Source organism: Nyctereutes procyonoides, unplaced genomic scaffold, assembly GCF_905146905.1.
Source record: "Nyctereutes procyonoides isolate TBG_1078 unplaced genomic scaffold, NYPRO_anot_genome, whole genome shotgun sequence".
NCBI lineage: Eukaryota > Metazoa > Chordata > Mammalia > Carnivora > Canidae > Nyctereutes > Nyctereutes procyonoides.
In genome coordinates this window covers 16441254-16513342 of record NW_026575049.1, presented here as the reverse complement: position 1 = coordinate 16513342, position 72089 = coordinate 16441254, and the positions used below count along the sequence as shown (strand labels likewise).

Sequence of the window (72089 nt, the reverse complement as noted above, 5' to 3'; positions counted from 1 at the left end):
TCCCTTAATCTGTCTTCATGGTCTTTTAATTGTCTGTCTCTTTTTTCCTCAGTTTCCCTCTTTGCCATTAACTTGTCTTCTATGTCACTCACTCGTTCTTCCACCTCGTTAATCCTCGTCGTTAGGACTTCTAGTTTGGATTGCATCTCATTCTATTGATTTTTAATTTCTGCCTGATTGGATCTAAATTCTGCAGTCATGAAGTCTCGTGAGTCCTTAATGCTTTTTTCTAGAGCCACCAGTAGCTGTATAATAGTGCTTCTGAATTGGCTTTCTGACACTGAATTGTAATCCAGATTTTGTAACTCTGTGGGAGAGAGGACTGTTTCTGATTCTTTCTTTTGAGGTGAGGTTTTCCTTCTAGTCATTTTGCTCAGTGCAGAGTGGCCAAAAACAAGTTGTATTGGTAAAAGGAGAGAAAGAGAGAAAGGAAAGAAAAGAGAAAGAGAAAAAAGAAAAAGAAGGGGAAAAAAGAAAAAAAGAGAAAGAAAAAGAGAAATAAAAAGAAAGGTGAAAAAAAGGGGGGTTGGGAGATGCAATCAGAAATCAAAAAGAAAAGAAAAAAGAAAAACAAAACAAAACAAAAAAAACATGGGGGAGTATCTTCTGAATCTGTAGACTTTAAGTCCCTTGACTTCCCCTGGAACTGGTCCGTCCAGCTCGTCTTCTGGGGGAGGGGCCTGTTGTGTTGATTTTCATGTGTTAGCACTTGGGGGAGCTGTTCTGCCCCTGCCTGCTGCATGGCTCAGCCGGGGTTGTTTAGCCCGTGAGGCCCCAGGAGGAATATCTGCAGTTGCTATGGCAGCTCTGGAAGCCTGGAGTCAGCCCCCGCAGGAACTACGGGGCTCGGGGCTCGGGGCTCTCGGCTCTCCGTCTGCAGGGCCTGGAGGCTCCGGGGCGGGGCCGCTGATCTGCTCAGCTCGGGGCAGGAGCATCCTTGCTGTCCTGGGCCCTCCTGGCCTCTGCCTGTCCTGGGGGAGGCCGGATCCTGGGCTGTGTCCGGCGCCCTGTGCTTCCGGCCTGTGCTGTGGGATTCGCGCTCCCGCCCCGCAGCTCCCTCCATGGAGCCGCTCCCAAGTCCCTCCGAGCTGCTCCGGGTCCTGCCGTGCGCGCTGCAGCCCTTAGGGAGCTCGGCGCACTCTCCTGGGGCGCAGGTGTCTGTTAGTGTCCCAGGGAGCCTGAGGGCATCCCCGCCCTCCTGGGTCCTGTTCCAACTCCCTGCGAGCCCCTTTCCGCCCGGGAAGGTTGGTGCAGCTCCTGCTCCTCCGGGACGGGGCTCTCCTGTCCTGGGGACACTCGCCCCGGCCTCAGCCGGGCTCCTCACGGGGCCCCTCCCCCTCGGAGGCCTTTTGTTTCTTTATTTCTTTTTCCCCATCTTCCTACCTTGATAGAAGCGCGAACTCTTCTCCCTGTAGCTTTCCAGGTGGTCTCTCTTTAAATCTCAGGCCGAATTCATAGATTTTCAGGATGATTTGAAGGTTATCTAGGTAATTTTTTGGTGACAGGTGATTTGGGGACCCTGCTCTTCCGCCATCTTGCCCCTCCTCAGCAGTAATTACTGTTTTAACTGTATTTTGTTTTAATTATATTATCTTTTACATTTGAGTTCTATTTGTATAGCTTGGTCTCATTATAAGTTGCATTTTCCTGCTTATTTGCATGCCTGGTGAATTTTAATTATGTCAAGCTTTATGAATTTGCCTTCTTGAATGCTGGATGTATTTTTATCCCTATGAAGATTCTTTAGCTTTATTTTGGTATCACTTGAATTGCTTGAAAACAGTTTTGTCCTTTCAGATTCTGTGTTCATATGTGTTCGATTGGACTAGAGTAGCATTTAGCCTAGTCATTTCCTTCCCCAAACTGAGGCAAATCTTTCTGAATAATACCCAGTAAATTATGACATTTTCTTTTTCTTTTTTTATTTGAGAGAGAGAGAGCGAGAGAGCAAGAGAGCGAGAGAGAGAGAGAGAGAGAGAAGAAGGCTCCGTGCAGGGAGCCTGACATGGGACTTGATCCCGGGTCTCCTGACCAGTATTCAGCTGAATGCTCATGATGGAGCCATCTGTAGATCACCAGATATCTTTTTTTATGCCTATTCCACCTCTTGGTATTCTTTCTCATGAACTTTAGAGTGGTATCTCTTGGTACTTTCTGAAGTACCACCTACATCTTCTTAACTCTGCCAGACTGATGGACTTTGCATGGGTCTGCCCACCACTATCTTCAGAAAGCAAGCTGAAGTAATCACCTCTCAGGTATCACTTCCCTTTTGTGCCTGATGTCAGTTTCTGGAAAATGTTGGCTTAAATTTATAGTGGTTTGAATTGGAAGAGAATATATGCTCCCAGTTACCCCATTTTATCTTGAGCTTATTATACTTTTGTGCCCTTTTCCTCAATATAAAACATTTTGTAAAGTTCTAGTTTTTGAAAATCTAGAGAGATTAATAATCATAACTTGCTTATTTGCTTATTCTAAATATTCCTGTAAACATTTATTTTCTTTAGTTATGGTTAAATTTTATTTTCTCTTATAAATCTTTTTATTTGGGTACATTGTATGTTTTGTCCCTCACCTTACAAAATGAGTAGTACTTTTTGCTACCTAATAGACGTTTATTATTATTATTATTACTATTATTATTATTATTATTGGTAGATATTGATAGCAGGAATAGCAGGGAAGGTAGGAGATGAAATGCTATCCAAGATCTTGCAGTCTAGCTTAGACAAGTCAAACACCCATTAAATGCTTATTTGTAGAAATACCCATAATACTTTGCTGTCCTCATATTAGTAGATGGGTTTTGTCATCTCTTGAGTGTGTACTGCCATTATGGCTTGCTTTTATCAAGTAGCTACTATCACTGAATATTTTAGTGGGATATGAGAGCTATAACTTTGGTTATTTTGAAGTATCTGGAGAACTTAGAGAAAGAGAAGTGACTGTCTCACAATTTTAAATTTCCATCTCAAGGTATGGAAAAAGGAGTTAGAAAACTCTGACTTCCTTAAAATAAATCCTATATCTCCTATAACTACAGGATTGAAACTTTTTGAAACCAACCCAAGTCTAATCATGTGGTTGCAAATTGAATCCATAATCTCCAGGGGTTACTTAAGGACACATGTGAGTAGATTTTACTGAAAGCCTCAGAAAAGCAGACATTTATTATCCTTCTTAAGGGTTTGATCTCCTGTTGCTTGAAAAATATATAAGTTTTGAAGTAATTTTCTTGCAGGATAATGTTGAACTTGGTCAAGACTCACCCCACCTTCTCTCATTGCTTGATACCTAATAACAGACTCAAGCTCAAATAGACTCCAGGGTGTTGGATACACATTATGATATAGAAGGAAGTAAGATGCACACTAAAAGAATTTCATGACAGCTAATTTATATCAACTAAAACCTATGGAACATCTATGGGAATAGATCATAAGAGTTATGTAATCATGGTAAAATGAGAAGTAACAATGGATATTTTTAATTTAAAAATATTTTTAGTTTTCTAATCCTTTGAAAGAAATGCCATCTTTTTAATTGAGTCCTTAAAGACTTGTTTGACTTGCTTATTCCGTAGTGTATAAATGAAAGGGTTCATCAAAGGGATGATTGAGGTATTGAGCAATGACACTACCTTATTAAGAGCCACTCCTTCCTTTGCAGGTTTGATATAAATGAAGATGCAACTTCCATAGGTGACGGAAACTACAATCATATGGGAAGAACAAGTGGAGAAAGCCTTTTTCCTTTGCTGAGCTGAAGGGAGTCTTAAAATGGTCTTGACAATATATGTGTATGACACAAATACACAGGCTAATGTGACTATGAGGGTCAACACAGCCATGATTAAAACAAGTTGCTCTACAAATTGAGTGTCTGAGCATACAATCTTCAGGGGAGGAGATGCATCACAACCAAAATGGTCAATGAGATTGGAGTTACAGAAATCTAGCTGAACTCCCAGGCTAAGTGGTGGGAGTATGACAATTAACCCAATCAGCCAACAGCAAAGAACAAGAATGGTGCATACCCTTTCATTCATGATGATAGTGTAGTGCAAGGGCTTGCAGATGGCGACATAGCAGTCATAGCACATGGCAGTTAGAAGAAAAAATTCTGTTGCTCCAATAAGGATAACAAAAAATAATTGGATGACACAAGAATTATAGGTAACACTTTTGTCCCCAGTTGTCAGGCTGTATAAGAATCGAGGAACACAGACAGTTGTAAATATTATTTCTAAGATGGAAAAATTACGAAGGAAAAAGTACATGGGTGTTTTGAGGTGAGAGTCTACAAGAGTGAGGAGGATAATGATTAGATTTCCAGCAACAGTGAAAATTTAGGTGAAAAACAGAAATAATGAAAGAAAAACCTGTAGTCGTAGATCATCTGTTAATCCTAATAGGATGAATGTTATTGCAGAATGATTTTTCATTACTGACTTCAGATATATAATGAGTCTGTATTATTAAGTTACAAACCTTGAATCTGAGGAATAGAATATAAAAGTAATATATCAATAAGCTATTTAGAGAAAAGTAGTCCAGCAAGCTAGTAGAAGCTTATTTTAGAACTTTTATTTGATTGTCAGTAATCTGGTATAGAAGTGATTGCATCATGCTTCATTTCCCTGGACTCTGTTCTACCTTGGTCTTCAGAATATGGTTTATAGAAAACATCCCTCTGAAACTTAATTTCCACTCCAGTTATAAGACCAATTTTAAAGTATACAGAAAATACGACAAGGATTTCACAGTCTCCTGAGATTAGGGCCAGCCATCTTGGTATCTCTAGTCCTCAGTGTACAGTAGGAAATTCATAAATGTTAATAAATAGAAAAAATATGTATACAATTTTTATTTCCTACCTGTCAGGACAGCATATCAGCAAGTCATTCTCATAGGCTATAATAGTATAATACCACCAGTGGCTTAGTTGTATTATTTCCATGCTTTGCAACACTCGTTCCTTCAAATAATTACTTAATCTCCCCAAAATCCTGGAAAAGTCTCTATTGTGTGGGTGAATGGGAGCAGTATTACAGAGTTACCATGAAATTTCTTGAGTCTCATATTTCTCCAGAATTTCTTCTTTTCTCTCTTTTTATAATAGACTGAAATATTCGAGTCTTTGTCCTTCTCCTGTATCAGTTTGATCAGTCTTCTTTTGTTTCCTCTCCTGAATTCCACTTTCAACATCCATCTGTTCTCTAGCATCCCACCCATCCCAAGCCTTCCCAGAATAATGACAAGTGAGATGTTATGATGTCCTTCCCAGAGAACAGAGTCCTGTCCTTAGGCTTCCATGATCCATATTGCGGTTGTGTAGCTTACACATAGATGTTTCAGCTTCCAAATGCCTTCTAAGTCTACTTGCCATCTACATTAATAACATAAAATCTAGATCCTTCAGGGTGATCAGACATAAGGGAATACCACTTGGGTGAGGAGTTGACTTCTTTGCCTTTGTTCCATTCTCTGAAGACTTGGGAATGCCAAGGGAATTGCTATCCCTATTGGTGGTCCTCAGCACTCTGGCCCAAGGGTAGACTCAGCCTGTACTTATTTCCCCAAAGGACAGTTATTATCAGGTATTAATGCTTAAGAAGGCTTAAATATGACACGGAGAATAAAGAAATCTGGTTATTAGGTGTGGATATTCTTAAAAACTGAAAAATAACCATCTTTTTGAGTTTCCCTACAAAACTGTCTCCCTGTGATGCTTCTTTTGAAGATCCTGTCAAAGAAACGATTGTCAGCACCTTCCAGGAAGCCACTGAGTACTTTCTCATTTCTCACATTCCCTACCTATTCATGTACCCTTCCCAGCAATTGTGGCAATACTAAGAAGTGTCAGAGCTGGAATTACTGACCCAGGTCAAACCGGATTAAAATTAAAGTGTTTCCAGGAAATCGATAATTTTAGGATTTTGGGCAATTGCTTATCTTTAGACCATTCTAATAATCACAAGTTAATTAAAATGTTAGTTTTTTATGTTTCCTAGACAAAAAGTATGTCTGGGGCATCTGGGTTTCTTCAATAAATGACTAGAATGAAATCTCATGAGTCACCAATTATATTGTAATATAAATGTTCTTTTAGTGTGCTGCTCTAAGATATTCCTCACAAAATGTCTTAAGCGTTGTTTCCCTTTGTGCTTAGAGAAGGCATCATTTTTTTTTCCATTGAGAAGCGTTGCCACAGTGTGACAGGCATTATAGTTGCACCATAATAGAAGGCTGCTGACCTAGACTTATGTGATAAAGAGTGTCAGCAAATAAATAATGCATGCTGATTCAAGATTGCTTTCTTGGACTAAGACATGAAAATTTCCTAAGAGCCACACTTATTTTCATGTTGCCCAATACACTGACACCCCAATTAATATCACTGGATGGAGCACCATTACGTATCATAAAATATATAATCTTGTGCCCTAAATTCAGAAGAAATGGCTGAAATAAAATTTGTAAATACCTTCACATTCATTGGATGACTACTTTAAGAAGAAGGACTAGCACAAAGAAATTATATTAAATATTGAAGTTTTAGGCCATGTCTATTTTACTTTCTGCTATCAAGGATAATTTTGAATTATGGAGAGTTGTTATTTATTATTTTTCCCTTTACTTATTAAAAATTATTTATTTATTTTAGACAGAGAGTGAGCAAGCAGGGGGAGGAGCATCTCAAGCAGACTTCCCGCTGAGCAGGACCCCAAGACCATGACCTGAGCTGAAATCAAGTCAGATGCTTGACCAACTGGGCTACCCATTGCCCCATTATTTTTTCCTTAAATGTTTCCTCCAAACATTACTTGTTTGAATCCTTCATAATAAAATATGAGCCTAGTAAATGAACATTTACTTGTTTTATTATATTTTATAAAATAATATTGTATTGAAAATAGCATTTGATGCTTTTCTCATTTAACCTCACTTTATCCATTCAATTATTTTCAAGCACTTATGATGTATTTTCCTCATGTTATTAAATATTCTTCAAAATTCAATTTTACTTGCTTGTCATATCTCAACATATAAGGAGCAAAATCATAAAATTAATAGTTTTTTTGGCAGCTTCCACATGACCTTTATTAGAAAGACTCAACTTTACAGTAAGGAGCCTGATGTGGGACTCCAACCTGGGACTCCAGGATCACGCCCTGAGCCCAAGTCAGATGCTCAACCACTGAGCCACCCAGGTGTCCCACATTTTCTAAACATTATAATATTTTAAATTAATAACAGATGTACTTATTTTTACATTTTTGTGCTATTGGATTGAACGTATTGGTAAAAAAACAGTGAATATCAGAGTCTCCAAATCCTACAATGTAGTTTAATCTAATTAGCATGACATTAATTATTATGGATTCTTTTTAGGACTGAAGCAGCCCAAGATGGACTGGAAATGTTCAAGGATAAGTTAAATAATCATTTAACAGGATGTTTTAGATGCATCTTTGAAGTTATTTGTAGCCCTTATATTCTAACATCTTATGAAAAAGGGAGAAATAATTTTTGATATCCTTGTTTTGGCCCTTCTCATTATAGCACAACAGTGACTACACTCTCCAGTTGTGTTTGTAGCTAGTCTTATTCTTAATTCTGATATTTTCCAAGAACACTGCTTAAAAATCATGTTCAGATTCATTATTATGTTATATAGAACTAAATGGAAACTCAGCAATTACTTTTCGAATCGTCTCTGAAAATTTAAGCATGTCTTGTACTCAGATTTTTTAGTAGAAATATATTAACTCACTGCCTTTTTTCAGGGACAGCTTTTATACACCTTCCATGGGTCTAGCTCCCAAACATTTAGGCACAAAAATGACAAACACTTCATACTTACTTTCTGGTGGTTCCTCATCACTTTTTGGGAAATTTAATCTAAAGTTGTTTCTTGAATCTGAGAAACACTGGGTGCTAGTGGTTATAATTTTGAGTTAACTTTGGTATACTTTGAAACTCCACATGCTCTTCTGGGTAGGAGAGGCTGCAAATGCAAGGTAATATGCAAGGGCATAGAGAATAGCATCCTTTGCTCTTATCATCACCAAGTCTAACATGGGTCAATGAGAGTTCCTATCTTTCATTGAGCTATGAAATAATATTTTCCTGAATTCTTTAACTGAAAGGATGGACAAACATGGCAAGAAAATGCTAGCAACTCTCCCTGACTATGGAAATCAAAATGGTTTGACCTCTCTGTGCAAAGAAATGATTTGCTCTATAAATTTTCATTAATAGAAATGGCATGGCCTTATTGGTGCACAGGGAACAATTAAGTGAACAGTGAAAACGTCCTTAGTGACTATATTAGAAGCACTAGTGAATCTACAGTAAATTTAACTTTGGCAAACCAAACGAAATAGAGAAAAACAAAGAAAAAAATTTAACCAGCACCTGTGGGGCAATGTCCCCAGGTAAGAAATGCAATCATAATAGTATTAGTGGCAGGGGAAAAAAAGTCTAATGATAAAATGGCAATCAGATTCTCACTATGTTCTTTTTATATTGTTGAAATGCTGGGGGACATCTGATGATTTCTGTTGTAGGGCATACTCGTATGATCTACTTGTTAGTCTTCCCCATCTATCTGATTATTCTTAAATGCTTTCTTTTAATCATTAGGAGAACGAAAGTTTATTTTGTTCTACTAATCATGTAGTTCATCCATGGGTCCTATTAAGGTAGAACTAATTATCATTCATATATTCATTAATTACTGCTATTTCATAAGTCCACTACTGCTCTTTCATACTCAAAACATGAACAGAACTTGGTAGACTGAAAGATGTCATTCTGCTTATGAGGACTGTGGAATCTGAGTGTATTGTGCTTAGTATCCACCATTTTATAAGTCCAGAGATCACCCCTACCTTTCTACAATACTCAGCAGTGCCAGATTTTCATAAATCCCAGTAGCTGAGAACTGATAAATCTGAGCTGAAGTTGGAGGATCAACGCATGCATGTAACTGACTTGGTGGCTCTTACCCCTAACATGAGAACTATCCTGCAGAATATGCTGTATGCCTCTGAGAGAAATATGTATTCTGCTGCTGTTGGATGGAATGTTCTATGGATGTCTGTTAGGTTCATTTGGTGTAATATATGGCTCAAACTGTGTGGAGGTTCCTCAAGGAGTTAGAAATAGATCTGCCCTACCACCCAGCCATTACACTGCTGGGGATTTACCCTAAAGATACAGATGCAGTGAAACGCTGGGACACCTGCACCCCAATGTTTATAGCAACAATGTCCACAATAGCCAAACTGTGCGAGGCGCCTTGGTATCCATGGAAAGATGAATGGATAAAGAAGATGTGGCCTATGAATACAATGGAATATTACTTAGCCATTAGAAATGACAATTACCCACTATTTGCTTCGACATGGATGGAACTGGAGGGTATTATGCTGAGTGAAATAAGTCAATCGGAGAAGGACAAACATTATATGTTCTCATTCATTTTGGGAATATAAAAAATAGTGAAAGGGAATAAAGGGGAAAGGAGAAAAATGAGTGGGAAATATCACAAATGGAGACAGAAACATGAAAGACTCCTAACTCTAGGAAACGAACTAGGCGTGGTGGAAGGGGAGGTGGGTGAGGGGTGGGGGTGACTGGGTGACAGGCACTGAGGTGGACATTTGACGGGATGAGCACTGGGTGTTGTCTATATGTTGGCAAATTGAACACCAATAAAAAATAAATTTAAATTAAAAAAGAATCTAGGAATGCAGGCAGAAGTGAATGAGACTTCTAAGAAAGTAAGATTTTGGAGAAAAAAAGTACATTACAGTTTTAAGGTGAGAATCCACTACTATGAGAATGATGATGGTCAGGTTTCCAGTTACACCCAACATGTAGGTGATAAGTAGAAATGTAAAAAATAAGAATCTGTGTTTGAGGGTTATTGGTCAATCCCAGAAGGATGAAACTACTTAATGATGTATGGTTTCTCAGTCCTGGGTCCTGACTTCTATCCAATCTGCACATAAAACTGAGGGACTCAGGATCTGAGAAGAGGGTGGAAAAACATAGGTCACAATGGACTTGTTTAGAAAAGCCAAGGAATGTATTTTTATATGTATTTTGTTTTCCTTGATAGTAAATATTCTTTTTGAAAATTCACGCTCTCAGCTCTGCCGACATGTCATTGGATAGCTTTGAAACTCAGCTTTCAAATATTTTGACCACAACAAATGGCAAAATATACATTTTATATTGTAGTCCAATGTATATGCACACACATATACATACACACACAAATAGACACATGCATGTTAGTGAAACAAAACATTTCCAAAAAAGAATATTTATCTACCTTGCTCTCTGATGCTTTCTATTCTAATTTATCTCATGAAAAATAAATGCAAATATCATCAAATTGACTTTATACTCTACTAAGTGGTCATGACCTGTATTTTAGAAAAATAATGTTTTAGGGATTATTTAAAATAACATAGTTCAAGTGAAACATATTTTTTTATGATTTTTAAGTGCATACTATCCTTTTACTTTATATTTTGGACTAGATTTATTCATAGCACACTTCCTTACCCTGCGGGCAATGAAATCATAAACTTTAAGGTATCCTTTTTTTCTAAGAATATTTCCCTTATCGCTAACTGAAACTTTACTCAGTTTCATTATCTGCTTGAAGCTTTTTTTTTCCTGGATAAATTGGAACCACATGAGGAGTGGTTATGGCACAAGGTGTTTCTATATCCATCTACCAAAGCAACTGACATGACTTCAATTGCCATGACCAAACCTATAATTCTACTAGAGCTTTGCCACATAAAAATCCTTTCCAACTTCTTTCCCAGTATTTTCTCAAATTATTCTTGCCTTCAGCTGATTTTTACTGGTTGCCCTCTTTGGCACAGAGCAGTTAGCATTTTGATACACAACAAATAAACATATGAGTGAAAAAAATGTTCTGTACATAACTGAAGAATATTAGACTTATCATTTTGTAACTTAGGCTGATATTTGTCAGACTGAAAACTTAGAGACCTTCCTATTAAGTCACTGATGTTGTCGTCAGCTCTGTAAGCATTTAATATATTCACAAATCAGATTTCTACCTTTAGATTCTTTTTTTGTATATTTTTTATTAGAGCTCGATTTGCCAACATATAGCGTAACACCTACTGCTCGCCCCATCAAGTGCCCTGCTCAGTGCCCATCACACAGTCACCCCAACCCCTGCCCACCTCTCCTTCCACTACGCCTTATTCATTTCTAGGAGTTAGGAGTCTCTCATGTTCTGTCACCCTCCCTCCCTCCCTCCAGGGCTGGAGACCTGGCCCCACCAGTGTGGTTGTTCCTCCTGGTATCACCCTGTGTCTGGGAGGGGCAGGGCCCCAGGGAACAGAGGGCTCATGGAGTCAACAGCCTCAGTGAGCCCAGCACCTGGCGGGGGGCAAGGCAGCTCCCCCGGTTACACACATCTGAGAATCTGCAGAGCAGCCCCTCCCTGAGAAGACCAGCTGGAAGGACAGGGGAAGAGCAAGTTCTGGGGCCAGCAGTGCTGGAAAGCTCCAGGGGATGTCAAGGGGTTTACAGTATATAGAACCAGAGGATACCCCTCTTTTTTTTCTCTTCCTTTTTCCAGGACGATTCATTTTTATATCAGACTGTAAATTTCCATTTTTTCCTTATCCTATCTTAAGTACAATATTTTACCGCCTCTTCAGTTTTAAGATTCTTCTTTTTTGTCTTTCATATTTCTACAATTATAGGTCCTAGATATATTTTCAACTTCTAGATTCTCTTCAACATACTCAACTTACTTTTGGGAGATATACAAGAAATGATTTAGTGTTTTGTGTTTTTTGTTTTCTCTGCCTCATGTTCTTCTGCAATGGTGGAAATTAATACCTTCTAAAAAATGACCAACATGCACCCAGAACCAAGTGGTATACCATGCTGGTTCATCATGTGAGATTCCTCATTCCCATTCTGCCCCTCCTCTTTTATCTCATTTATGTTTTGGTGGTCAATGTTGGGGCCTTCTCCAAGTATTTTTGGCTTATATAAATTTTGGACTGAACATCTTCTAACATACAGAACTTAATATACTCAGAACCAAGATGATCACCCTCTAGAAAACCTCAGGTAGACTGTACTCTCCCTCCACTACAACTTCTTCACCACCACCATCTCCCAGTCCCCCTTTTTTTCTTCTTCTTTTTTCTTTTCTTTCCTCTTCTTCTTTAGGACTCTTGGCATTTTGTTTTTTACTACTTTGTTTTAAAATTTGTTTTTTAATTAAAGGCATTCAAATTGGCAAAGAAGAAGTCAAACTCTCCCTCTTCTCCGATGACATGATACTCTACATAGAAAACCCAAAAGCCTCCACCCCAAGATTCCCAGAACTCATACAGCAATTCCACAGCGTGGCAGGATACAAAATCAATGCCCAGAAGTCAGTGGCATTTCTATACACTAACAATGAGACTGAAGAAAGAGAAATTAAGCAGTCAATCCCATTGACAATTGCACCCAAAAGCATAAGATACCTAGGAATAAACCTAACCAAAGAGGTAAAGGATCTATACCCTAAAAACTATAGAACACTTCTGAAAGAAATTGAGGAAGACACAAAGAGATGGTAAATATTCCATGCTCATGGATTGTTTTTTTCACTTTAGTGGTCCTTTTGTTTTATTTCTTTCTGATCTTTGCAATTTCGGGTCTCTGACCTCAGTAGAATAATCTAGGGTGATATTTACTTAGGTCATAGTGGGTATTCTTCTTTTTTTAATATTTTACTTCTTTTCGTGGTTGATATTCATTCTTTATTTGTTTTGATTGGAGTTAAATTTGCCAACATATAGCATAACACCCAGTGCTGATACCGCCAAGTGCCCCCCTCAGTGCCCATCACCCAGTTGCCCCAAACCCCCATCCAACTCCCCTTCCACTAACTCTTGCTCATTTCCCAGAGTTAGGAGTCTTCTGTGTTCTGTCATCCACACTGATATTTCCCACTCATTTTCTCTTTTCCCCTTTATTCCTTTTCACTATTTTTTATACTTCCCAAATGAATAAGACCATAATATGTTTGGACAGGTGACTTCAGGACCCTAATATTCTGCAATCTTGCCCTGCCCCTTCATGGTTGATATTCTTGATGCCGGCGACTCATAGAGCCACACTCCACTGAGCAAAATGACTAGAAAGAAGAACTCACCATAAACGAAAGAATCACAAACAGTACTCTTTCCCACAGAGTTACAGAATTTGGATTAAATTCGATGTCAGAAAGCCAAGTCAGAAGTACAATTATAAATCTACTGGTGGCTCTGGAAAAAAACATAAAGGATTCAAAAGACTTCATGACTGCATAATTTAGATCTAATCAGGCTGAAATGAAAACTCAGTTAAGTGAGATGCAATGCAAACTGGAGGCCCTAACAACCAAGGTTAAAGAGGTTGAAGAAAGAGTGAGTGACATAGACGACAAGTTGATGGCAGGAAGGAAGGTGAGGAAAAAAGAAAAAAAAAACAATTAAAACACCATGAGGAAAGGTTAAGGGAAATTAATTACAGCCTTAGAAGGAAAAATCTACATATAATAGAGGTTGAGAGGGTGTCGAAAAGGACAGAGGACCAGCAAGCATATTTGAACAAATCATAGCTGAGAACTTCCCTAATTTTGGGAGGGAAACAGGCATTCATATCCAGGGGATTGAGAGGTTCTCCCCCCAAATCAATAAAATGTGTTCAACATCTCGACATTTAATGGTGAAACTTGCATATTCCAAAGATAAAAAGAAAATCCTTAAAGCAGCAAGAAACAAGAGATCCCTAACTTATATAGGAAGAACTATTAGATTAAGATCACACTTTTCCACAGAGACCTGGCGGGCCAGAACGGGCTGGCAGGATCTATTCAGGGTCCTAAATGAGAAGAGCATGGAGCCAAGATACTCTATCCAGCATGGCTCTCATTTAGAACAGAAGTGGAGATAAAGAGCTTCCAAGAAAGGCAGAAACTTAAAGGATATGTGACCACCAAACCATCTCTGCAAGAAATATTAAGGGGGACTGTGTAAAAGAAAGAGGAATCCCAAAGAAATAATCCACAAAAACAGGGATGAATAGGTATTATGATGACACTAAATTCACATCTTTCAATAGTAACTCTGAACGTGAATGGGCTTTATGATCCCATCAAAAGGCAAAGGCTTTCAGACTGGATAAAGAGCAAGACCCATCTATTTGCTGTCTACAAGAGACTAGTTTTAGACCAAAGGACACCTACAGGCTGAAAATGAAAGATTGGAGAAACTTTTGCCATTCAAATGGTCCTCAAAGTAAAGCAGTAGTAGTTATCCTCATATCAGATAAATTAAAGTTTATTCCAAAGACTGTAGTAAGAGATGAAGAGGGACACTATATCATACTTAAAGGATCTAACAATCATGAGTGTTTATGTCCTTAATGTGAGAGCTGCCAAGTACATCAATCAATTAATAAGGAAAGTTAAGACATACTTAGATAAAGAAACACTAATACTGGGAGATTTCAACATGGCCCTTTCTGCAAATGACAGATCCTTTAAGCACAACATCTCCAAAGAAACAAGAGTTGTACATACACTTGCTAGAACACTTGCTAGAACTCATACAGCAATTTGGCGGCGTGGTAGGATACAAAATCAATGCCCAGAAATCAGTGACATTTCTATACACTAACAATGGGACTGAAGAAAGAGAAATTAAGGAATCACTCTCTTTTATAATTTCACCCAAAGCATCAGATACCTAGGAATAAACCTAACCAAAGAGGTAAAGGATCTATACCCTACAAACAAAGAACACTTCTGAAAGAAATTGAGGAAGATACAAAAAGATGGAAAAAAATTCCATGCTTATGGATTGGAAGAGTTAATATTGTGAAAATATTAATACTATAGAATTAGTATTGTGAAAATGTCAGTGCTACCCAGGGCAATTCACTTTTAATGCAATACCTATCAAAATGCCATGTACTTTCTTCAGAGAGTTAGAATAAATCATCTTAAGATTTGTGTGGAATCAGAAAAGGCCCCGAATAGCCAGGGGAATATTGAAAATGAAAAACAGATCTGGGGACATCACAATGCCAGATTTCAGGTTGTACTACAAAGCTCTGGTCAAGATAGTGCGGTACTGGCACAAAAACAGTCACATAGATCAAGGGAACAGAATAGAAAATCCAGAAATGGCCCCTCAACTTTATGGTCCACTAGTATTCAACAAAGCAGGAAAGACTATCCACTGAAAAAAAAAGTCTGTTCAATACATGGTACTGGGAAAATTGGACAGCCACGTGCAGAAGAATGAAACTAGACCATTCTCTTGCACCATATACAAAGATAAAATCTAAATGGCTGAAAGATCTAAATATGAGTCAAGATTCCATCAAAATCTTAGAGGAGAACACAGGCAACACCCTTTTTGAACTTCTTGCAACTTCTTGCAAGATACATCTATGAAGGCAAGGCAATCTAAAGCAAAAATAAACTGTTGGAATTTAATTAGATAAAAAACTTCTGCACAGCAAGAGAAACAATCACCAAAAAAAGACAAACTACAGAGTGGGAGAAGATATTTGCAATGATATATCAGATAAAGGGCTAATATCCAAGATTTATAAAGAACTTATGTAACTGAACAGGAAAGACACAAACAGTCCAGTCATGAAATGGGCAAAAGACATGAAGAGAAATCTCACAGAGGATGACATAGACATGGCCAACAAGCACATGAGAAAATGCTCCACATTACTGGCCATCAGGGAAATACAAATCAAAACCACAATGAGATACCACCTCACACCAGTGAGAATGGTGAAAATTAACAAGACAGGAAACAACAAATGTTGGAGAGGATATGGAGAAAGGGGAACCCTCTTGCCCTGTCGGTGGGAATGTGAACTGGTGAAGCCCCTCTGGAAAACTGTGTGGAGGTTCCTTAACAAGTTAAAAATAGAGCTAGCCTATGATCCAGCAATTGCACTACTCGGTTTTACCCCAAAGATTCAGGTGCAGTGTAAGAGTGACACCCCTGCGCCACAGTGTTCACAGCAGCAATGTCCACAATTTATTTAGATACATAACGTTTATTTAATATTAAGTAGTTATTATGTCATATCTATTTGTAGGAGTAATGATAATCTTAACTCCATCATGCGTCTGCAGTCTTGTTTATGACAGAGCAATGAGCTCCCTTAGGCTATGTGATCCAGGTTAATGGATGCCTAACCAGAATGCAGGACGGCTTGCTCTGAGCTGCCTTAAATTAGCATGCAAGAAGGCACTACTTGAGATAAAGGCTAAGATGAAAAATAAGATGGACAAAAGGGAAACTGAAATTAAATATTGCTATTTGTAATGAGGACTAAATTAGTTAACCCATGTTATATTTTTTCAATGTGAGTGTGATATGTGCATTGTAACAGTTATTATTTAACTTAGAGTTATGAAATGGCCTTGCTTCTTGATGCTTCAACATTACCCTAAAGATAAACAACAACAAAAAGGGTATATTTCCAGAAGATTAAATATAAATTAGATTGAGAGTTTTATTTTTGTAGAAAGATTTCACAGTTGGTTTTTTTTTTAGGATTTTATTTATTTATTCATGAGAGACACAGAGAGAAAGACACAGGCAGAGGGAGAAGCAGGCTCCATACAGGGAACCCAACATGGGACTTGATCCCGGGCCTCCAGGTTCACACCCTGTGCTGAAGGTGGCACTAAACCACTGAGCCAGCCAACTGGGCTGCCCAGTTGTTTTTATTACTTATGAAATTTTAAGAGTTTCTGATTAATGAAATTAATTATTTTGTAGAAGTTAACATTATAGGTCTTTTGTGGGATACAAAGATGAACACAACCGTTCTCAAGGGAGAGTCACAATAGAGGAGAGCTAAAAGGCTACTGAGAAATGCAAGGATGGCTTTCGGAAATCCCTCATGGTCTATAAATATAGCACAGATCTGGCCTGGACTTGGCCTTGTTCCCAGGAGATCAATGAACAACTTTCTTTTGAGGTCAAAACAAGCAGACTTGAAAATTTGAGCTAAATGTGCAAGTGGAGGGAAGCCAATCTAGTTTAAGAATCTGCATTCTTAACACAATGATGCTATATCCCTCTCAGTCCTCTATTTACTGTTTTCATAAGTTTTTAGATTGACATTATTGAAGAGGACTATGATATTATTTCCACATTTTTTCAGGTTTCTTACATTCCATTTTTATTTCCTGAGCTGTTTTCTTTGAGCCATCATAACATAGAGATAAAGCAAATCAAATTTGATTATAGTGAACTTCACCGGGGTCTGGCAGAAAAATGATGATTTGCATTCTATTCTTCACAGCACAAATTTGACAATGTAAAATGTAAGGGAGGATTGTCATAAACTCAAAAATAAAAAACTACAGCATAGTATATCCAGCACTGCTGGGAATTAGCTGAATAGGTTAGTAGAAATGGCACACATTTTACTATATGTTTCTGGAATATCCTCATGGATTAGTGTTCTCATGTCAAAGATAAGTGTGAGGCAGAATTACAAGAGAATCAAACATCTTTTCACAAAGCTAATAACGAAGAAATAATATTCAAATGGAAAACCTAGGTGACAGAGCTGCTAAGATCTGAGGCAAGTAGTTACATTCTCAATTTGTACTTCAGTGAAGAATTTAAAATAGATAAATTTTGTATGTCTCTTTAAGCTCAAAAATAAAAATGTTTCTATATACACATTCTGAGCAAGTCATAGAAGATGTCAAACATTAATGATTTCAAAGGAATTACAAGCCAAGCCAAGAAGTAAGTTAATTCATATTCTCTGTTATTTGATCATATAGTAAGTACATATGTAATACTACATGATATGTAGGGAATGTTCTAATATAATCTGGATAAGTATACAAAATATTAATATACAGATAAAATTACTAATTAATTTAAAATTAATAATTAATAACTTGCTATTTGCTAAGAAAATTATTAATTGGTTTCTCATATCATAAAACCTCAGATGATTGTTACTTTAGTCTTCTAAATTTCACTTTTACCTCGTGATGGAATTAAGATCATTCATTTCTGTTTTTTTAGGTGGGGGTATCTTTTAATAAATACATGACAGAAAAGAAAGAAAGGTGCGTATTTTTCATAATTTTTCTACAAAAATACAATGAAGTACATAAATTGGATAAAGCAAGAAGTACTGATTTTACCATCTTTAATGATGTGAGTAATTGCATGAAAATTTCTAAACATCAACTGCTATATTTCAGATAAGACAACTAATAAATAAGACAGAACATGAAAATATGTATTACAATCAAATGCAAACAAGACAGACAAAAGAAATTAAGATGAGCATGGATTATAGAATATATTTGACAATTGTATCAATGGTGGTGATATTGATAATCATGAATTATACATTCCATCTCCTCCCTTTAATACTCTTGCCACCTAAATATCTTTAAAAGAAGAAAAGGAGAGAGAGAAAGAAATGAACCACACAGTGATCACTGAGTTTGTCCTGCTAGGCCTTTCTGATGATCCTGACCTTCAGATTGTGATTTTCCTCTTCTTATTCCTCACGTACTTACTCAGTGTCACTGGAAACCTGACTATCATCAGCCTAACCTTGGTGGACTCTCATCTACAGACGCCAATGTATTTCTTCCTCCGAAACTTCTCTTTCTTAGAAATCTTATTTACAACTGTATGTATTCCTAGATTTCTGGGGGCAATTATCACCAGGGATAAGACTATTTCCTATAACAACTGTGCAGCCCAGCTGTTTTTCTTTATTTTCATGGGGGTGACAGAATTTTACATTCTCACTGCCATGTCTTATGACCGCTATGTTGCCATCTGCAAGCCCCTTCATTACACCACCATCATGAACAGGAAGGTCTGCACCCTACTTGTGCTCTGTGCATGGCTCGGTGGGTTCCTGACCATTTTCCCACCCCTTATGCTTCTACTCCAGCTGGATTACTGTGCTTCCAATGTCATTGACCACTTTGCATGTGACTATTTTCCCCTTTTACAACTGTCTTGTTCAGATACGTGGCTCCTAGAGGTAATTGGTTTCTACTTTGCTTTAGTTGCCTTGCTATTCACTTTGGCCTTGGTGATTTTATCTTATTTGTATATAATCAGAACTATTTTGAGAATCCCATCTGCCAGTCAGAGAAAAAAGGCTTTCTCCACGTGTTCTTCTCATATGATTGTCATTTCCATCTCTTATGGGAGCTGTATATTTATGTATGCTAATCCTTCTGCAAAAGAAAGGGCATCATTGACCAAAGGAGTAGCTATTCTCAATACTTCTGTTGCCCCCATGCTGAACCCCTTCATTTACACTCTGAGAAACCAGCAAGTAAAACAAGCTTTCAAAGATGTGGTCCATAAAGTAGTATTTTCTTCAAGTAAATGAAACATTTCTTCTGGCAAAAAAAAAAAAAAAAGACACTCTAAAGAGTAACTAGGTAAAATCTTGACATTCCTAAATATCTAAGTTGGTATGCTTCTTCTTCTAGTCTCTTATATGCCGCTTTATAATTATTTAATAGGTGCCCACCCATTTATTCTACTTCCATATCCGTGTTTCTCCAATACATGTTTATTGACATATTGTAAAGTATGGAAAGCTTTATTTCTCCTACAAAGTTTTATGGAAATGAAATGTATTTCTATAAGGCATACTGTATAGCACAATGTAAAAAATAGTGTTAATTTTGTTAATAAAAGTCTCTAATGTCCCTTATAGTTTCAAAATTCATGTGTGATTCCTTGTGAATTTTCCAGATGTTTTTGGTGATCTCTTAACATTTAAAAAATCTATACTCCCTATACTATTGTATATTAAATTCAGTCCTTAGAAATCCTAAGTCATTGTGAATTACACTTTAAGTACAGAGGATAATATATTTTGTGAAATTGAGTGCATATTACGAGGTAAATATCGATCATGATATTGAGTACTATTTATAGAATTTCTATTTCTCTCATTTTTGAAAAAATATTGATATCTGTTAAAGATTTGAAACAAATGCAATAAAACTAAAACACCTGTCATTTTTCTAATTTTTGAGCCTGTGTATGACAGTTATTTTGAGTAATTTGTCAGATGTAGCTATATTTCTCTAGAGTCTGCTAATGAAGATTTTGTTTCTTTGGACCATTTTCCTCTGCTTCTTCACATTCCTTGTATTTTTATGTTGATATGTATGCATTTGAGAAAACAGCCTTGTCTCACAGTCTTGTAAAACTGGATTTGTGCAGAGGAAGACCATCACCTCTGAGTCCGGCTTCAGTCCACAAAATTCTGGGGACCTCTTGAACCTTTTGCAGGGATATATCTTCTCAGATTTCCATGTGGATATTCCCAATTACAAGATTTTGCCTTCTTTTGGTTTCTCTGATGGAGTTTTTAATCTCTTGCTTGTTCTTTGTCTGTCTGTGTTAACTCATGTCCTTGAAGTAACAGCTCACCATCCACATTTTTTTTCTCATCAGCCCACAGTCACCTAGAGTTTGTCAGTTGCCCTAAGTGAACAAACAAATGTGTTTATTTTCTCTTCCCTATTCCTTCTGCAATGCTTTTTCTTACTCTATGCAGATATGACTTTGTGAACTGTACTATTTTGCTTCTCTTTAAAGCATTTCTTTTCACATTTCCTTCAAACCTGGGATACTGACAACACATACACTTAATTTCTGTTTTGTCTAAAGAATTCTTTACTTCTTCTGTGGGTTTTTTTTTTTTTTTTTGGATTTTCAACCCTCTGTTTATCTTTCCCTTCTGTTTTTGCATTCTGTCTACTTTCTCCACTAGAGCCTTTATCATATTAATCATAATTGTTTCAAATGTCCAGTCTCATCATTTTCACACCTCTGTCATGTCTGGCTCTCTGCCTCTTTAAAAGGAGTGTTTTTTTCCCTTTGTTATGCCCATACAGTTTTCTTGACACCCACATGTGATGCCCTGGGTAAAAAGAACCAGAGCAAGTAGACCTTTGGAAATGTGGTAGTCAGGCATGGGGGGAGGTGAAGCATTCTCTAGTCCTAAGGTCAGCGCTCAGTGTCTTAGTGAGCTTAGGCCTCTGGGAGGTGAACTTCATAAGTGTCTCTCAGTTTTTTCTCCCCACTTAAGCAGAACAGGAAGGTTAGTGTGGGCTGGAGTCAGGTATTTTCCTTCTCCCACATGGAAGGCTAGAAGATTCTGGAGTTGGGTATTTCCTTGTCCAGGGTCAGCTCAGCTCTGATAGTGTCCCAACAGGTTAGGCTCTGGTCAGCTAGGTTTCTGTGAGGGCTGGATCTCTTAAGAATACAGCACTCTCATGTATTTCAAAATGGTCCCTTTTCCCCCCCTGACAGAAGCATGAGGTGATTTTTCTCTGACACTCCACCTCTGAATCCCGTTGAGCTCTTAGAAGCAAATCTCATGATGTGGACTCCCTGAGTTTCCCCACTTAGCCTCACAAACCATAAATTTTACTTCAGGTTTTCTTCCTCTGGCACCAGACCTTAGGGCATTTTCTGCTTATGAGCCTCTGCTTCCTTAAACCTTCACTTTTTGTACTTAGCTGTCTGATTTTCAATCATGAGGGCAGTGATTTGTCTGCTCAAAGGATCCAAAAAGAGTTGATTTTTAGGCTGTTTATCTTTTTTTATGCCCATCACATTTCTATATGTCCTTTGCATGGGTATTCATCTGTCTCAAGAAACTCCTTCTTATGGAGACAGAGGGCTTCACTATTATGTTTTCTTTAATTCTTTTTAAAAAATGGCAAATTCACTGATAATCCTTATTAGAAAAGAAGAAAGGCCTTTAACAATTTTCCAATCTTGCAACATGTCTAAATAGCTACATTTGAATTTGAACCTATCTGTTTTGGATCTAAGACTCTATTTTAAAAAATTCCTTATTGGGAATGTGAAATGGTGCAGCCACTCTGGAAAACTGTGTGGAGGTTCCTCAAAGAGTTAAAAATAGACCTGCCCTACGACCCAGCAATTGCACTGCTGGCGATTTACCCCAAAGATACAGATGCAATGAAACGCCAGGACACCTGCACCCCGATGTTTCTAGCAGCCATGTCCACAATAGCCAAACTGTGGAAGGAGCCTCGGTGTCCATCGAAAGATGAATGGATAAAGAAGATGTGGTTTATGTATGCAATGGAATATTACTCAGCCATTAGAAATGACAAATACCCACCATTTGCTTCAACCTGGAGGGAACTGGAGGGTATTATGCTGAGTGAAGTAAGTCAATCGGAGAAGGACAAACGTTATGTGTTCTCATTCATTTGGGGAATATAAATAATAGTGAAAGGGAATAGAAGGGAAGGGAGAAGAAGTGTGTGGGAAATATCAGAAAGGGAGACAGAACATAAAGACTCCTAACTCTGGGAAATGAACTAGGGGTGGTGGAAGGGGAGGAGGGCGGGGGGTGGGGGTGAATGGGTGATGGGCGCTGAGGGGGGCACTTGACTGGATGAGCACTGGGTGTTATTCTGTATGTTGGCAAATTGAACACCAATAAAAATAAATTTATTATTAAAATAAAATAAAATAAAATTGTAATAAGAAGAGAAAAAAATTCCTTATGATATACTACATCCCACTGATATTCTTATATATTATAGGTACTTACATATTAAACTAAAAATATCTTTTAAGCCCCAAAGTAACAAAATTTTGCATACTTGAAACTTTAATAGAAACTAAAGATACCTGTTAAAGAAGCTCTTTTCATAGATACACTGACTATACTGATTAGCTGTGATATGTACAATTAGATCAATATCAAACAATTTTATTAAATACTATGGTTGAATCAGAATAACTTAGAATATTTAACAAGCAAAGAGTCACTATTTTTGGACAACTTTTGATGAACATGTAATCCAAGAGAAAAATTAGAAACTGTTGAATGTATGAGACTGAGGATGAGTATGAGACTGGGTGTTGTTCTGTATGTTGGTAAATTGAACATCAAGAAAAAATAAATTTATTTAAAAAAAAAAGAAATCAACCTCTGGAGCACCTGGGTGGTTCGGTCCATTAAGTGTCTGCCTTTAGCTCAGGTCATGATCTCTGGGTCCTGGGATCAAGTCCCACACAGGAATCCCTGCTCTGTGGGGAACCTGCTTCTCCCTCTCCCACTCCTCCTGCTTGTGCTTGAGCTCTGTCTCTCTGTCAAATAAATAAAATCTTTTAAAAAAAGAAAAAAAAAGAAAATGTTGAATGTAAACTTTTGTATAAACTCATTAAAAATGGCTAAAGAATAATGAGATCAGTAGTATATATTACTTGATATAATGGTGTAATATTCCTCATTATAAAATGGTGTAGTAAAAAAAGTTCTGAGCTGAGAGTCAGGTATTTTATTTATATCTTTCAGAACATTGCCTGCTCTTTTTTTTAAAAAAAGATTTTATTTATTTATTTAAAGAGAAAGAGAGAGTGGCAGAGAGACAGAGAGAGCATGAGTAGGGCGGGCAGCAGAGGAAGAGGCTTTAAGAATCCCAAGCAGAATCCACGCTGAGCACAGAGGCTGAGGCAGGCTTCTATCCCAGGACCATGAGATCATGACCTGAGCCAAAATTAAGAGTTGGACACTAATTGACTGAGCTGCTCAGGCACCCCAGGACTTTGCCCATTATTATGAGACATTTTTCATGTCCTTTTCTCTCCTTGGCTTGCCCTTGAGTTTTGATACTTGCATGACAGTGGGAATCATATCTATCTTATTCCATTTTATTCTCAGTGCTTTGTATACTATTTAAAGATAGTAGGTCCTTGAAAGATATTTTTTGAAGGAAACAAATAGTGATTGAGTCAACAGACTTCTTTTCTTGTCATTTCTTAAATGAGATAGAAAGAAATTGGATTTGTAAAATCCTGCCAAGTTCCTAGATATACTTCCATTAATTATGAGGTTAAACCCAGCACATCTTTTTATATGGAAAGGGACCTTCTGATTAGTAGATGATTTTCAAGAATTAGCACCATTACCATTATGGGAGAATGACTTCAAGTGATTCTTGGAAAAGATTGAAAATTTCAATAAGTATCTAATCTGTATTTTTTTGGTGACTTTCAATGGGAAATCCCTGAGCACTGAACTCTATCTCATTCTTTTTATTATTCTGTATTCAGTGTTTTTGGATTATTTATTTGACAATTAATGGTTTATAAAGTCATTTCTATGGAAAAATTTTAGTATATGATAAAATTGTAATGTTTTCATATAAGATTAAGTTGTTCCAGTATTTTACTCAGCAAGAAAAGAAATGGGGCATCTATTTTTCAGAGAAATCTTGATTTAGGATAGTCAAGAAACCTCTCCCAAAAGCTTTGCACATTTAGTTATTTTTTCATTTAGACAGTCTGCAAAATATTCCATGTGCTTCTGGTTTATTTTTTATGCCCTTTCTTTTTTTAAAATAAATTTATTTTTTATTGGTGTTCAATTTACCAACATACAGAATAACACCCAGTGCTCATCCCGTCAAGTGCCCCCCTCAGTGCCCGTCACCCATTCACCCCCAACCCCACCCTTCTCCCCTTCCACCACCTCTAGTTCGTTTCCCAGAGTTAGGAGTCTTTATGTTCTGTCTCCCTTTCTGATATTTCCCACACATTTCTTCTCCCTTCCCTTCTATTCCCTTTCACTATTATTTATATTCCCCAAATGAATGAGAACATACACTGTCCTTCTCCAAATGACTTATGCCCTTTCTCTCTCTTTGGGTGATATCCTAAAAGTTTCCTGTTCCAATATTGATGCAAATTCATATAGTCCTTATGTACTTTCCTGCAGGTCCTCGTTGGCATGTTTTATTCACTGGAGTATTTGTCGTGAGACATGGGCTTATACAGTAGATAAAACATGTGCCTTATGCAGGGGGAAATTCATATAGACTCCTTGTCCAGAAAGGCTTAAAGTAACTCCTATTCAAACTTCTCTTCACTATCGTTGCTCTCCCATAGCTACCATGGAAAATGTGTAATAGGATATCAGCTATAGAAATAAAGTAATTCCAAATGTACTGAGAATGATTCTTAGGAATACTGAATCTCTTAACCTAAAACTGAAATAGTTGTCAATGTGCTTTTTGTATCATTTCAACCAGCTGATGCAGTGCATTTGTATGACAGAGGTAAGATTATAAAACCAAAACCAATGAAAAATTTCCTTTTCTTAGCACTGATTCTTATTCATTAATTCTTAACTTTTCGTTAGATATTGTAGAATTTAGGGTTGCTATTTCTTTCCACGTATATCTAGTGTTATGAAAAATGTTACATTTCCCGTTTTTCATAATAATTTATTCCTTTATTAATTTTCAGAAATTATTTTCTCTGAGTTTGGTCTCCCCCATTGTATATAGGTTTCCTAAGTAGCCCATGCTTCATTTCCTGACAGAAAATTAGACTTTCAGTTCTACCATTTAGTAGCTGTATGATCTTGTTTATGTCATGTAACCTCTCTCATTGTCAGTTTCTTCAAATTAACATAGGGTCATCAAAAAAAGGTAGAGATGGGATCCCTGGGTGGTGCAGCGGTTTAGCGCCTGCCTTTGGCCCGGGATTGAATCCCACATCGAGCTCCCGGTGCATGGAGCCTGCTTCTCTATCTGCCTATGTCTCTGCCTCTCTCTCTCTCTCTCTCTCTCTCTCTCTCTCTCTCTGTGTGTGTGTGTGTGACTATCATAAATAAATAAAAATTTAAAAAAAGGTAGAGATAAGGGCATGATTTTTGTTATTTTGCAGTGGGGCTATATTCCTCAAATGTGATCATTTTTTTTTATTTTTGGGAATAATCAAGATAGTAGTTAGTAACTGCTGTCTAAAAATATATGCTATAATATTGTTGTATAGTTTAATTTTACTTATAATTATATTAGCCCTAAATAATTCTATGATATACTATTCTCATCTTAAAATTTAAAAAAATAACCAAATTAAAAGAGAGATTAAGAAACTTGTATAGGGACGCCTGAAAGGCTCAGTGGTTGAGCATCTATCTGCCTTTGGCTCAGGGCGTGATCTCAGGGTCGTGGGATCGAGTCCCACATCAACCTCCCTGCAGGGAGCCTGTTTCTCCCTCCCTGTGTCTCTGTCTCTCTGTGTATCTCTCATGAATAAATGGATAAAATCTTTTAAAAAACCCCAAAACTTGTATAAAGTCATAATACTATAATGTGGCTAAGTTATATTTTTTAAAAATATGTTTTTATTTTAGAGAGAGATGGAAGAGCACAATGGGGAAGGGCAGAGGAGAGGGAGAGACAATTTCAGGCAGACTCTGTACTGAGTGCAGAGTCTAAGGCAGGGCTTGATCTCACAAGCCTGAGATCACAACCTGAGTGGAAACCAAGAGCCCACATGCACTGTGCCACACAGACACCCCTACGTTGCATTTTAATCCATTTCTCTTTGAATTCAAAGCCCACCAGTTGCCCCAATAATACTACACATTATAAAATAAGTTCTGATGCCATGCATTTTATAAAAATTCCTTTCCTTTTTTTCAAGTTGAAAGTTACCTGCAAATATAGATATATAGTTAACAAACTGAGATAATCAGAATATAAGGAGAACATCTTTATGAAAACCTATAGATTATGATGTGATTTAAGTGATTACTGTTTTTCCTTCATTATTCCTATTCATACCAGTTGGTGCTCTGATCTGACTTGGAATTCAAATTCATTTTCTAATAGGAAGAAAAGCAAAGGTCATTTTTTTTTTCAGAGGCCTCAGGTAAACTGCATTCTGAACTAATTTTAGGAATACTCTAAGGCATTGCTAAGGTAATAATCTGAAAAAATCTACATTGGTTCTTAGGATATTTTTTTATATTCAATCACTATGAAGTTCTTACATGAGATTAAATGTCACCAAACATTTTTTTTCATCGTAAACAGAATGTGTCATTCCAGGGGGAAAATAGTACTTGGTACAAACCAAATAATTAATGAAGATATCAAATTAAATCAGAATTTTGCTGTCTTTTCTGACAAATTAGCCTAACATATAGACCTAACATCAAGAAAAAGATTATCAAGTGAGAGAGAAAGATAGAGAATTGGAAAAATGTGTGCTAATGTTGTGGGTGCAAATTATCTTGAAGACATATGTGTTCACAACTTTTTTTAGGACTTTTAACTTGAGATCTCAGCACACATAGTGAATGCAGAATGATAAAGTTAGTTTCCAATTATATTGCAGAATTTAGGGAGATTCTTACCATTACTCCAATTATTTTAAAAAACTAAGGAAAAGCAATTTCTTAATCCTTTATTTTTTTATTTATGATAGTCACACACACAGAGAGAGAGAGGCAGAGACACAGGCAGAGGGAGAAGCAAGCTCCATGCACTGGGAGCCCGACATGGGATTCGATTTCGGGTCTCCAGGATCGCGCCCTGGGCCAAAAGCATTCGCCAAACCGCTGCGACACCCAGGTTTCCCAATTTCTTAATCCTTAATAGGTCTTCTTAAACTGTTGCACTTTAAATTGGATGATTCAGAGGATGAAATTGTTCTTTTCTCTACAAGGCCATCCACTCTTAAAATTTATATGAAATGGCAGAAGTGTCCTAAAAGGCACTTATTTAAATAAGTGTAATAACTAGTTGGTGCTTATTATTTCATTCACATATCAGCTATTTCATTTAACACAATAGCAAGTATTCATTCGTGAAATAGATAAACTCACTGTCACTGAACCACACAGGTAATTCAACAATAAGATATCCAGGATGGGTTAGCCTTCACTGAAACAAAAAGGGGTAGAGGCCACATTAAACTTGCAACCATAGCTTACATGTTACTGAAAAAAAGAAATGTGGGTGAGTAGTTAGGAGGGAAAGCCTAAAATTATATTTTAGAGTCTCATATGTTTCATTTTTCTACTGAAAACATCACAGAAATTGTTGAGAGATCAGAGCCTACACACAGCTGTTAATTATAGAGGGTTGTTTATTGAGAACAATGACTTTTATGATCGAAATATCCATCATACACTTGAATTGCCATAAGTTTCTTTACAAAATATGTCATTGTAATGTCTGATTTCTCTTGTAAGAGCTCTTCAGCCTGTTTCCTCCAGTCCCTTAGAAATAGCAAGAGGAATGTTTGTTTTTTGTGAATCTCACATGCTTCCCCAGTAGTGTTAGAACTATCCATCTTAGCTGGAATTTGCCTAAATTTAATCAACAACAATATTTTTTGCTAAACAGTAAAGTGAGTGAAAAGAGGGCTCAGGCACGTAAGAGAAAAAAAACTTAAATTTCACAGTGTTATAATGCATTATGTGCTACAAATCAGCAATCCTACATCTTAAAACTAAATATTCTATTGCAAAACTTCTCTCATGACTCTGAATTCAAAACTTTACTATTTAATGAAAATGAACAGAATAAAGGATCAGATAACAGACTGTTTAATTTGTTGAGGGAGCTTTTAGCTTCACTTTAAAATATATTGTTGTTGTTATTATTATTATTCATGAAGAGAAAATAAATGGATTTCATGTGCTGTTTCATTGATTTCTCCAGGGTGTTGACAAAATAGAGCTTCTATAAGTGAATGCTGATATAAATAAAAGGAAAAATTTAAAAATGTAATATAGGATAGAAAATAGAATACAAACAACATTTAGATGGAAAAAAAACTTTGAAGGAAAAAACGTTCTGTAGAAAACAATGTTTATTTTTGATATTCATACACTTTTACTTCCTTAGCCCATGAAATATATAGATCCATTCTACTAAATCTCTGCTCTGGCTTTTCATATTCTGTACCCTCTAGTACCTGACGACATTATGTCAATGAATTCATTGTCTGTGGCTTGGGACGAGGAGTAGGTGGTTGAAAGGAGAATATGAGTCAGAGTGAAAACAGAAATCTGTCACATTGTTAATGATTTAACTTCAATGACTTTCAAAATTTGGAGACCTCACCATTTGAGTGATCTTTTTCCTGACATATCTGTCTTTTTTATATTACACTAATGTAGTAAATGATAACACAAGAAATTAGGCAACAGAAATAAGGAAATGGGACACTTTTATTGTCATTGGAAAAAGGACAAGTAGTTTCCCATTAAGAAGTGAACTCCTGGAAGAAGTGTATTTAGGGTACATGATTTGGATAAGGTTTTTAAAAAACTTTTTAGATTCAATTTCTGTTCTGTGAAATAAGGATTTAATGGAGAAACATTCTCTGTAAAACAGAGTACCACATATGATAAGAACTTACTTTAAAACATTTTACCTGCTTTTATTGAGTTGTCTTAAAGACATCCTAAATTAAATCAGTAGGGCATAATATGTTTATTTCTAGAGATAAATTCCAGAACAATCCATGGATTATCCTCTTTTCTACAATCTACTTGTTTTTTCCCCCTCTAGATTACAAAAGAATAGGAAAACAAATGAGAAACCACACAGAAATAACAGATTTTATCCTCCTGGGATTGTCAGATGACCCACAGCTTCAGGAGGTGATCTTTGTCTTTCTACTTATCACCTACATGCTCAGCATCACTGGGAACCTGACCATTATCACCCTCACCCTGCTGGATCCCACCTCCAGACCGCCATGTATTTCTTCCTCAGAAACTTCTCCTTACTTGAGATTTCATTCACAACTGTGAGCATACCCAAGTTCCTGAGCACCCTGATTACAGGAGATAAAAACATTTCCTTTAATGATTGCATGGCTCAGTTCTCTTTTTTTCATCTTCTTGGGAGTCACTGGATTTTGCCTTCTGGCTGCCATGTCCTATGACCGATACATTGCCATCTGCAAACCTCTGCATTACATGACCATCATGAATCCCAGAGTCTGCATACTCCTTGTCTTTGCTTCTTGGTCGGCTTCATTCTTAATCATATTCCCATTACTCATGCTGTTCATACAGCTTGATTATTGTAAGTCCAATGTTATAGACCATTTTACCTGTGACTATTTCCCCTTACTACATCTTTCTTGTTCAGACACTAAATTCCTAGAGATAGTGGGTTTTTCCTGTGCTGTGTTTACATTAATGTTCACATTGGCATTAATAATTCTGTCCTACATATATATCCTCAGAACAATTTTGAGGATTCCTTCTACTAGTCAGAGGACAAAGGCCTTTTCCACCTGTTCTTCCCACATGATTGTCATCTCCATCTCCTATGGCAGCTGCATTTTCATGTATATTAACCCAGCAGCAAAAGACAGAGTGTCTCTGAGCAAGGGAGTTGCTGTGCTAAACACCTCGGTAGCCCCCATGCTGAACCCCTTTATTTACAGCCTAAGGATCCAGCAAGTCAAGTGAGCCTTCCTGGACAGGGCAAGGAAGATTGTATTTTTCTCAAGCAAATGAAAAAAAAAGTGCAGTCATAAATTAGAGGCATAATGAAGAGCAAGTAAACAAAAACCAGAGTTCTCAAAAGTCTAATACCCACATAGCCTCACTAGAGTTCTATTTCATTGCTTATATTTCTATTGCCAGCAGTTTGTTGAGGATATTTGAATATATATATTTTTTTCCATTTAAATTCCACTCCCTTTTCATTGCATTTCCCTTCCTTTAAACCAGTCTTTCCACTCTATAACTATGAGACTGGCCTCATTTCCTTCTTTTAACTACTTTTAAATTTCAATTTTTCCACAATAATCTTAGAAAACAGAAATCTTAGAAATCTTAGGAAAAAAACAGGAATACAAGAGAAAATGTTTTATGATTTCATCAGGAAAACACTTTCTAGAAATTCAGAAATTATTGTCATGTTTAACATTATTTTTAATTTACTCTACAAGGACCATAAATATAGCTTGACAGTCTTATTGGGATATTACAGGCACTATCTTCTCCATATTGTAGCACACTTAGTAACTATATAAAAACAGTACAACTGAAGGAATGATGTAATTATACATATTTTTTGAGAAAGCAAGAAGCATCTCTCATTAACCAGTTTAAAATTTTCTGTGCCATATAATTTCTCAACTTAAAACACAAGTATGAAGACACAGTTACTTAGGGAAAGCTTGAAGTAGTCCTTATTTCTTCAACTCCATAATTACCACATATACCATACCAGTTCTTTAAAAAAGCCTGAGGAATAAAAACACATACAATAATGTACATAACACTGAGCTAGCTTTTAAAAGTGTTCAAATAAAATGTGCATTTTATCACAACTAGACATTTTGTATGACAAAGAAATAATTGAATGTTTTCTAAAGCATTTGGCATTCATTTTCTTTTATTTTACATTAGGCCTTTTGACAACTATGTAAGAATCAATTTACTTGATGTGTACTGACTTTTCATGAAGTTAATGATAACACTTTTTGTTAAGGTTTACATGTTGAGCTTTCTTTTTTTAAAAGATTTTTAATTTATTTATTCATTCATAAGACACACAGAGAGAGAGGGAGAGAGAGAGAGAGAGAGAGGCAGAGACACAGGCAGAGGGAGAAGCAGGCTCCGTGCAGGGAGCCCAAAGTGGGACTCTATCCTGGGTCTCCAGGATCAGGCCCTGGACTGAAGGTGGCGCTAAACCACTGAGCTACCTGGGCTGCCCCATGTTGATCTTTCTAATGATAGGAATTCCTATGATGCAAAACCTTTTTCTTTCCTTTTTTTTTTTTTAACCTTTTTCTTTCCACCCAAAAAGATTCCTATAATTATTTGGGTTACACCTAGTAATATATGAGGTGCCAACATCATCTGTCAACTGATACACTTCTGATATTATAAATTCAAATAGAATAATAGCTCAGTTAGATGATGGTAATCAGTAAATGGGAGGCCAGCCAGACATTTTGTAGGAGGGCTTACCTAGAGAGGATAATATACCACTGAAAATAATTAGCAATACACATTGGAATTATTAAAAAATATGATGTGAGTTCAGGATTTAGAGAAAATCTTTATTTTATTTTATTTATTTTTGCAAATTTTTTAATTTTTATTTATTTTATAATAGTCACACACACACAGAGAGAGAGAGAGGCAGAGACATAGGCAGAGGGAGAAGCAGGCCCCATGCACCGGGAGCCCGACGTGGGATTCGATCCGAAGTCTCCAGATCGCACCCTGGGCCAAGGCAGGTGCCAAACTGCTGCGCCACCCAGGGATCCCACTTTTTGCAAATTTTTTATTGGAGTCTTATTTGCCAACATATAGTATAACACAAAAGTTCCTGTCAAGTTCCACCCTCAGCGCCCGTCACCCCGTCATCCCATCCCCCACTCACCTCCCCTTCTACTACCCCTTGTTCTTTTCCCAGAGTTAGGAGTCGATTTAGAGAAAATCTTAATATATTTGGGTCCCCTAACAATTTGATTTAATAAACTTTTAAAATTATGAACATGTTACAGCAAAACTTTATTTGTAACTGAAATCTGTCCTCCACTGTCTGAGGAGAGTGAAACCTGGTAGCCTGAACAATAGTTCATTGACCTAAAACATAGGCACTCATCAACCTCAGAATACATGGAGGTAATTGGCACATTATTAAAAAATCAGATGTCCTACTAGCTTGTGGATAAGAGGCTAACAGTTGTAATTAGTCTTCATCAAAATTAAATTATTAGGAGGCCTAGAGAAAAGCTAGAGAACTATTAGGAACTAGGAATAAAACAGTAAAGGTAGAAAGAAAGTGAGAGAGTGATCAAGGAGGAAAGAGACAATTCAGCATCTGAAGTTTGAGGAAAGATATGGAGAAGAAACATGTCTAATAAGATATTTCAAATGAAGTGCAGTGCTTTGTGAGATAGAACCTTATTTCTTTTCCTGTAAGTAAATCAATAAAGATTTTGTTGCTCACAAATATACAAGTGATAGACACCGGACAGACACTTAACTAACTTCTTTCTGTCCCAGACTCTTTCTTTACCTAAATAGCACTGACCTTAGAGGGTTTTGTATTGTTGGCTTGCTTGAAAAAAATGAGATAATATGTATATGGTTAGTGCCTGGTAATCAACAAAAGCTCAGAATAAAATATGAAAAGATTCACTATTTGGATACAAAAATAAAGGCAAAGGAACAGAATTTTCCTAAGTAGAAAATTCGTTTTACTATCTCTACTGAAATAGTGAATAAATATATTCAATGCTTATTTTAATGTGTATCAGTTATACATTCAACATAGTGTCTATGTATTGTCCCATGTGTGAGCTAGTGGTTTGTTCATCCTTTCCCACTTCTTTCTTTTGTCCCATTATCTAATATTCTCATTTTTCACTACTGTGAATAATCTGCATTTCTGGCATTAAATACACAAATGTTTTATGTCCATATTTATTTTTTTAATTTTTAATTTATTTATGATAGTCAGAGAGAGAGAGAGAGGCAGAGACATAGGCAGAGGGAGAAGCAGGCTCCATGCACCGGGAGCCTGATGTGGGATTCGATCCCGGGTCTCCAGGATCACGCCCTGGGCCAAAGGCAGGCGCCAAACTGCTACGCCACCCAGGGATCCCTATGTCCATATTTATAATTGTGAGGAAAATAAAGATAAATTGTTAAATGTAACATTATATTACATATTTATGCACATATATATTCATATATACCTCTATACTATACTATTCTTCTAGTAATAAAAGTGACACCTCTCATTGAAGGAAATGTGGAAATAAACTAGTTAAAAATATCCAATGCCAGACTTCCAGATATTTATTTTATTGATTCACAAAAATTCTCAATATGAGAAAATGTCATATGCACAAATATAAATACAGGTATAAGCCTTCTCATCTATCTTTAATAGGTTGTCCATTTCAGAAGACAATCAAGTCATACTAGAAATACACAGTAGTGTTTTCCACCATTTCATTCTGGTAAAGAATTCTTCCTAGATTGCCAACATTCAAAGGATATAAGTATGCTAATTCTACGGAGACAAGTCCAGTTTCCGGGAGAAAAATGGATTCCTTGTAGAATCACAGAAGACTGAAATTCTAAATCAAACTTTCATATACTCAATATCACGTTGTTTGTATATTTGCCTATTTACCTCAATATTTTTGCTTCTTATACTTTTTAATCAATATTTTTAAAAATGATTCATCTTTATCTTTAATGATTCCTATCCTTGGCACTCTATTTACTTAATGAATTCCCCTGGGCCATCAACAACAAAAAAGACACAGATAAAGTAAGTCCAGTTCCATTTGTGTAGCATACATAGAGAAGAACATTCCTTATCTTCTATTTTTCAAAGCAGCATTTGCAGGGAAATATAACAGTCCCTGAACCTAAGGAAAATACTACTCATATTTTATAGTTATATAATCATAGAATCACAGAATATTGATTTTAAATGTTTGCATGAACAGAAAGAAAAATGATTTAATATAGAAATATTTTGTATTATATGAAAAGAGGCAATGGAAAAATACTAGTCAATCCAGATTTAACTGAATTTATACATGGAGTTTGAATAAGAGATGAAAAGCAAGAATGAATTGTATTATAAAAAAGTCAGAATTTTACAGTATCAGGAATGAAGGATATTGTGAGTCAAAGAGAAGTATAATCCCAAAGAACCAAGGAAAAGTTAAGTCAACACACTTGTTCTGAGAGCAAAATAGAAATCAAATATTTTGCTAACTTGATTTACCAGTTCTGAAATTATGTAAATTTAGGCAAATCAGATGATAAAATTTGAGACTAAATCATCAAGAAGAATTAGGAAGTAAGTAGATTTTTTATTCTTCACTATAATATATATATTCAGTTTATTCAAATATTTTTAAAAACCATGTTTATACATGTTTATGGACTTACAACCCCTTCAGTATTGAAAATTTAATAATTGTTTACTACCAAGAGACTATTAATGAAATCCTAAAGCAGGAACACAGAAATAAATCTTGGATTGTTCATTTTTTCTAATTTGAAATTATATTCTATTATAGATAGGGTTATTTTTTAAATTCCCTATTGGAAGGATATCTGCTTTCCAGTAAATGTTATTTTGGCCATCTACTTATTGATTTTCCATAGCAATATTGTAAAGAAAGAGAGAAAGAAAGAAAAGTATGTATTGTATGAATTAAAGTATTTTTAGGCAATTATTTAATTTAGTAATAGAATATTACCTTCTTGTTCTTCTGCTTTTTATCAGAAAAGGGAAAAATTGATGAAAGTGATAGCATGGACCAAATCTTTTAGAAAGTGATTCATGAGAGAATGCCAGTAAAACATTGCCATAAACATGCATGTTCCACAGTGAGATGATTACTGTGGTGTCTAATTGTTTAACCTTGTGAAAGTTGCCTAAACTATGTGGGCCTCAAAATACAGAATGTGTAGATGCGCCTAAACAACCCCTGTAGGATTTCAGATGCTTTATTTAGATTATTCATAATCCAGACTAGTTTTTATAACAGGGGGAAAGAAAAAAATCAATTAAAATATTTTAATTTTTTTATAAAAGGAGCTAAATATTGTAAAGAATAATTAGAAGCTTGATTTTAAAGACACACTAGAAGAAATAGCTTCCACTTAAATGTCAGCACAAGATATATTTTTATCCATGGCCCATGATAGTGTATTTTCAGCAAAAAGAGATCAATATTTAACTTCAGATAATACTAAATGTGAGATCCAGTAGAAATTGGACAGTTGCTGAAGGAAAACATTTGTTTTTGGATTTCATAGATTACTCATCACTGTGGATATTTTTAAGATTCTATACTCTAACCTCAATCCTGTTTTAACATTTTTTATGTCCTATAGGGCACATACATTTTCCATTCTAAAGAGGGGGAAGAAAGGATCGGCAATGAAAAACCACACAGTAACCACAGAGTTCATTCTTCTAGGGCTATCAGATGACCCAGCGTTTCAGATTGTGATTTTTCTCTTTTTAATTATCACATACATATTCAGTGTCACTGGAAATTTGACCATCATCACTCTCACTTTGGTGGACTCCCATCTACAGACCCCTATGTATTTCTTCCTCAGGAACTTCTCTGTATTAGAAATATCCTTTACAACTGTCTGTATTCCTAGATTTCTGGGCACAATTATCACCAGAGACAAAACTATTTCATACAATAATTGTACAGCTCAGTTGTTTTTCTTCATCTTCATGGGCATAACTGAGTTTTATCTTCTAACTGCTATGTCCTATGATCGCTATGTAGCCATCTGTAAACCCTTGCATTACACGACTATCATGAACAAAAGAGTCTGCATTTTACTTGTCTTTTGTGCATGGCTGGCAGGATTCTTAAATATCTTCCCGCCAGTTATTCTTTTCCTCCAGTTAGATTACTGTGACTCCAATGTCATTGATCACTTTGCTTGTGACTATTTTCCCCTCTTGCAATTATCTTGCTCAGACACATGGCTCCTAGAAGTGATTGTTTTTTACTCTGCAATAGTGATTCTGCTTTTCACTCTGGCACTAATAATTCTATCCTACATGTTCATCATTAGAACAATTCTGAAACTGCCATCTGCCAGTCAGAGAAAAAAGGCATTTTCTACATGTTCCTTGCACATGATTGTCATTTCCATCTCTTATGGAAGCTGCATATTCATGTATGCCAACCCCTCTGCAAAAGAAAAGGCATCCTTGACCAAAGGAGTAGCTATTCTTAATGCTTCTGTTGCTCCTATGATGAATCCATTTATATATACCCTGAGGAATCAACAAGTAAAGCAAGCCTTTAAGGATACTATCCAAAAGGTTCTGTTTTTATCCAGTAAAAGAAAGTATTGCCATTAAAAGAATGAAGTTCTTGTAGATGCTATTATTCACACTTTCTCAAAACCCTGTTTCCTTTACTAGAGTTATCTATTTTACTCTTTTTTCTTCATTCCCATATTAAAATTTCCCAGTCGTTCAACTCAATAAATTTGATAAACTGAATATCATTCCATAACTTTCTGTACATTCATGTGTTTTATTCAAATGTATTTTTTTAATAAATTAATTTTTATTGGTGTTCAATTTACCAACATACAGAATAACACCCAGTGCTCATCCCGTCAAGTGTCCCCCTCAGTGCCCGTCACCCATTCACCCCCACCCCCCGCCCTCCTCCCCCTCCACCACCCCTAGTTCATTTCCCAGAGTTAGAAGTCTTTATGTTCTGTCTCCCTTTCTGATATTTCTCACACATTTCTTCTCCCTTCCCTTATATTCCCTTTCACTATTATTCATATTCCCTAAATGAATGAGAACATACACTGTTTGTCCTTCTCCGGTTACTGTGGCCAAGTTCAAAAAGGGTGTTGCCTGAGTTCTCCTCTAGGATTTTGATGGAATCTTGTCTCACATTTAGATCTTTCATCCATTTTGAGTTTATCTTTGTGTATGGTGCAAGAGAGTGGTTCAGTTTCATTCTTCTGCATGTGGATGTCCAATTTTCCCAGCACCATTTATTGAAGAGACTGTCTTTCTTCCAGTGGATCGTCTTTCCTCCTTTATCGAATATTAGTTGACCATAAAGTTCAGGGTCCACTTCTGGGTTCTCTATTCTGTTCCATTGATCTATGTGTCTGTTTTTGTGCCAGTACCACACTGTCTTGATGACCACAGCTTTATAGTACAACCTGAAATCTGGCATTGTGATGCCCCCAGATATGGTTTTCTTTTTTAAAATTCCCCTGGCTGTTCGGGGTCTTTTCTGATTCCACACAAATCTTAAAATAATTTGTTCTAAGTCTCTGAAGAAAGTCCATGGTATTTTGATAGGGATTGAAATGAACGTGTAAATTGCCCTGGGAAACATTGACATTTTCACAATATTAATTCTGCCAATCCATGAACATGGAATATTTTTCCATCTCTTTGTGTCTTCCTCAATTTCTTTCAGAAGTGTTCTGTAGTTTATAGGGTAGAGATCCTTTACCTCTTTGGTTAGGTTTATTCCTAGGTATCTTATGCTTTTGGGTGCAATTGTAAATGGGATTTACTCCTTAATTTCTCTTTCTTCAGTCTCATTGTTAGTGTATAGAAATGCCATTGATTTCTGGGCATTGATTTTGTATCCTGCCACGCTACCAAATTGCTGTATGAGTTCTAGCAATCTTGGGGTGGAGGCTTTTGGGTTTTCTATGTAGAGTATCATGTCATCGGCGAAGAGAGAGAGTTTGACTTCTTCTTTGCCAATTTGAATGCCTTTAATGTCTTTTTGTTGTCTGATTGCTGAAGCTAGGACTTTCAGTACTATGTTGAATAGCAGTGGTGAGAGTGGACATCCCTGTCTTATTCCTGATCTAGGGGAAAGGCTCCCAGTGCTTCCCCATTGAGAATGATATTTGCTGTGGGCTTTTCATAGATGGCTTTTAAGATGTTGAGGAATGTTCCCTCTATCCATACACTCTGAAGAGTTTTGATCAGGAATGGATGCTGTATTTTGTCAAATGCTTTCTCTGCCTCTAATGAGAGGATTCTTGGTTTTTCTCTTGCGGATATGATGAATCACATTGATTGTTTTACGAGTGTTGAACTAGCCTTGTGTCCCGGGGATAAATCCTACTTGGTCATGGTGAATAATTTTCTTAATGTACTATTGGATCCTATTGGCTAGTATCTTGTTGAGAATTTTTGCATCCACGTTCATCAGGGATATTGGTCTGTAATTCTCCTTTTTGGTGGGGTCTTTGTCTGGTTTTGGAATTAAGGTGATGCTGGCCTCATAGAATGAACTTGGAAGTACTCCATCTCTTTCTATCTTTCCAAACAGCTTTAGTAGAATAGGTATGGTTTCTTCTTTAAACGTTTGATAGAATTCCCCTGGGAAGCCATCTGGCCCTGGACTCTTGTGTCTTGGGAGGTTTTTGATGACTGCTTCAATTTCCTCCCTGGTTATTGGCCTGTTCAGGTTTTCTATTTCTTCCTGCTCCAGTTTTGGTAGTTTGTGGCTTTCAGGAATGCTTCCTTTTCTTCTGGATTGCCTAATTTATTGCTAGAGCTGTTCATAATATGTTTTTAAACACGTCTTGTATTTCCTTGGTGTGGTAGTGGATTCTCCTTTCCTCATTCATGATTTTATTAATGTGAGTCTTCTCCTCTGTTCTTTTTTAATAAGGTTGGCTAATGGTTTATATTTCTTATTAATTCTTTCAAAGAACCAACTTCCTGGTTCTATTGATCTGTTCCACAGTTCTTTATGGTCTCAATTTCGTTGAATTCTGCTCGAATTTTAATTTACTCTCCTTCTTTCTTCTGTGGGGTCGGGTGTTTTCTGCTTCTTCTCTAAGCTTCTTTATGTGTAAGGTTAGCTTTTGTATTTTGAGTTCTTTCCAGTTTTTGAATGGATGCTTGTATTGCGATGTATTTCCCCTCAGGAATGCTTTTGCTGGCATCCTACGTTTTGAAAGTTGTATCTTCATTCTCATTAGTTTCCATGAATCTTTTTAATTCTTCCTTAATTTTCCTGGTTTGACCCTTTGTTCTTTTAGCAGGATGGTTCCATTAACTTCCTACGTGATTGAGGTCCTTCCAACTTCTTCTTGTAATTGAGTTTAATTTTCAAGGGCGTTATGGTTGAGATATGAAGGGACGATCCCATCTTTGGTATCGTTCAGACCCGATTTGTGACCCAGTATGTGGTCTATTCTGGGAAAAAGTTCCATGTGCACTGAGAAGATTGTGTATTAAGTTGAAGTTTGGATGTAAAGTTCTGTAGATATCTGTGAAATCTATCTCGGCCTAGTGTATCATTTAAGCTCTCGTTTCTTTGGAGTTGTTTGATGTTTGAAGACCTATCGAGGGTAAGAATCGAGGCTGATTGAAAGTTCACAAGTATAGTGTATTTTTCTCTAAGTATTTCTTCACTTTGGTTAATAATTCATTTAAGTATTTGGCAGTCCCCCACATTGGGGCATTTATATTGAGATTGTTAAGTCTCTTGTTGGATAGTTCCTTTAAGTTTGATATTGCTGTCCCGCTTCGTCTCTCACTACGTCTTCGGGGTAAATTTTGTTTATCTGTTATAAGGATGGATACCCCTGCTTTCTTTTTTTATTCTTTTTAAACTTTTTATTTATTTATTATAGTCACAGGAGAGAGAGAGTGGAGAGAGAGGGCAGAGACCACAGCAGCGGGAGAAGCAGGCTCCATGCACCGGGTGCCCGTGTGGGATTCGATCCTGGGTTCGGATCGCGCCCTGGGCGTCAAAAGGGGCAGGCGCCAAACTGCTGCGCCACGGGGGATCCCTACCCCTGCTTTCTTTTGAGAACCATTGAATGTAAATGTTCTCAACCTTTTATTTTTCAGGTTTAGGTGGTCCTTCTGTGTAAAATGAGTCTCTTGTAGACAGCTAATAAGATGGGTCCTGCTTTTTTATCCAGTCTGATACCCTGCGCCTTTTGATGGGGTCATTTTGCCCGTTCACGTTCAGAGTTCACTATTGACAGATATGAGTTTGTGTCATCATGATATCTATTTGTCCTTGTTTTGTGGTAGTTTGTTCATGAACTTCTTCTTAAAGGGGAATTTTAATAGGTCCCCTTAAATTTCTTGCAGAGCTGGTTTGGGAGGTCAATATTCTTCAGTTCTGGCCTGTCTCAGAAGCTCTTTATCTCTCCTTCCATTTTGAATGAGAGCCTTGCTGGATAAAGTATTCTTGGTTGCATGTTCTTCTCATTTAGGACCCTGAATATATCCTTCCAGCCCCTTCTGGCCTGCCAGGTCTCTGTGGAGAGGTCTGCTGTTACCCTAATATTCCTCCCCATGAAAGTCAGGGACTTCTTGTCTCTTGCTGCTTTAAGGATCTTCTCTTTATCTTTGGAATTTGCAAGCTTCACTATTAGATGTCGAGGTGTTGAACGGTTTTTATTGATTTTAGGGGGGGATCTCTCTATTTCCTGGATCTGAATGCCTGTTTCCCTTTCCAGATTAAGAAAGTTTTCAGCTAGGATTTGTTAAATACATATTCTGGCCCTCTGTCCCTTTTCGGCGCCCTCGGGAAACCCAATTAAACGTAGGTTTTTCTTCCTCAGGCTGTCGTTTATTTCCCTTAATCTGTCTTCATGGTCCTTCAATTGTTTATCTCTTTTTTCCTCAGTTTCCCTCTTTGCCATTAACTTGTCTTCTATGTCACTCACTCGTTCTTCCACCTCGTTAACCCTCGTCGTTAGGACTTCTAGTTTGGATTGCATCTCATTCAACTGATTTTTAATTTCTGCCTGATTGGATCTAAATTCTGCAGTCATGAAGTCTCGTGAGTCCTTAATGCTTTTTTCTAGAGCCACCAGTAGCTGTAGAATAGTGCTTCTGAATTGGCTTTCTGACATTGAAGTGTAATCCAGATTTTGTAACTCTGTGGGAAAGAGGGCTGTTTCTGATTCTTTCTTTTGAGGTGGGGTTTTCCTTCTAGTCATTTTGCTCAGTGCAGAGTGGCCAAAAACAAGTTGTATTGGAACACGGGGAGTATCACTGGTCCGTCCAGCTGGTCTTCTGGGGGAGGGGCCTGTTGTGCTGATTTTCAGGTGTTAGCACTTGGGGGAGCTGCTCTGCCCCTGCCTGCTGCAGGGCTCAGCGGGGGTTGTTTACCCCGTGGGGCCCCAGGAGGAACGGTCGCAGTTGCTATGGCAACTCTGGAAGCCTGGATTCAGCCTCCGCAGGAACTATGGGGCTCGGGGCTCTCGGCTCTCCGTCTGCAGGGCCTGGAGGCTCCGGGGCGGGGCCGCTGATCTGCTCAGCTTGGGGCAGGAGCGTCCTCGCTGTCCTGGGCCCTCCCGGCCTCTGCCTGTCCCGGGGGAGGCCAGATCCTGGGCTGTGTCCCGGCGCCCTGTGCTCTGGGGCCTGCGCTGTTGGATTCGCGCTCCCGCCCCGCAGCCCCCTCCGCGGAGCCGCCGCCCGAGCCCCTCCGAGCTGCTCCGGCCCCGCTGTGCGCGCTGCAGCCCTTAGGGAGCTCGGCGCACTCTCCCGGGGCGCAGGTGCATGTTAGTGTCCCAGGGAGCCCGAGGGCATCGCCCGCTCTCCTGGGTCCTGCTCCACCTCCCTGCGAGGCCCTTTCCGCCCGCCCGGGAAGGTTGGTGCAGCTCCTGCTCCTCCGGGACGGGGCTCTCCTGTCCTGGGGACACTCGCCCCGGCCTCAGCCCGGCTCCTCGCGCGGCCCCTCCCCCTCCGAGGCCTTTTGTTCCTTTATTTCTTTTTCCCCGTCTTCCCACCTTGATAGAAGCGCGGACTCTTCTCACTGTAGCGTTCCAGCTGGTCTCTCTTTACATCTCAGGCCGAATTCGTAGATTTTCAGGATGGTTTGAAGGTTATCTAGGTAATTTGGTGGGGACAGGTGATTTGGGGACCCTGCTCTTCCGCCATCTTGCCCCTCCTCTCTCTATTCAAATGTATTTAGATGAAGGAATACATTTGGATTCGTGGTTATGGTTTTGAATGGACGTTGTTTGCCTTTGAAGAGAAACTGAGCATTTAGTTTGATAGAAAGATTGTCAGGATAGATGCAGATTTCTGAACTTTTCATTCTTATCCAGTAATAGGCATGAATGTTGGTAGAAAAATGTAATTTTATTTGTCATATCCATGAAATCAAATAAATACAATCACCAGGAGATTGATAATAAAATATAAATATCTACTCAAATATTTTATTTTTTTAAATATATATTTTTTACTTATGATAGTCACACAGAGAGAGAGAGAGAGAGAGAGAGAGAGAGAGGCAGAGACACAGGCAGAGGGAGAAGCAGGCTCCATGCACCGGAGCCCGACGTGGGATTTGATCCCGGGTCTCCAGGATCGCGCCCGGGCCAAAGGCAGGCGCTAAACCGCTGCGCCACCCAGGGATCCCTCTACTCAAATATTTTAAAAGATTAGAAATTCATACATAATACAAATCTTTATATTGTTTATAATAATGATGATACTAATGAGAAGAGAAGGAAAGTAGAAGGGATAGAAGGTAACACAACACTTTTCAACAATTCCTATATTCTATATCTATTGTTTGTATTGACTCATTTAATCCTACCATCAACTTTATGAGATGTTTTTAATCACTGTTCTCTTTTAGTCAGAGGTATTTTTCTTTAAGTAGATCAAATACCTCCAAAAATTAAAAAATAGGTAGACAACAGACAACGTAAAATATATCAAACGTATAAAATGCACAAAACTATGATAAACCAGTGAAAGTTCATCTTTCTGGACAATTGAGCTTTATTTGTGGCATTTAGAACTGACTTTAGAGTTTGGGCAGTATGGAAGAGAACTAACATCTATTGATAATATTCTACACATTCTATTTTATATTAAGCAAACCACGAATTTATTTTATTTATTTTACAAAACAAATTAGAAAGTGAGCCTTATTATCTCTAATTTATATCGACCACAGTCTAGATTTCTAAGACTCTTTCAGGCATTTATCACCTTACATCTAGGAAACACTGAAGTATGTTTGTCAAATTAAATCCATGCACAAACAAGACAAACTAAGAGAAAAACCATTAACAATACTCAATACCTGTATGTGGCTATTAACAGCTTGCTATGAGGAGAATAAGAATCTCAAAAATATAATTTCTTCCTAATTCTTATGGGGAATATTCATTCAGATGTTATTTGTTTTTTAAATTTTTTTATTGGAGTTCAATTTGCCAACATATAGCATAACACCCAGTGCTCATCCCACCAAGTGCCCCCCCAGTGCCTGCCACCCAGTCACCCCAATCCCCTGTCCACCTCCCCTTCCACTACCCCTTGTTCATTTTCCAGAGTTAGGTGTCTCTCATGACAGATGTTATTTCTAAAAAGTCTTTCAAAACAACTACATTGCAGGCATGTGCTAGACATTTGGATCAATAGAGTATACCATATCCACCTTATAAGATTTCAAGCAACACATAAATAGGTAGACATTTAAATATAGAATTGATCTTATATGAAAACATATACCCAGGGCCACATAAATATAAAACATGGAGTTGCTCACAGCATTTGTAGTAATGCAGTAAGAATTCCAAAAGAAAATAAGAAATATAATTAAATGGGTATTCTGGGCAGAGAATAATGATTGCAAATGACAGTCGTGAAAGCAAGAGACGTGAGTAGTGAATCACGTGGAAAGAAACAAAGCAACAAGTAGCCATTGCTTCTCTTGTATGCTTTCGATGAAAAGCTAATTTTATTGACTCAATTTATCATGCACAGAAAAAAATATGCTATAAAATAGATAATTTCCTCATGTGAATACTACATATATTTATTTTCTTTGTTTAAATGGCAACAATACAGCTTACTAAGGCGTGCTGGCGCTGGGACTTGCCCAGGTGCTTTTGAGGTGGAAAGCCCAGGTGTTTTTCCAATTCTTGAGCAAGGACACCAGGCAGTTGATGGTTATATGGATGTTGTAACAAGCTCCTCACCTGGCCATGGCCACCACCAGACACAGCACCTTCTCCATCTGGACTCTGACGGTGAGCCTCACTTCATCCCCTTTGGCCACCATTGCTCTCACTGTGGGTCAGCCTGGAAGGGTACTTGCCAGCTCGTTCAGGCCGGGACTGGAGACCTGTGGGGATGTGCTTGGTCACAGATTCTGAAGCCAAAAAGGCATCATCCTTCTTGGCCTGCTTCTTGACTAATTTTTTATTCTTGTTGAGTTTGTTCAGCGACTCAGGGTCCATGTGGAGAACACACACAATATTGGCCTCATCACTGCCAGTCCCCCAAAAGACTTAAGGAGCACTTGGGGCGCACAGTGGAATTAAGCATGATGGTGCCCGAGAAGTGTTTGTCCTTCTGAGCATCAGAGTTCTTCAAGCTGCCCTGCTGCTCCACCGTCTCTGACAATTTCAGGTGCTGGTGCTGGTACCGGGCTGGACTTCCCACACCACCGGTACAGGGTGTCGCTGGAGACTTCGCTGCTTGTCAAACTTCATGCCACAGTAACCAGAAAAGAGAGAAAATTTATGTGTTTTAAACTATGTTGAACATTTTAACAGCCCGTCTAGGATTTTAAATGGGTCCCTTTAATGGGTATGTTTTTCTCCTCCTTTTAAAGAATGAGACAAATTTATAGGAAACAATGTATATATGGCCAATATACATTAGAACAGTGATTCAGATCAAAACTATGCCCCCCCCCAAAGAACCCATTGTACCAATTACTGGGGGAGAGGAGAAATCTTGCTGTATAAACATACACAAAGAAATCTTAGAATTTCACAATAGGATGCTATTTCTTTCATAATTCTTTCACAAAAGTACTAAATAAGCCCATCTAAAATGTCACTTGACGGGATGAGCACTGGGTGTTATTCTATATGTTGGCAAATTGAACACCAATAAAAAATAAATTTATAAAAAATTTAAATATAAGTGGAACTAGATGCAAAATGCATGAAGCACAAAATAAATTATTTCACTAGCAATTAAAAAAATGTCAGGCTTGGCTTAAGGAGCTTTTTCTCCAAAATAGCAAATCTCAGAAAATTCAAAATGGAAAAGACAACTACTCCTTTGGAATTAACTTAAATCCCTAACCTCAGTGCTGAAAGTTACTTTCACTAAAGAAACTCAGAATCTCAAGCTCTTGCATTGGTACTGTCAGATATCACATACCTGTATAAAAATACCATCTCTCATTGGCAAGACTCTCTGTCATTTTTGGATTTAGCAGTAAGTTATTTAAAGAATCATAGAATATGGGATTGACAATTGATTCTCTCACTTATAGATATTACTTAATCATTCTCCATTAGATTGATTTGAATTATAGTAAACCCTTGTATTCTTAAATAATCAGAGCTCTTTGGTGTTCATCATGCCCTACATCTCTCTATGACATATATCTCCAATTCTAAAAGTCCTCAAGCTCACATTGCCCTTTTTGCTCCATCTATAAAATTGGATGTATATTACTATAATTTACAGCCAAATAGGATCACATGAGCTTCATGATACAGTATGGTTATCAATATGACTAGAAATTTTCACAATATAAAGAATTTCATCTTTCTTGATTACGTTAACAGACTATGAGCATTTTTCTTGTGAAGAGAATATTTTGTTTATTATTGACTACCAAAGGGCTTCTTATTATAGTGCAGTCATTTACTAAATTATGTGTTAAGTTAATCACAAAGGAATAGAGGTCTCAAAATGCCTATTTCTATCTAAACTATTAATATATCCTGCCTTGAAATTATCATTGCTCTGCTCTGATATCTAGTTTGAATACATTGCTATGCCTGGGCTTTCTAGAACTCCTTGTTTTTCATAACCATAGACAGAAATAGCTACAATCCTCAACAATAGCCGCACCTCTTAAACTCCTTACTTAACAGACAGAAACTCTTTTCTTCTGGTTCTATTCCCAGGATCTCCACTGTGGACATATATAGGACAAAATCCTATATTTTAATCATTAAGGTACCAGATGGAACCCTACGATTAGACTTCCATAGGTATTAAACTTTATTTTTAGTGGAGTTCAATTTGCCAACATATAGCATAACACCCAGTGCTCATCATGCCAAGTATCCCCCTCAGTGCCCGACACCCAGTCACCCCAAAGCCCCACTCACCTCCCTTTCCACTACCCTTTGTTCCTTTCCCAGAGTTAGGAGTCTCTAATGTTCTGTCACCCTCATTGATATTTTCAATCATTTCCTCTCCTTTCCCCTTTATTCCCTTTCACTATTTTTTATATTCCCCAAAATGAATGAAAACATATAATGTTTGTTCTTCTCTGATTGACTTATTTCACTCACCATAATACACTACAGTTGCATCCACGTCAAAGCAAATGGTGAATGTTCATCCTTTCTGATGGCTGAGTACTATTCCATTGTACATAGACCACACCTTTCTCCATTCACCTTTCGATGGACACCGAGGCTCCTTCCACAGTTTGGCTATTGTGGACATTGCTGCTACAAACATTGGGGTGCAGGTGTTCTGGCACTTCACTGCATCTGCATCTTTGGGGTAAATTGCCAGCAGTGCAATTGCTGGGTTGTAGGGCAGGTCTATTTTTAACTCTTTGAGGAACCTCCACACAGTTTTCCAGAGTGGCTGCACCATTTCACATTCTCACCAACAGTGTAAGAGAGTTCACTTTTCTCCACATGCTCTCCAACATTTGTGGTTTCCTGCCTTGTTAATTTTCCCCATTCTCACTGGTGTGAGGTGGTATCTCATGGTGGTTTTGATTTGTATTTCCCTGATGGCAAGTGATGCAGAGCATTTTCTCATGTGCGTGTTGGCCATGTCTAGGGCTTCCTCTGTGAGATATCTGTTCATGTCTTTTGCCCATTTAATGATTGGATTGTTTCTTTGCTGTTGAGTTTAATAAGTTCTTTATAGATCTTGGACACTAACCCTTTATCTGATACGTCATTTGCAAATATCTACTCCCATTCTGTAGGTTGTCTTTGAGTTTTGTTGACTGTATCCTTTGCTGTGCAAAAGCTTCTTATCTTGATGAAGTCCCAATAGTTCATTTTTGCTTTTATTTCTCTTGCCTTCGTGGATGTATCTTGAAAGAAGTTACTGTGGCTGAGTTCAAAAAAGGGTGTTGCCTGTGTTCTCCTCTAGGATTTTGACGGAATCTTGTCTCACATTAAGAACTTTCATCCATTTTAAGTTTATCTTTGTGTCTGGTGCAAGAGAGTGGTCTAGTTTCATTCTTCTGCATGTGGATGTCCAATTTTCCCAGCACCATTTATTGAAGAGACTGTCTTTCTTCCAGTGGATAGTCTTTCCTCCTTTGTCGAATATTAGTTGACCATAAAGTTGAGGGTCCACTTCTGGATTCTCTCTTCTGTTCCATTGAACTCTGTGTCTGTTTGTGCCAGTACCATACTGTCTTGATGACCACAGCTTTGTAGTACAACCTGAAATCTGGCATTGTGATGCCCCCAGCTATGGTTTTCTATTTTAAAATTCCCCTGGCTATTCGGGGTCTTTTCTGATTCCACACAAATCTGAAGATGATTTGTTCCAACTCTCTGAAGAAAGTCCATGGTATTTTGATAGGGGTTGCATTAAAAGTGTAAATTGCCCTGGGTAACATTGACATTTTCACAATATTAATTCTGCCAATCCATGAGCATGGACTATTTTTCCATCTCTTTGTGTCTTCCTCCATTTCTTTCAGAAGTGTTCTATAATTTATAGGGTAGAGATCCTTTACCTCTTTGGTTAGGTTTAGTCCTAGGTATCTTATGCTTTTGGGTGCAATTGTAAATGGGATTGACTCCTTAATTTCCATTTCTTCAGTCTCGTTGTTAGTGTATAGAAATGCCATTGACTTCTGAGTATTGATTTTGTATCCTGCCATGCTACCAAATTGCTGTATGAGTTCTAGCAATCTTGGGCTGGAGTCTTTTGGGTTTTCTATGTACAGAATCATGTCATCTGCAAAGAGGGAGAGTTTGACTTCTTCTTTGCCAATTTGAATGCCTTTTATTTCTTTTTGTTGCCTGATTGCTGAGGTTAGGACTTCTAGTACTATGTTGAATAGCAGTGGTGAGAGTGGACATCCCTGTCATGTTCCTTATCTTAGGGGAAAGGATCCCAGTGTTTCGTCATTTAGAATGATATTTGCTGTGAGCTTTTCATAGATGACTTTTAAGATGTTGAGGAATGTTCCCTCTATCCCTACACTCTGAAGAGTTTTGATAAGGAATGAATGCTGTGTTTTGTCAAATGCTTTCTCTGAATCTATTGAGAGCATCCCCTGGTTCCTAGTTTTTCTCTTGATATCTATCACAGTGATTTCTTTACTAGTGTTGAGCCAGCCTTGCATCCTTGGGATGAATCACACATGGTCATGGTGAATAATCTTCATAATGTATTGTTGGATCCTATTGGATAGTATCTTCTTGAGAATTTTTGTATGTGTGTTCATCAGGGATATTGGTCTATAATTCTCCTTTTTGGTGGGATATTTGTTTTGGAGTTAAGGTGATGCTGGCTTCATAGAACGAATTTGGAAGTATTCCATCTCTTTCTATCTTTCGGAACAGTTTTAGAATAGGTATTTTTTCTTCTTGAACATTAGATAGAATTCCCCTGGGATGCTATCTGGCCCTGGACTTTTGTGTCTTGGGAGGTTTCTGATGACTGCTTCAACTTCCTCCCTGGTTATGGGCCTTTTCAGGTTTTCTATTTCATCCTGTTCCAGTTTTGGTAGTTTGTGGTTTCCAGAAATGCATCCATTTCTTCCAGATTACATAATGTATTGTTGTATAGCTGTTCATAATACATTTTAAAATCGTATGTATTTCCGTGGTATTGGTTGTGATCTCTCCTTTTTCATTCATGATTTCTTAATTAGAGTTTATTCTCTTTTACTTTTCTTAATGCAGGCTAATGATTTATCTATCCTTTTAATTCTTTCAAAGAACCAACTCCTGGTTTTGTTGATCTGTTCCACAGTTCTTCTGGTCTCTATTTCATTGAGTTCTGCTCAAATCTTTATTAACTCTCTTCTTCTGCTGGGTGTAGGTTTTATTTGCTATTCTCTCTCCAGTTCCTTTAGGTTCGAGGTTAGCTGTGAATATGATTGTTTTTTTCCAGTGTTTTGAGGGAGGCCTGTATTTCAATATATTTCATCTTGGGACTGCTTTTGCTCTGTCTTAAAGATTTTGAATGGTTTTATCTTCATTCTCATTAGTTTTCATGAATCTTTTTAATTCTTCTCTAATTTCCTGGTTGACCCAGTCATCTTTTAGCAGGATGCTCTTTAACCTCCACATATTTGAGTTTCTTCCAAATTTTTTCTTTTGATTGAGTTCAAGTTTCAAAGCATTATGGTCTGAAAATATGTAGGGAGGGATCCCAATCTTTTGGTGTTGGTGGAGAACTGATTTGTGACACAGTATGTGGTCTGTTCTGGAGAAAGTTCCATGTGCACTTGAGAGGAATGTGTATTCAGTTGCATTTGGATGTAAAGTTCTGTAAATATCTGTGAAATCCATCTGGTCCAGTGTGTCATTTAAAGCTCTTGTTTCTTTGGAGATGTTATGAATAGATCTGTCATTTGCAAAAAGCCCGTGATGATGTCTCCCACTATTAGTGTATTATTATCTAAGTATGTTGTTACTTTGGTTATTAAGTGATTGATATACTTGGTATCTCCCACCTTAGTAGCATAAATATTCATGATTGTTAGGTCCTCTTGTTGGATATAGATCTTTTAAGTATGATATAGTGTCTCTCTTTATCTCTTACTACAGTCTTTGCGATAAACTTTAATTTCTCTGGTATGAGGATTGCTACCCCTGCTTACTTTTGGGGACCATTTGAATGATAAATGGTTCTGCAACCTTTCGTTTTCAGGCTGGAAGTGTCCTTCTGTCTAAAATGAGTCTCTTTGAAACAGCAAATAGTTGGGTCTTTTTTTTTTTATCCAGTCTGAAACCTTGCATCTTTTGATGGGATCATTAAGCCCATTCACATTCAGTGGCACTAGTGAATGATATGAATTTAGTTTTGTAGTATTACCTATTCAGTCCCTGCTTTTATGGATTATTACTTTGGGCATCCTCTTTCTTTTACAGAGTCCTCCTTAATATTTCTTGCAGAGCTGGTTTGGTGGTCACATATTCTTTCAGTTTCTGCCTATCTTGGAAGCTCTTTATCTCTCCTTGTATTCTGAATGAGAGCCTTGCTGGATAAAGTGTTCTTGGCTGCAGGTTCTTCTCTTTTAGGACCCTGAGTATATCCCACCAGCCCTTTCTGGCCTGCCAGGTTTCTGTGGGGAGGTCTGCTGTTATCTAATGTGTCTCCCCAGGTAAGTTATGGATCTCTTGCCTCTCACTGCTTTAAGGATTTTCTCTTTATCTTTGGAACTTGCGAGTTTATTAAATGTTGAGGTGTTGATCGTTTTTTATTGATTTTAGTGGCCACCTCTCTTTCTCCTGGATCTGAATGCCTGTTTCCCTTCCCAAATTAGGGACGTTCTCAGCTATGATTTGTTCAAATATGTTTTCTGTCCCTTTTGGCGCCCTCTGGAACCCCAATTAAATGTAGATTTTTCCCTCTGAGGCTGTCATTTATTGCCTATTACCTTTCCTCATGGTGTTTTGTTTTTCCTTCTTCCCTCAGCTTCCTTCCTTACAATCAACTTGTTTTCTACATCACTAACTCTTTCTTCTACCTCATTAACCCTCATCGCTAGGACCTTCAGTTTGGATTGCATCTCACTTAATTGATTTTTAATTTCAGCCTGATTAGATCTAAATTCTGCAGTCATGAAGTCTCTTGAATCCTTTATGCTTTTTTCCAGAACCACCAGTAGCTTTATATTGTAGTTCAGAATTGGTTTTCTGACATCAATTTATAATCCAAATTCTGTATCTCTGTGGCAGTGAGTACTGTTTCTTTTTTATATATATAGAGTAGTGTTTCTAATTCTTTCTTTGTGTTTAGTTCTTCCTCCTAGTCATTTTGCTCTGTGCAGTGTGGCTGTATGAGTGGGCTGCATCAAGAATATCAACCACGACCTAAGTAAATTTCACCCTAGATGATTCTGCTGAGGTCAGAGACCAGGAATTGAAAACAAGGATCAGAATATATAAAAAAATAGTGAAAGGGAATAAAGGAGAAAGGAGAAAAATAAGTGGGAAATATCAGAAAGGGAGACAGAACATGAAAGACTCCTAACTCTGGAAACGAACTAGGGGTGGTGGAAGGGGAGGTGGGGGTGACTGGGTGGCAGGCACTGATGGGAATACTTGACAGGATGAGCACTGGGTGTTGACACCATTGTGTCAATATGTTGACAAATTGAACACCAATAAAAAATAAATTTATTTTTAAAAAGGGACCATTAGAGTGAAAAACAAATTTTAAAACAATGTAGTAAAAGTAAAAGGCCAGGAATCCTAAAGCAGGAGAAAGAAAAAGAAAAAAAGAAAAAAAATGAGGGTGGTGATTGGGAGATGGTGATGGTGACGAATTTGTAGTGGAGAGAGCATGTAGTCTACCTGAGGGGTTCTAGAGGGTGTTCCTCTTGTTTCTGAGTATATTAAATTCTGTATATTAGAAAACCTTCAGTCCCAAATTTATATAAACCAGAAATACTTGTAGAAGGTCCCACCACTGACCAACAAAACATAAATGAGATAGAAGAGGGGGACAGAATGGGAATGAGGAATCTCACATGATGAACCAGCACAGTGTTACCACTTGGTTCTAGGTGCATGCTGGTCATGTTTTAGAAGGTATTATCTCCCTCATTGTAGAACAAAATGAGGCAGAGAAAAAAACAAAAAGCACAAAACAATAAAAAAAATGGATCTCCTCTCTTGTATATCTCCCTAAATTATGTTGATTATGTTGAAGGGAATATAGAAGTGGAAAACATATCTAGGACCTGTCATTGTAGAAATATGAAAGTGAAAACAGAAGAAATTAAAAAATGAAGAGGTGGTGAAATATTGTAGTTAAGGTGGAAAAAAGAAAAAAATTGGAAATTTACAGTCTGCTATAAAAACGAAGTGTATTGGAAAAAGGAAGAAAAATAATAGGAGGGTTACCCCCTGCTTGTATATACTGCATATCCCTCGACTTCCCCTGGAGCTTTCTAGCGCTGCTCTGTGAAGAACTAGCTCTTCCCCTGTCCTTCCAGCTGGTCCTCTGGGGGAGGGGCTGCTCTGCTGATTCTCAGGTGTGTGCACCTGGGGGAGCAGCCCCGACCCCCTGCCAGGTGCCGGGCTCAATGGGAGCTGTTGACCCCGTGAGGCCTCTGTCCCCTGGCAGCCCTGCTCCATCCCAGGCACCAGGTGACACCAGGAGGAACAACCACACTGGAAGTGGCCATGTCTCCAACTCTGGAGTCAGCTCCTGGAGTAACCACCGGTAGTCCCCATTATTCACTGGCCTAGAGGCTCCTGGGGTGGGGTGCACTGACCTGCACAGCTTGGGGGCACCCGAAGCAGGAGCGTCCTCCCTGTCCTGTGCCCTCCCCCCGCCTGTCCCTGGGGGAGCACAGGATCCTGGACTGTGTCTCCCCCCGCGCCCTGGGCTGCAGGGCCTGGGCTGCTGGCATCGCGGTCCCAGGGCTGAGGCTCCCGAAGGCAGCAGGGCAGAGTGCCCCCCTCCGCCCGAAGCCCCGCTGCCCCGAAGCCCCGCTGCCCCCATCCGCCCGAAGCCCTGCTGACCCCCTCTGCCCGAAGCCCCACTGCCCCGAAGCCCCGCTGACCCCCTCCGCCCGGAGACCCCGCTGCCCCCTTCTGCCCGAAGCCCCGCTTCCCTGAAGCCCCACTACCCCCCTCCGCCCGGAACCCCCCGCTGACCCCCTCCGCCCGAAGCCCCGCTGACCCCCTCTGCCCATAGCCCCCCGCTGCCTCCCTCTGCCCGGAGCCCCCCGCTGCCTCCCTCTGCCCGGAGCCCCCCGCTACTCCCTCCTCCTGGAGCCCCCGCTACCCCCCTCCACCTGGAGCCCCCGCTGGCCCCCTCCGCCTGAACCCTGTTGACCCCCTCCGCCCGCAGCCCCCCCTTCCCCCCATCCGCCCAGAGCTCCCCCGACCTCCTCTGCCCGGAGCCCCGCTGCGCCCCTCCACCCGGAGCCCCCCGCTGGACCCCTCCCCCCAGAAGCCCCGCTGACCCACCCGCCTCTCCCTGAGGCACCGCGGGGCGCGCTCCAGCCGGATCCCGAGCTCGGCCGGTCTGTGTGCGCTTCTCGCAGGCGCACTTCCTCTGTTAGTGACCCAGGGAGACCGGAGGCCTCACTGCCCTTCTGCGCTCTTGCTCCTGCCAAGGTTCCCTGCTGAGCCCCTTTGCCTCCAGGAAGGATCCAGGGTGGACTTTTTAAAGTTCCCGCCTCTCTGGGGCGGGGCTCCCGCTGCCCCCTAGCCCGGCTCCTCACGGGGCCCCTCCCTCACTTGATTCTTGTTAATTTTTTACCTGCTTTTCTACCTTGTTAGGAGAGCACACCCTTCACACTGTAGCATTCCAGCTGTTCTCTCCTTAAATCTCAGGTCGAATTAGTAGATTTTCATGATTTGACAGTAATCTAAGTCAGTTGGTGGGGCTGGGTGAGTTGAGGCACCTACTCCTCCGCCATTTTGCAAACAAAATTTAAAACAAAGTGGTAAAAAATAAAAGGCCAAGAATCCCAAAGAAGAAGAAGAAAAAAAGAAAAACGAAAAGGGGAAAAAAGAGAAAAAAAGCAAAAGTAAAGAGAAAATAAAAGAGAAGAAAGAAAGGGGTGGGACTGGGAGATGGTGGTGACGAAATTGTAGTGGAGGGAGAATATAGTCTGCTTGAGGGGTCCTAGATGGTGATCCTCTTGGTTCTGAGTTATTAAGTTCTGTATGTTAGAAGATGCTCAGTCCCAAATTTATATAAGCCAGCAATACTTGTGGAAACCCCAACATTGATGCCCTCCTCCTGAATATGTTTTTTAACCATGGATAGAATTACTGAAAAACTATACAAAGTTCTTCTAAGTGCTGTGCTTTAAAAAATTCCCAACATTTTATCAATATCTTGTTAGGTGTACAAACCTTAGATGAATTGATGTACAGTATTTGTGTGTGAGTGTGTGTGCACATGTGTGTGATTTCACACATTGTACTTTATTAGTGTATGGCTGAGTTTACTTACCAGAGCACACAGTCGAAGGAATTGAAAACTTTATTAAATTGAATGACCAGGCGCTGTGCTTTTCTATACATGTTTTGAGTTTTGATGCCTAAAAACAGATTCTGTAATCCTATATTTCTGTAGAAGATTGGTATGGGGTATTCCATAAAATGATTGAGAAGGGTTAAAAATAATTTTCTGACCTCAAATATCAGGGCAACTATTAAAATGTTTAGAATAATACAATTTTCCATGTAGAGGGGATTATAGATGTATTCTCCTGCAGGGGTAGCAAAGAGACATGCCACTAACCTTCCTTTCCTGTGGCTATAGGACATCATTGCAAATAAGTTGCATAGTTATTTCTCAAAAAGTGAGGACATGACCTCAGAATCCTACTCAACCTCGCGCCAATACCATAAGAGTTGACCTATGAGATGAGATTTATTTCTACACCTGATATAGCTAACTGTCTCACTTGTGAGATGAAGCAACTGAAACCAAGAAAGAGAAGGGAATTCTCCCAGGTGACTCAGTGAATTGGGACAAATCGAGATATATGTCCCCGTTCAGTTAATTTTCCATGCACCATGCTGTCTACTTGCTTGTCCCTGTGCTGGTCATGGTTTCCATACTAACTTTTTTTTTTATTTTATTTACGATAGTCATACAGAGAGAGAGAGAGAGGCAGAGACACAGGCAGAGGGAGAAGCAGGCTCCATGCACCGGGAGCTCGATGTGGGATTCGATCCTGGGTCTCCAGGATCGCGCCCTGGGCCAAAGGCAGGCGCCAAACTGCTGCGCCACCCAGGGATCCCTCCATACTAACTTATGCTCTCCAAACAAACATGCCAGAAACTAGGAGGACCTTATGGGAGCACAAGCAATATCACACCCAGCAAGGAGATTCATGGCATGTATATTCCCCCCAGCTGAGAAAGCTGCATCCTTCTCCCAGTCACCATAAAATGTTTTCCGACAGCCAATCCTCATCCTAAGCGAATCATACACATCCTTTTTCTTGGGTATCAATCTTATTCTCAATCCCCTGGTATGCACTCTTTGGCAAGCATCCAGAAGTGACTTTGGTTGAAAGTCTTCAGGCCCCTGACACCCCTGCTTACTGCTGCTTCTATCTCACAGTTGCCCAGATAAAGCTTGGGGCTGCTTAAAGCTCCAAGGCCTGGGTTCCAAATACTTTAATGCTTCCTCCTTCTTCCTTACTGTGTGGCTGTTCATAGAGCTTCCCAGAGGAAAATGCGAAAGGGCCACCTTTTTAAAACTGTGGTAATTCTGACTTAACATGAGATCTACTCTCAACAAAATTTTAAGTGCACAACACAGTATTGTCGGCTATACGCACAGCGTTATACAGCAGATAACCTCCCCACTGTCAGGTTTAATCTGATCAGTAGTGAAAATGAAATAGAGAGGCCAGGGCAAGTTGGTCGAAACAGGTGGTTTTTGTTTTTGTTTTTGTTTTGTTTTGTTTTGTTTTGTTTTTGAAACAGGTTTTTAACAGGATGCACTCTTGGGCAAGTTTCCAGGGCCCTGCAAAGGAGTGAAGCCAGGGAAGTCTCCAGCAGGGGAAGTCGCGCTAAGGGGAGTACAAGTGGGCTTTTTTTTAAGGGGGAGGGGTAAGTGGTTGTGTGTCTGCATGGGGTGATAGGTATTAGGGCATGTCACAGGTGGAATCACTATGGGGTGATAACTACTTATGCCCTTATATGGGGTCTTGGTAAGGTATGGTTCAGGTTTCCTGCATAGGTCCTGTCTCCCTGCTGATGGCGTGTCCTTGGGTGGTCTGCTGCTGGTGGGAAAGTTCTGAGGTGGGGGTCACAAGATGGAAGATCCGCTGCCATTTTATGGGTGCCTCCAGATCCCCCTTGATCCTGCCCGCCCAACACCCACTGCTGGCAACCACCATTTCACTTTCTAATTCTCTGATTTTGACTGGTCTAGGTAATTCATTATTAGTGAAATTATACAATATTTGTCCTTTTGTGTCTGGCTCATGAAAATTAGTATAATATCTTTAAGAGTAATTGATATTGAAATTTATGTGTCAAATTTCCTTCCTTTTTATGTTGGCTTACTATTACATTCTATGTGTACACCACATTTTTTTTTTAGCCATTCATCTATCAATGGACGTTTAGGTTATTGCCATACCGTGGCTATTGTAAATAAGGCTGCAAAAAAACATCTCTTTGAGATTCTGATTTCAGTTATTGTGGGCACACAGCCAGAAATGGATTTGCAAGATTAAATGGCAATGCTATGTTTAATTACATAAATAAATATATTTTAAAAATCTGCTTCCAAGGGTGGTGGGGCAGTCGCACTTACACTCTCCCACATAGGGGTGGAAAGTATTCATGTTCTGCAAGCTGAGTTTGTGTTTATTTTTTATTTTTACTTTTTTTGCCTCAATAAAAATTTTTATTTTTATTTTTTTAATAAATTAATTTTTATTGGTGTTCAATTTACCAACATACAGAATAACACCCAGTGCTCATCCCGTCAAGTGCCCCCCTCAGTGCCCGTCACCCATTCACCCCCAACCCCACCCTCCTCCCCTTCCACCACCCCTAGTTCATTTCCCAGAGTTAGCAGTCTTTATGTTCTGTCTCCCTTTCTGATATTTCCCACACATTTCTTCTCCCTTCCCTTATATTCCCCTTCACTATTATTCATATTCCCCAAATGAATGAGAACATACACTGTTTGTCCTTCTCCGATTGACTTACTTCACTCAGCATAATACCCTCCAGTTCCATCCACGTTGAAGCAAATGGTGGGTATTTGTCGTTTCTAATGGCTGAGGAATATTCCATTGTATGCATAAACCACATCTTCTTTATCCATTCATCTTTTGATGGGCACCAAGGCTCCTTCCACAGTTTGGCTATTGTGGACATGGCTGCTAGAAACATCGGGGTGCAGGTGTCCCGGCGTTTCATTGCATCTGAATCTTTGGGGTAAATCCCTAACAGTGCAATTGCTGGGTCGTAGGGCAGGTCTATTTTTAATTCTTTGAGGAACCTCCACACAGTTTTCCAGAGTGGCTGCTCCAGTTCACATTCCCACCAACAGTGTAAGAGGGTACTCTTTTCTCCGCATCCTCTCCAACATTTGTTGTTTCCTGCCTTGTTAATTTTCCCCATTCTCACTGGTGTGAGGTGGTATCTCATTGTGGTTTTGATTTGTATTTCCCTGATGGCAAGTGATGCAGAGCATTTTCTCATGTGCATGTTGGCCATGTCTATGTCTTCCTCTGTGAGATATTCCATGCTCATGGATTGGCAGAATTAATATTGTGAAAATGTCAATGTTACCCAGGGCAATTTACACGTTCAATGCAATCCCTATCAAAATACCATGGACTTTCTTCAGAGACTTAGAACAAATTATTTTAAGATTTGTGTGGAATCAGAAAAGACCCCGAATAGCCAGGGGAATTTTAGAAAAGAAAACCATATCTGGGGGCATCACAATGCCAGATTTCAGGTTGTACTACAAAGCTGAGGTCATCAAGACAGTGTGGTACTGGCACAAAAACAGACACATAGATCAATGGAACAGAATAGAGAACCCAGAAGTGGACCCTGAACTTTATGGTCAACTAATATTCGACAAAGGAGGAAAGACGATCCACTGGAAGAAAGACAGTCTCTTCAATAAATGGTGCTGGGAAAATTGGCCATCCACATGCAGAAGAATGAAACTAGACCACTCTCTTGCACCATACACAAAGATAAACTCAAAATGGATGAAAGATTTAAATGTGAGACAAGACTCCATCAAAATCCTAGAGAACACAGGCAACACCCTTTTTGAACTTGGCCACAGTAACTTCTTGCAAGATACATCCACGAAAGCAAAAGAAACAAAAGCAAAAATGAATTATTGGGACTTCATCAAGATAAGAAGCTTTTGCACAGCAAAGGATACAGTCAACAAAACTCAAAGACAACCTACAGAATGGGAGAAGATATTTGCAAATAACATATCAGATAAAGGGCTAGTTTCCAAAATCTATAAAGAACTTATTAAACTCAACACCAAAGAAACAATGCAATCATGAAATGGGCAAAAGACATGATGAGTTTGTGTTTAAATAAACATTCTTGTGTTGGGCCGGTGGGATCAAGGGGGACCAGGAGGCACCAATAAAATGGCAGCAGACCCCCCACCTTGTGGTCCCCACCTCAGAACTTTCCCATCACCAGCAGACAGCCAAGGACATGTCATCAGGGGGAGCCTGGACCTGTGCAGGAAACCAGAACCATACTTACCCAGACCCCATATAAGGGCATGGGCAGTTATTGCCCCAGGCCGATTCCACCAGTAATATGCCTAATACCTATCACCCCATACAGACACCAACCCCTTCCCCCTCCCCCCTTAAAAAGACTACTTGCCCTCTCTTGGGGGCGACTTTCCCACTCTCCCCCACCCCCCACCCTGTGGGCTGGGAACCTCTGAAAGCACGTCCCATTAAAAGCCTGTTTCGACCAAATTGTGCCCAGCCTCTCTATTTCACTTCACTACTAATTGGATTAAACCTGACATTTGGTGCTGAAACCCGGGAGGAGATCGAGGCCCCGCGCTGGTGGGGAGCCTCTCTCCTCTCACCACCAGGACCTTAACTGGACCCAGCGCCTGGAAACGCCGGGTAGGTTCCCCGATTCCCTGCCTCAGTCGGGTGGTCCTCTCCGAAGCCACCGCCGTGCCAGGACACCTCCCCCGAGCCACCAGGTGGCTCCCCGAGGGTCCCTGGGGATCAGGAGACGTCCTCATCCTCATGGTGACCTCTGTTTCCGTCCGTGACCCTGACTGCAAACGGGGACACCGGGTTTCAGTCTCTGGGTTACCCGGCGGGAGTCATGGGAACTGCCCGATCCAGATTTGACCCCCAAGCTCCGTTGGGTTGTCTACTGGCCAATTTCGAAACTCTGGGGTTCTCACAGGATCTTAGAAAACGCCGTCTTACCGAGTTCTCGGGGACCTGGACAATCTCTGTAGACTCCAGGGCAAGTCGGATCAAAGGTGCCGCACATGCAGGCTTCCTGGGACCTCCACACCCCCTCCCTCTGCTCCCAATGCTCCAGCACCCAGGTCCTTTTGGCGCCAGCACCGCTCCCTCCCTCCCTTCCCCCTATTCCCTCAGCTCAGAAAGCCCCCGAATCCTTTCCCCTCTCTCGGAGTCTCCTGAGACCTTGTCCCATCCACCTCTTAAGGGGACGCCAGCCTTCCCCCTCATCTGGAGCCCCCTGCCCCCTCTCCTTCTCCTCCTGCCTCCCAACCACACACCTCTTTACCCGTTTATGACCCCCGACCTTCACCCCCCATCCCCCCTCGATCTCCAGCGCACCAAATGCCACAAGGTCTCCTCCTCCCCTGACCTGGCCTGCCCCTGCAAGCGGTGGCAGCGGGGGGCTGAAAGGGTTGTTTGGGGCCACGTTCCTTTCTGGCTCCAGGACCCTTCCAAATTGAAAAGTGGCTGGGCTCTTGCTCTGCTAACCCAGGAAACTATACCAAGGAATTCCAGTATTTGATGCAGGCATAGGATTTGACTTGGCATGATTTGCATGTTGTCCAGACCACCGCCCTCACACCAGAGGAGAGGGAGCGTGTTCAGGCTGCTTCCAGAGAGCATGCTGACCAGGGACCAGGGCCATTACACGGATGCTGCTGGGCCGCCAGTGCTCAGTTCCCACCGTGGGTCCCGGTCGGCGTTATCAGGCTGGCCAGGGGGGCCACCGGAGCCGTGACTGCATGGCCATTGTCTCATCGCTGGCATGCGTGCAGCCTCTAACAGGGCCATCAACTAAGATAAACTCGGCGAAATCATTCAGCACCCAGATGAAAACCCTGCAGTTTTCCTTAATATGCTCACTGAGGCCTTAACCCAGTATACTCCCCTGGGCCCTGCCTCTCCAGCTGGGGCTACTATCTTGGTGACCCATTTCATCTCTCAGTCCTCCCCCAATATCTGTAAAAAATTAAAGGAGGCCTGGGGGGGTCCTCAAACCCCATTCCTGACCTGGTGAAAATGGCATTTAAGGTCTTTAATACCCAAGAGGAAATGGCTGAACTTAAGAGGCAGCCTAGACTCCAGCAGAAGGTCCAACTCTAGACCCCAGCCTTGGTGGCAGCCCTGTGGCTGCCAGGCTCCAGAAACAACCACACCTGCCTGGGGCTTGCTTCAAATGCAGCACCGAGGGACACTGGGCCTGTCAATGTCTCAATCCCAAGGAGCCAATGCAGCCATGCCCTATGCCCTCAATGTTGAATGATGGGCCACTGGAAATCTGATTGCCCTGGTGTCAGAGGATCCTCGGCATCTCCATGTGGAGGAAACCCTGAACCGGTAAGTCCAGCCTTCCAACTACTTGGATTGGACGATGACTGACGAGGCCCAGACTCGGACATCCCCCTAACCCAGACTGAGCCCAGGGTCCTGCTCCAGGTAGCAGGTAAGTGCATCTCTTTCCTGTTGGACACGGGCGACCTACGCTATTCGGCCTTCCTACTTGGGGACCAGTTTCCCCTCTCCAGGGGTGGTGGTGGGAATTGATGGCACCTCCTCTATTCCACAGACTGCCCCACTCCTCTCTTGGAGTCTGGATGGGTTCCCCTTCTCACACTCCTTCTTTATAATTCCTTCCTGCCCAGCCTCTCCCTTTGCCGGGATATCCTACACAAACTCAAGGCCACCACTCGTCTTTCTCCCTCACCCACTGTTTCTGCTCACCTCCTCTTCATCGAAAATCCTGACATCTATCTATCAACTTCTCCTCATCTAAATCCTGATACCCTCCTACTTACCCCCTCTACTAACCTAGAACCCTCCCATTCCTGTCCTCAACTCCTGGAAGAGCTGACTCCTCCACATCCAGAACTTTCAACCCCTCCCTAAACCTGACTGAATACTCTTTGTGGATCGTATTCTCTCATCACCCTGGATGGCCAGAAACACGCAGCATACACTGTCATTACCCTAGATGCCATCCTAGAGGCAGTTCCCTCCCCCTCGAGACAAGCTCTCAGAAGGCAGAACTTATAGCTCTCACCAGGGCTCTTCATCTGTCCAAAGGGCAATGAGTTACCATATACACTGACTCCAAATATGCCTCCCTCATCACACATACAAATTATTTCCTCTGGCAAGAGTGAGGGTTTCTTACAATGAAGGGAATCCCCATAATCAATGGGTCCTTCATTTCAAAACTACTCAAGGCCCTCAGCCTTCCCACTGAAGTGGCCATTGTCCACTGTCTTCGACACCAATCCTCCAAGGACCCAGTGTCCCGAGGCAACAACAAAGACTACTCCACTGCCTGAGTCACTGCCTTAGGCTCCTCACCAGCTCCCTTCCTCTCCCTCAACACACCACATTCCCCCTCTTACACAGACGAGGAAACTCGGATACTAAAAAGGATGAGAGGAATAGCCAGGGGAAAAGGCTGGATGTTCATTAAAAAGAAACTCGCTCTTCCAAACCATTTAGCTCCCATGATCATTTCACACATACATCAATCCCTACACATTGGTCCCAAGGCCTTACACCAGTTCCTAGAACCCCTTTTCCCCTCTCCACATCTCCAAAAGGTAATCAGAGAGGTGCATCAGTCTTGCAAAACCTGCTCCACTGTAAACACTCAAGGTGGAATTCGCAGGCCGGGACCCAATCACCAGCTCCGCAGCCACCAACCTGGTGAGGACTTGCAGCTTGACTTTACTCACATGCCATGCCATAAACTCTTTCCCTACCTATTAACCTTAGCGGACACCTTTACAGGGTGGATAGAGGCTTCCCCCATAGCTCAGGAGATGGCGGATGCGGTGGCCACCATACTCATCAAGCACATCATTCTGAGATTCAGCCTCCCATGGACCCTACAATCTGACAACAGCCCAGCTTTTATCTCCAGCATTGCCCAGCAAGTCTCCGAGAGCCTAAATATTACCTGGAAACTCCATATCCCATATCATCCCCAGTCTTTGGGTAAGGTAGAGCAGGCCAACGGCCTTCTCAAGGAGCATCTCACCAAACTTACCCTTGAAACCTGCCTGTCCTGGCCAACCCTCCTTGCACTGGCTTTAACAAGGCTCAGAGTTACCCCTAGATGGTCGTCGGGTCTAAGTCCCTTTGAGCTTCTCTACAGGTGGCCCTTTCTGCTCACTCAAAATCTTCCATCATCACCTCCTCCTCTCCTATTTACTTACCTTACCTAGCTCTTCTACAAGCCCTCCTGTGGGCCCATGCGGATTCAGTCACCCCTACTCCAGGAGAACCCACACCAGATACTCCCCAAGCCCTGGCCCCAGGGGATAGTGTCCTGCTGAAAGAAGTACACCCAAAAACCTTACAGCCTAAGTGGACTGGTCCCTATACGGTGGTCTTTACAAGCCCCTCAGCCGCCAAACTCATAGGACACCACATGTGGGTATATGTCTCTAAATTAAAATGAGCCCCCTCACAAGGTGTATGGACAGCACAACCTTTGGGACGTACTCAAATATGGCTTTCACACCATCCTCCTCCTCCTGGTCCTACATCCTAGTCACTCCACCACTGCCCCTGGGTTTAGGTGGAGGTTTTACATGACAGAAACCTGGGAGTAGGAAATCAGGTCTCACCTTATTTTCACCACTGATTGTCAACCACAGGGTTGCCAGGCTCTCATCAATTTCTCCATACCAAATTTACAGTCAATTCCTGTATCCAGCTCTGATCCTATAATCTGTTTCACCTATGATCAGACCCATCCTACCTGCCAAAATTACTGGGTTGAAACCTATGGAGGCTGTCCTTACTGCCTTGGCCACTCCTGTTGGGACCCTTTCACTGGCACCTTTGCAACCAGTGACCCACGATGCCGCTTCTACAGACAACACAATAAGTATATCCTAACTTATTCCAGACCCTTGGGATTCCCGTTGGGCAACGGGGGCAACTACAAAATTATATCGATGGCCTTTTTCCTCCTACCCCACTGCCTCTCTCTGAATCTATAGAACATACATGCAGGTCTCACTTCCACAAATCCAGTCTGCCCTAAGTAACCAAGCTTACACCATACAGGAACAGGAACAACTTCTCCAAACCCACCTACAGGCTAACCCAGCTCAGGACCAGGGCCCCTTCTCCTGGATAAAACTTATCCAACAAGGCACTTCCCCCGCCAGCCTTTCTGCCATGGGCAATCTGTCCCTCTGTTTAATCTGTGCAACCTTGGGTAAAGGCCCCCTGGTGGCCGTTCCCCTCCCTAATGCATTTAACTGCACCAATCTCACACCCACGGGACATTATCCCTCTCTCTGTGACATTCCCTTAGTCACTGAGCCTCTCAACTACCAATTCCCTTTCTGTTATTCCACCCCTAACTCCTCCCTCTGCAACGTCACCCTGTCTAATGTTACCTCTCATCACACCCCTATTGGCGGTCTCTTTTGGTGCAACAGCACCCTTTCTAAATCTCTCAATACCTCTGCCTCTTTCCTCTGTCTGCCTATCTCCTTGGTTCTGAGATTATCTATAGTCAGGCAAAAGTAGTCCTCCTTGCCAGCCCCCTGGAAAAGCAGAAACGAGTGGTCTTTCTCCCACTAGTTATCAGGGTCTCCCTGGCTTCAACCCCGGTGGCCAAGGGATTGGGGATGGGGGCCTTAATCCACTCTGTAGATTCCACCAGGGACATATCTGAAAGGCTCCAAAAGGCCATCGAGGCCTTGGCAGAGTCTCTGGCTTCTCTCCAACACCAGATAACCTCAGTGGCCCAGGTGGTCCTCCAGAATTGATGTGCCTGGGACCTCCTCACTGCAGACAAGGGCGTTTCTCAACAAAGAATGCTGTTACTACAGCAATGAAACAGGTATAGTTGAGACCATTCTCCACACTCTTGCTGAAGTTCCTGAGTCTCTCCAAGCCTGGTACCACCCCGGCAGCCCAACTACACCCCAATGGTGGCAGACCCCACTAACCACATGGCTCCTCCCCCTTCTAAGCCCACTCCTAATCATCGGCATATTATTAATGGTGGCCCCTTGGATTCTCTGATTAATCCAGGAAGGAATTCATGAGATGTCTTGAGTATCTGTCAATCGACTCCTCCTATGCCCCTACTCCTGCTTGCCCACTTCCGATGGACCCCACGACACTCCCTACTCAGCAGGAAGTATCAGATCTGAACTAATGCCCTATAACAACAAAAAGATAAGAATGTTGGGCCAGCGGGATCAAGGGGGATCAGGAGGCACCAACAAAATGGCAGCAGGCCCCCCACCTTGTGGTCCCCAACTCAGAACTTTCCTACCACTAGCAGACCACCTGAGGACACATCATCAGGGGGAGCCTGGACTTGTGCAGGAAACCTGAACCATACTTACTCAGACCCCATATAAGGGCATGGGCAGTTATTACCCCAGGTTGATTCCTCCAGTAATATGCCTAATACCTATCACCCCATACAGACACCCAACCCCTTCCCCCTCCCCCCTTAAAAAGCCCACTTGCCCTTCCCTGGGTGCGACTTCCCTGGCCCACGACTTCCCCGCTCTCACCCTCCCCTGTGGGCCGTGGAACCTTGCCCAAGAGAGCATCCCATTAAAAGCCTGTTTTGACCAACTTTTGCCTGACCTCTTTATTTCACTTCACTACCAATCGGATTAAACCTGACACTGACTAAAGATGAAATATAAACAACCATACTCTAGAGAAATATGCAAATAAGCATAAACATTTTAAGTGTCTAAAATTATGATCAGTAACTCCTTTGTGGAAACTTAACTGTCAAAAGGTAATAGGTCAAAAATGCTGAAATGTATATGTGTGTCTATGCATTCTAATATTACTTACACTGGGGGAAAATTTTTCAAAGATTTGATTGATTGATTTATATTTTGAGAGAGACACAGAGAGAGAGAGGGCAAGAGAAGTGAGAGAGGGAAAAATCTTCGGGTAGACTCTTCGCTGAGTGCAGAGCCTGACACAGAGCTCAGTCCCAGGACCCAGGAGATCATGACCTGACCCGAAACCAAGAGGCTGAGGCTCAAGCGAATGAGCCACACAGGCATCCCCTGGGAAAATTTTAAATGCTCGGGCAGGGGGCAAGAGGGCGGAAGAGTAGGGTCCCCAAGTCACCTGTCCCCACCAACTTACCTAGATAATTTTCAAATCATCCTGAAAGCCTATGAATTCAACCTGAGATTTAAAGAGAGAACAGCTGGAATGCTACAGTAAGAAGAGTTCACCTTTCTATCAAGGTAGGAAGACGGGGGAAAAAATAAAGAAACAAAAGGCCTCCAAGGGGGACGGGCCCCGCGAGGAGCCGGGCTAAGGCCGGGGCGAGTGTCCCCAGGACAGGAAAGCCCCGCCCGGAGAAGCAGGAGCTTCACCAATCTTCCCGGATGGAAAGGTGCTCGCAGGGAGTTGGAGCAAGACCCCAGGAGGGCGGGGATGCCCTCCGGCTCCCTGGGACACTAACAGACACCTGCCCCCCCGGGGGAGAGCGCCGAGCTCCCTGAAAGGCTGCAGCGCATGCCCGGCTGGACATGGGAGCAACTCGGAGGGGCTCGGGTAGAGGCTCCGCGAGGAGGATGCTGCCCAGCCTGGGAGCCCAGGGCGCGGGGGACACAACCCAGGATCCGGCACTCCCCCTGGGACAGGCAGAGGCCAGGAGGGCACAGTAGAGCGAGGACGCTCCTGCCACTGGGAGAGCTCTGCAGAGCTCTGCAGATCTGGGCGGCCCCGCCCTGGGAGCATCCAGGCCCCTGTGGACTGGGAGCTGCGGTAGTTACTGCGGGAGCTGACTCTAGGGCTGGAAAGCTGGCCACCGCCACCATAGTTGTTCCCCCTGGGGACTCACAGGATAAACCTCCCCCACTGAGCCTTACAGCAGCCTCACTGAATAAACCGGATAAACAACTCCCACTGAACCGTGCACCAGGCAGGAGGCTGAGCAGCTCCCCCAGGGGCTCACCCCTGAGAATCAACAGAGCATACCCCTCCCCCAGAAGACCAGCTAGAGGGACAGGAGAAAAACAAGTTATTGATCAAGCAGCACTGGAAAGTTCCAGGGAAAGTCCCGGGATTTACAGTATATAGAATCAGAGGATAATCCCCCTTCTTTTTGTCTTCCGTTTGCTTCCCCTCCACCATTTTTCCTTTCTATTCTCATTTTTTTCTTTTTTCTTTTTTTCCCTCTTCTCCCTTTTTCTCCTTTTCCCAATACAACTTGTTTTTGGCCACTCAGCACTGAGCAAAATGACTAGAAGGAAAACCTCACCTCAAAAGAAAGAATCAGAAACAGTGCTCTCCCAGAGTTACCAAATTTGGATTACAATTCAATGCCAGAAAGCCAACTCAGAAGCACTATTATGAAGCTACTAGTGGCTCTAAAAAAAAAGCATAAAGGACTCAAGAGACTTCATGACTGCAGAATTTAGATCTAATCAGGCAGAATTTAAAAATCAATTAAATGAGATGCAATCCAAACTAGAGGTCCTAAAGACGAGGGTTAACGAGGTGGAAGAATGGAGTGAGTGACATAGAAGACAAGTTGATGGCAAAGAGGGAAACTGAGGAAAAAAGACAAAAACAAATAAAAGATCATAAGGATACATTAAGGGAATTAAAGAACAGCCTGAGGAAGAAAAATCTACATTTAATTGGGGTTCCCGAAGGCGTGGAAAGGGACAGAGGTCCAGAATATGTATTTGAACAAATCATAGCCAAAAACTTTCCTAATCTGGGAAGGGAAATAGGCATTAAGATCCAGGAAATAGATATCCCCCTCTAAAATCAATAAAAACCGCTCAACACCTTGAGATTTAATAGTGAAGCTTGCAAATTCCAAAGATAAAGAGAAGATCCTTAAAGAAGCAAGAGACAAGAAATCTCTAACTTTTATGTGGAGAAATATTAGATTAATAGAAGACCTCTCGACAGAGACCTGGCAGGCCAGAAAGGGCTGGAAGGATATATTCAGGGTCCTAAATGAGAAGAACATGTAGCCAAGAACACTTTATCCAGCAAGGCTCTCATTCAGAATAGAAGGAGAGATAAAGAGCTTCCAAGATCAGCAGAAACTGAAAGAATATGCGACCACGAAGCCAGCTCTGCAAGAAATACTAAGGGGGATTCTGTAATAGAGGAAGTCCAAGTAAACAATCCACACAAACAGGGACTGAATAGGCACCATGATGACACATAATTCATATCTTTCAATAGTAATTCTGAATGTGAATGGGCTCAATGACCCCATCAAATGGTGCAGAGTTTCAGACTGAATAAAAAAGCAAGACCCATCTATTTGCGGTCTACAAGAGACTCAGTTTAGACAGAAGGACATGTACAGCCTGAAAATGAAAGTTTGGAAAACAATTTACCATTCAAATCCCCATCAAAAGAAAGCAGGGTTAGCAATCCTTATATCAGATAAACTAAATTTTATCATGAAGACTGTAGGGAGAGATGAAGAGGGACACTATATCATACTTAAAGGATCTATCCAAAAAGACGACCTAACAATCATCAATATTTATGGCCCAAATGTGGGAGCTGCCAGGTATATCAATCAATTAATAACCAAGTTGAGACATACTTAGATACTAAATCACTTATACTTGGTGACTTGAATGTACTGCTTTCTACAATCAACAGATCTTCTAAGCACAACATCTCCAAAGAAACAAGAGCTTTTAATGACACACAGGACCAGATGGATTTCACAGATATTTATAGAACTTTACATCCAAACGCAACTGAATACTCATTCTTCTCAAGTGCACATGGAACTTTCTCCAGAATAGACCACATACTGGGTCACAAATCAGGTCTTTACCAATGCCAAAAGATTGGGATTGTCCCCTGCGTATTTTCAGACCATATTGCTTTGAAATTAGAACTAAATCACAAGAAGAATTTTGGAAAGATTTCAAGCACGTGGAAGTTAAGGACCATACTGCTAAAAGATGAAAGGGGTAAACCAGGAAATTAGAGAAGAATGAAAAAGATTCATGGAAACTAGTGAGAATGAAGACACAACCGTTCAAGATCTTTGGGATACAGCAAAAGCAGTCATGAGGGGGAAATACATCGCAATACAAGCATCCATTCAAAAACTGGAAAGAACTCAAGTACAAAAGCTAACCTTGCACAAACAGGAGCTGGAAAAAAACAGCAAATAGAGCCTACACCCAGCCGAAGAAGAGAGTGAAGAAGCAGAACTCAACGAAATTGAGACCAGAAGAACTGTGGAACAAATCAACAAAACCAGGATTTGGTTCTTTGAAAGAATTAATAGGATAGATAAACCATAAGCTACCTTTATTAAAAAGAAGAGAGAAACCACAGAAATTAATAAAATCAGGAATGAGAAAGGAGAGAACACGACGAACACCAAGGAAATACAAACGATTTTAAAACATAGTATGAGCAGCTCTATGCCAATAAATTAGACAATCTAGAAGAAATCGATGCATTTCTGGAAAACTACAAACTACCAAAACTGGAACAGGAAAAATAAAAACCTGAACAGGCCAATAACCATGGAGGAAATTGAAGCAGTCATCAAAAACCTCCCAGGACACAAAAGTCCAGGGCCAGATGGCTTCCCAGGGGAATTCTATCAAATGTTTAAAGAAACTGTACCTATTATACTAATGGTGTTCGGAAAGATAGAGAGAGATGGAATACTTCCCAACATGTTCTATGAGGCCAGCATCACCTTAATTCCAAAACCAGACAGAGACACAACCAAATGGAGAATTATAGACCGATATCCCTGATGAACATGGATGCAAAATTCTCAACAGGATACTCGCCAATAGGTTCCAATAACACACTAAGAAGATTATTCACCATGACCAAGTGGGGTTTATTCCCGGGATGAAAGGCTAGTTCAAAACTTCTAAAGCAATCAATGTGATTGATCAAATCAGCAAGAGAAAAAACAAGAACCATATGATCCTCTGAATAGATGCAGAGAAAACATTTGATAAAATACAGTATCCATTCCTGATCAAAACTCTTCGGAGTGTAGGGAAAGAGGGAACATTCCTCAACATCTTAAAAGCCATCTATGAAACGCCCACAGCAAATATCATTCTCAATGGGGAAACACTGGGAGCCCTTCCCCAAAGATCAGGAACAAGACAGGGATGTCCACTCTTGCCACATCTATTTAACATTGATCTAGAAATCCTAGCCTCAGCAATCAGGCAACAAAAAGAAATAAAAGGCATTCAAATTGGCAAAGAAGAAGTCAAACTCTCCCTCTTCACAGATGACATGATTCTGTACGTGGAAAACCCAAAAGATTTCACCCCAAGATTGCTAGAAATCATACAGCAATTTGACAGTGTGGCACGATACAAAATCAATGCCCAGAAGTCAGTGGCATTTCTATACACTAACAATGAGACTGAAGAAATAGAAATTAAGGAGTCAATCCCATTTACAGTTGGATCCAAAAGTACAACATACCTAGGAATAAACCATGGAATTTCTTCAGAGAGATAGAACAAATTATTTTAATTATTAATTAAAATTATTTTAATTATTTTAAGATTTGTGTGGAATCAGAAAGGCCCTGAGTATCCAGTGGAATTTTTTAATAAGTTTATTTTTTATTGGTGTTCAATTTGCCAACATATAGAATAACACCCAGTGCTCATCCCATCAAGTGCCCACCTCAGACGAGATCGGGCACGTTCAGGGTGGTATGGCCATAGACATGATACTCTACATAGAAAACGCAAAAGACTCCACCCCAAGATTGCTAGAACTCATATAGCAATTCAGCAGTATGGCAGGATACAAAACAATGCTCGGAAGTCAGTGGCATTTCTATACACTAACAATGAGATTGAAGAAAAAGATATTAAGGAGTCAACCACATTGACAATTGCACCCAAAAGTGTAAGATGCATAAGAATAAACCTAACCAAAGAGGTCAAAGATCCATTTCCTAAAAACTATAGAACACTTCTGAAAGAAATTGAGGAAGACACAAAGAGATGGAAAAATATTCCATGCAAATGGATTGGCAGAATTAATATTGTGAGAACGTCACTGTTACCCAGGGCCTTTACACATGTAATACAACCCCTATCAAAATACCATGACTTTCTTCAGAGAGTTAGAACAAATTATTTTAAGATTCATGTGGAACCAGAAAAGACCCTGAATACCCAGAAGAATTTTAAAAAAGAAAACCATAGCTGGAGGCATCACAATGCCAGATCTCAGGTTGTACTACAAAGCTGTGGTCATCAAGACAGTGTGGTAATGGGACAAAAACAGACACATAGATCAATGGAAGAGAATAAAGAATCCAGAAGTGGACCCTCAACTTTATGGTCAACTAATATTCGACAAAGGAGGAAAGACTATCCACTGGAAGAAGACAGTCTCTTCAATAAATGGTGCTGGGAAAATTGGACATCCACATGCAGAAGAATGAGCCTAGACCACTCTATTGCACCATACACAAAGATAAACTCAAAATGGATGAAAGATCTAAATGTGAGACAAGATTCCATCAAAATCCTAGAGGAGAACACAGGAAACACCCTTTCTGAATTCGGCCACAGTAACTTCTTCCAAGATACATCCACGAAGGCAAAAGAAACAAAAGCAAAAATGAACTATTTGGACTTCATCAAGATAAGCTTTTGCACAGCAAAGGATACAGTCAACAAAACTAAAAGACAACCTACAGAATGGGAAAACATATTTGCAAATGACGTATCAGATAAAGGACTAGTTTCCAAGATCTATAAAGAACTTATGAAACTCAACAGCAAAGAAACAAACAATCCAGTCATCAAATGGGCAAAAGACATGAAGAGAAATCTCACAGAGGAAGACATAGACATGGCCAACACGCACATGAGAAAATGCTCCGCATCACTTTCCATCAGGGAAATACAAATGAAAATCACAATGAGATACCACCTCACACCAGTGAGAATGGGGAAAATTAACAAGACAGGAAACCACAAATGTTGGAGATGATGTGGAGAAAGAGGAACCCTTTGCACTGTTGGTGGGAATGTGAACTGGTGCAGCCACTCTGGAAAACTGTGTGGAGGTTCCTCAAAGACTGAAAAATAGTTCTGCCCTACGACCAAGCAATTGCACTTCTGAGGATTTACCCCAAAGATACAGATGCAGTGAAATGCTGGCACACCTCGCCCACTATGTTTCTAGCAGCAATATCCACAATAGCCAAACTGTGGATGGAGCCTCGGTGTCCATCGGAAGATGAATTCATAAAGAAGATGTGGACTCCGTATATAGTAAGATGTTCTCAGCCATTAGAAATGACAAATACCGACCATTTGCTTCGACGTGAATGGAACTGAAGGGTATTAAGCTGAGTGAAATAAGTCAATCAGAGAAGGACAAACATATGGTCTCATTCATTTGGGGAATAAAAATAACAGTGTAAGGGAATGGAAGGGAAGGG

At 40.1% G+C, this 72089-nt stretch overlaps 2 protein-coding genes and 3 pseudogenes across 2 annotated transcripts; 3 read left to right on the top strand and 2 right to left on the bottom strand.

The window, feature by feature from the left end:
* Positions 1-3514: 3514 nt before the first annotated feature.
* LOC129512122 (olfactory receptor 6C2-like) lies at positions 3515-4447 on the bottom strand (annotated as a pseudogene).
* Positions 4448-18551: 14104 nt separating this feature from the next.
* On the top strand, positions 18552-19487 carry LOC129511879 (olfactory receptor 6C3). Its single transcript, XM_055328988.1, has one exon. The coding sequence runs from the start codon at positions 18552-18554 to the stop codon at positions 19485-19487; it is 936 nt and encodes a 311-aa protein (XP_055184963.1).
* A 10020-nt stretch (positions 19488-29507) lies between these two features.
* Positions 29508-30446, top strand: LOC129512052 (olfactory receptor 6C1-like; annotated as a pseudogene).
* Positions 30447-35868: 5422 nt separating this feature from the next.
* Positions 35869-36822, top strand: LOC129512121 (olfactory receptor 6C3-like). The gene has a single exon (XM_055329405.1). It carries the CDS (start codon positions 35869-35871, stop codon positions 36820-36822), a length of 954 nt encoding a protein of 317 aa, XP_055185380.1.
* A 7486-nt stretch (positions 36823-44308) lies between these two features.
* LOC129512120 (60S ribosomal protein L10a-like) lies at positions 44309-59418 on the bottom strand (annotated as a pseudogene).
* Positions 59419-72089: the final 12671 nt, after the last annotated feature.

Coding starts and splice junctions, on each gene's coding strand:
- LOC129511879 (XM_055328988.1), top strand. CDS start 18,552: ATGAACCACACAGTGATCACTGAGTTTGTCCTGCTAGGCCTTTCTGAT.
- LOC129512121 (XM_055329405.1), top strand. CDS start 35,869: ATGAAAAACCACACAGTAACCACAGAGTTCATTCTTCTAGGGCTATCA.